Source organism: Somniosus microcephalus, chromosome 12 (assembly GCF_052327205.1).
Source record: "Somniosus microcephalus isolate GS21.2 chromosome 12, FLI_Smic_1.0, whole genome shotgun sequence".
Classification (NCBI taxonomy): Eukaryota; Metazoa; Chordata; class Chondrichthyes; order Squaliformes; family Somniosidae; genus Somniosus; species Somniosus microcephalus.
Window position 1 is genome coordinate 137400607 of NC_140998.1, and position 72089 is coordinate 137472695.

At 45.0% G+C, this 72089-nt stretch overlaps 1 protein-coding gene across 5 annotated transcripts; it reads right to left on the reverse strand.

The window, feature by feature from the left end:
- Positions 1–13845: 13845 nt before the first annotated feature.
- Positions 13846–51815, reverse strand: synj2bp (synaptojanin 2 binding protein). 5 transcript variants are annotated; one of them, XM_086003613.1, is made up of 6 exons: positions 51624–51815; positions 28481–28617; positions 19761–19856; positions 17979–18042; positions 17155–17212; positions 13846–15383 (listed from the first exon to the last, which is right to left on the reverse strand). In XM_086003613.1, the coding sequence occupies exons 1-5, from the start codon at positions 51682–51684 to the stop codon at positions 17190–17192; spliced, it is 381 nt and encodes a 126-aa protein (XP_085859739.1). In that variant the 5' UTR covers positions 51685–51815; the 3' UTR covers positions 13846–15383; positions 17155–17189. The 5 variants fall into 5 exon arrangements, 4 of the variants coding, with proteins under 4 accessions (XP_085859739.1, XP_085859738.1, XP_085859737.1 ...); XM_086003612.1 differs by having other exon boundaries at positions 13846–15599; XR_015080307.1 differs by having other exon boundaries at positions 13846–15599; positions 17155–18042; positions 51624–51814.
- Between the last annotated feature and the right edge of the window lie 20274 nt (positions 51816–72089).

Genomic DNA, 72089 nt, shown 5'->3' on the forward strand with positions numbered 1-72089 from the left:
GGATGCACTGCTGTTTTTATGTTGGCAGAGCTGAGCTTATATAAACACAGAAGCAGGGAATGCTATTATAGTTAGACCTCCAGAATTAGACTAAGAGATTGGGAACATTTACATTGATTACACTGGCTTCAGGTAAATATCACTGCATGTAAGATGTTATAAATGAGAAAGACTTACATTTATGTAGTATCTTATCCTGACTCTCAAACATCCCAAAGTATTTTGCATACAATTAATTATTTAAGTACAGTTAGTTACTTTTATATCGGAAAATGCAACTATTTCCTACAACATCAATTGAACAAATGACCAGATGACCTCCATTGATGGGGTTGGTTGGCAGAGGAATGTTGGCCAGGGCAACTCTCAGCTCTTCTCTGAAACAGATGGGACCTGGTCCAACATCTCACCTAAGGAATAGCAATGCAGCACACTCTCAAAATTGCACTGGAGTGTTAGCCTAATTTATGTGCTTAAGCCCAGGAGCAGAATGTGAAGTCAGTCTTCTAACTATAAAGATGAGGATAGACCCACCTGAGACAAGCAGAAGTGTTAACTTATCAAAGACCTGATAAAAAGGTCTGACCTTGTGACTTACAGATGCATACTGATGTTACTGTCTGAGTCACTGGACCAAAATGCTTCATGAGTTGTAGCTTGACAGATTACATCACGCAGCAATTTGTACATATCCCTAGTGCTCTTATTCCTGATCATCTCTCCCAATCCAGTATAATTGTAAACCACAAAGTTCAAAAGCCAACCTGCGCCACACTCGCAAACCTTCCAGTAACACTTCCGCAAGCAGCACTGGGACAAGTCCGAGTATATATTCACTGCCTTATATTGGAGTCTTAATTTCTCCCAAGATCAATCATCACACCCACAATTTTAGATTTTCTGCTGCTATGTGAAATAATTAAAAAGTTGCTTGATGACTGCATTGGATTCTACTTTCTAAAGAATGTTAGACTATAATATTGGGGCTGGCTGATGGGCGATAATAATGTAGACCCCTACAAGGTAAATTAAACAATGGGACCAATATCCATGACACTACTACAGATAAAATTATAGCTTTATGTCAAAATTTAAATCCTTTTTATATTAAGTATACAATTTACAGATGGACATTGAAACAATACATGCATAATTAATACAGTGCATCTATAGAAAGCTAGTTCACTGCAATAAGCATTAAGTCTTGTGTTTTGCTTCTTATATAATGAGCCTGAGGGGATTCATATTAACACAAGTACTACAGTTTAAAGAAGGATGTATGCAACAGCCACCATATATAGGCACACAAAAGCTTGCAATGAAGGCATCTGAGAAACCATTTGGCAATTATGAACAAGAATGATAGTAAAATTATCCTGAGGTATGTTTAGCAGAAACTATGTGCAAACAGCAGGTGTTTATCACTGTACCATATGCACAGCAACAAATGCCTGGTAATTTAAAAGCAAAGTCGACCTTCAGTGTGTTATGGATAAATTTACTTTTCCTGCCGTGATTGGGTTGTGTGGGCACTATCACATTGTCACCAGTAGCAGCTCTTTCTGTTCTGACATGTTGAGCTGGCAATATCTATAAAGACAATTATATTTTTCTTCCTTGCTGCTTGATCAAAAAAAGTGAACTTTTGACATTTGCTTTTAGTCAAATGCCTAATTTATTTTGAAAGCCATTTCTACTTCCAAAATCTAATGGTTTGAAACAAGAGATATTAGCCAAAAGGAAAACAGTAAAATTAAAGTTAAAATATAACTAGGAGAGAAATAACAAGGAAGATAGACAGAAATAATGGTTACATTAAAAAGTTGTATTGGTGTAATATTAGTGTTTAGTACAGACGTTGATAAATTAAAAGTGAGTCAGCCAGGTAGAATGCTCACAGGTCCCAGAAATCATTGCTCTGGATCCGCTAGCAGTCTAAAGGTTAAACTAATAAATAAAATACCCACACATAATTGGAATGATGGTGCTAACAAGCAGGAAATGAGGCCAATAAGTTAATACTTGTATTGCATTTGTTGTACAATTGAGATGGAGGAATATCTGCTTACATACCAGCTTTGATCATGGTTAAACAGGGATAGTCGAGAGCAATCTGTCCAACATGACATTGGCTGCATTGTTGAGTTGCTCTTATACTTGGTAACATTCCTGCGAAGCGCCTTGGGATGTTTTACTGTGTTAAAGGCACTATATAAATGCAAGCTGTTGTTGTTGTAGGTAGTAACTTTTAAAGCTTGAAAGCAAGGTATAGTTGTGTATAGCTTTGCAAACCCAGGATGTTTGCTGCATTGTTTTTGTAAATTTGCAAATTAAATGGTAGAAATATTTTCGGTGGCAAGGCCTAAGAATCACCTCCACGTTCCCACCCCGCCGCCCCCCTCCCCCACACTTCAAACATTCTCCAATGAGACTGCCCCACAATTTTTGTGGGTCACTATATAGAAATCTTTTCCTTTATGGAGTTGTAATTGTTGATACTCTTCTGTCAACATCACCTACACATGTCAAATGATTTTTTAAAAAAAAGTGAATTGAGAAAGATAATGTGTATGAGATCAGGTCACTTACTCAATGTGCTACTCAAGGTCATAAGACTAACATTTTCCATTATATATACTCTAAAAACCATTAGACATCCAATGGGGGGAAAGCTCGTTTCTTCTACTCCATCATGTTTTAGAAGTCAATAAAATAAAATTCCAAGGCCTGGAATTCCCTCCATGGGTGCAACCCGGAAGTTAGACCAAAATATGCACGCATACCCGTGCCCATTCTGCCGATGTCATAGAATCATAGAAATTTACGGCACAGAAGGAGGCCATTCAGCCCATCGTGTCTGTGCCACTGAAAAAGAGCTATCCAGCCTAATCCCACTTTTCGGTTCTTGGTCTGTAGCCTTGTAGGTTACAGCACTTCAGGTGCATATCCACGTACTTTTTAAATGTGATGAGCGTTTCTACCTCTACCACCCTTTCAGGCAGCGAGTTCCAGACCTCCACCACCCTCTGGGTAAAAAAAATTCTCCTCAACTCCCCTCTAATCCTTCTACCAATTACTTTAAATCTATGCCCCCTGGTTATTGATCTCTCTGCTCAGGGAAATAGGTCCTTCCTATCCACTCTATCAAGGCCCCTCATGATTTTATACACCTCAATTAAGCCTCCTCTGTTCCAAAGAAAACAACCTCAGCCTATCCAATCTTTCCTCATAGCTAAAATTCTCTAGTCCTGGCAACATCCTCGTAAATCTCCTCTGTACCCCCTCTACCTTTTTCCTGTAATGTGGTGACCAGAACTGTATGCAGTCCTCTAGCTGCGGCCTACTAGTGTTTTTTTACAGTTCAAGCATAACCTCCCTGCTCTTATATTCTATGCCTCAGCTAATAAAGGAAAGTATCCTGTATGCTTTCTTAACCACTTTATCTACCTGTCCTGCTACCTTCAGCACCCATAGAAAGTGCCAAACTCACACCATATATTCTTTCTTTAAGTATGAAAATTAAAATTGCGCTCATTTAACCATCATTCATGCACATTAGACACAATGGCCTAGAAATTCGGTGGAGCCCCAAACAGGGCACCAAGCTCACCTGGGCGCCGGAATTACTGCTGCGATCGGAGCCGTTGCGCTTGCCGGAAATTCAGCTTGAGCGCCCCAAGAGGGACGCGGAGCGCTGCTCGAGGCGCCCCGCGTCCCTCTTGGGGTGCTGAAACTGAATATCGCAGCGCAACGTGCCGCAGCACCACACGCTGCGGTACTGCAGGCCTTCCTCCCCTTCTTAAGGGGGAGGGGCCTGCACCAGCTCAATGACCGATCGCGAGTGCCGGCAAAAGGGGACACAGCCGGCACTGGCCGGGGGGGAAATCAGGAGGCCGGGGACGGAGGTGCTGGCAGGCGGCCACCGAAAAAAATGGCCGCCCCGCACCGCCACCTTAATTTGCGCCACTACCGCCACAGGTAGGCCCCGTGAACCGGGCGCGATTTGCGAATGGCAGAGGCGGGCACTACCAAATATCGCGATCGGGGCGGTAGCGGGGTGCTGCGCACACCGATGACGTCATCGGTGGCGGCGCAGCGCTACAGGCTAACGCCATTAGCGCCCCGCTAAATATCACGGGAGGCATGGCCATTGGCACTAAAGCCACTGAGTGCCCTCTTTAGGCGCTAACTGGTGGCGCAGCCCACCGAATTTCTAGGCCAATATGTTTAAGAACCTACAATTGGGGAAGCTTTTCAATTATTGTGACTTATACCGAGGACATAAAAATGCATTCAAAGAAACAGAAAATGAGGATAAATTTTTTTTTTTAAATTGCTCATAAAATTGCAATAAAACACTAGAAAAATGATTGCGCCTGAAAATCTGGTTGTAATTTGCAGAGTGTCAAAGCAGGCGCAATTGCAGGAAACTTGTGTACAGGGCTCTGTAACCTGGGGACGGGGCCATTATTATGGGTGGAGATGTGTTCGGGTGCAGGGATCAATAAGATGATCGTAAAAGATTGAGGAAATTTGGGTGTATTATACTTACGCACGTTAACTAACTTACACCCAACATTCCGCAGTTATTTAGGCTTTGCCCCCTGATTGAGCCCAGAGACAGGTGCAAATATGCTGAAAATTACAGACCTAGGTCGTAAATCCTAAAAGGTAACATCTGGTGGGTCTCAGTTAACCATGTGTATCAAGCACTGAAGAATTACTGGTCATAAGATAGAAAATGCTAAATAAAATCTTGCTCGGTACTTAGTGTGTAATATTAAAATAATTTGGTTATCTATTTTCTAAGCAAAAATGTAAATGTTGTAGAATTCTTGTGAATAGGCCACATACTCATTTCTGACATTCTAATAGAATCATAGAATGATACAGCACAGGAGGCCATTCAGCCCATCGAGTCTGCGCCAGCTCTTTCGAAGAGCAATCCAGTTAGTCCCCGCTCTTTCCTCATATCCCTGCAATTTTTTCTCCTTCAAGTATTTATCCAATTGTCTTTCAAAAGCTACTATTGAATCTGTATCCACTGAATCAGGCAGTGCATTCCAAATCCTAACCGCTCTGCATAAAAAAGCATTTTCTCATATCGCTTTTGGTTCTTTTGCCCATCGCCTTAAATGTGCGCCCTTTGGTTATCGACCCTTCAGCCATTGGAGAGTTTCTCTTTATTTACTCTCTGTAAACCCTTCATGATTTTAAACACCTCTATCAAATCTCCTCTTGGAATAATAGCATCATTCCAATATATAAATTAATATTCGTAAATCCCCAAAAGGACAGCTGCAAAACCAACGTGGATAATGTGTTGGGTATACTCTGTTGCTACTTTTTAAAGTGATGACTGATTGCTCGTAGATAAAAAGGGTTTCATACTCGGAGCTGAAGCACTTCTCTCACACTTACCGAGTCTTCTCACTTTTCCTTGTCCCAGGTTCAGACCACATCTGGGCTATGCTATCCAAAGTGCCCAGTATCTCTCTCACCTGCGCATCACTGAAGGTGAAGCCTCTGGGCAGCCCCATGGGCCGAAGCTCCAGCCCCGCTCCTGTGCCTCATCAAATGTCATGGTCTTGCCCTCCTTTTGCTGATAGGCAGACATAAAGAAAGACAACTTTTATTTATAAAGTCCCTCAGGGTTTTCCAAAGCACTTCACGTACAATAAATTATATTGAGCTGCAGTCATCATTGCTATGTATAAGTATACAGCAGCCATTTTATGCAAAAGGTCTCATGAACAGCAGTGAGATGAATGACCAGTTAAATCTATTTTTGGTAGTGTTGATCGAGGGAGGAATCTGGGCCAAGACATCGGGAGAGCTTCCTGCTCTTCAACTTGTGCCACAGGATCTTCAACATCTCATGAACAGGTCTCAATTTAATATTTCTGCCAAAGGACGGCACCTCTGGCAATACAGTGCTAGCTCAGTACATATTTGATTATTCAGAGGGCAAGGCTTCATTCAAGAGGCAATACCACACAAGCCTCACTTTATCTTTTGTCATCATTCACTAAGTAGGTTCTGAATCCTCTATTGCAAATCAAGTCACTGAAATAGAAAGGAAAGCATTTTTCATGATGTTGCTAGTGGCTAAAAATCACAACATTTAGAAAGATCGGAAAGCAGATGCAAATTGACCAGTCCGACAACTTTGAAGTCGCCTGGCACCTATCTGAACAATCCACAAGTTGATTACATACTACCTTTGCAGGGAGGGCCAAAAATGGCAGCTATGACCATTGGTGGGGCGGTAAAGGGAGATAAATAGAACAAAGCAATTAACAGCTTGATTTAGGGAGGGAGTGGTTTAACCACATGCTTGAAATAAGAACATAAAAAAATAGGAGCAGGAGTAGGCCATTTGGCCCTTCGAGCCTGCTCCGCCATTCAGTAAGATCATAGCTGACCTTCTACCTCATCTCCACTTTCCTGCACTATCCCCATATCCCTTGATTCCCTTAATATTCAAAAATCTATTGATCTCTGTCTTAAATATACTCAACGACTGAGCCTCCGCAGCCCTCTGGGGTAGAGAATTCTAAAGATTCACCACCCTCAGTGAAGAAATTTCTCCTCATCTCAGTCCTACATGGCTGACCCCTTATTCTGAGACTGTGACCCCTGGTTCTAGACTCCCCAGGCAGGAGGAAATGCCTGTTATCCTGGCAGTAGTCATGCTTCCTTCATTCTGCGGCAGTCCTCTGTGCCACCTGCATTTGACCCACCACGGGAAGTCAAAGACTGGCTACTGGGTGACAAGGGTTATCCACTCATGACATAGCTCATGAGTCCAGTAGGCTCCCACTCACACTTGCACAGCAGGCCTTCAATTATAGCTATGCTGTCACAAGGAGCATGATAGAGCACACCGTCTTCTACTGCCTGGACCACTCTGGAGGAACCCTGCAGTACTCAACTGAGTGGGCATCAAGATTTGTGGTAGTATGCTGCATGCTACACAACCTGACCATTATGAGGGAACTGCCCTTTCCACCACCTATCAGGTGGGAAGCTGCAGAGCAGGAGCATGAGGTAGAGGAGCAAGTGCAACAGGAAGTGGAGAAACAGGGATGGTTTACCACAGACGCAGAGAACATCAGTTGAAAAGTAATATAAAAAAGACACAGGGTATTAGAATTAGCTAACTGATAGGTTTGATGAAAGACGTGGGAGGAGGCTTGTGTGGAGCATAAACACTGGCATAGACCAGTTGAGTCGAATAGCCTGTTTCTGTGCTGTAAATTCTATGTAGCTCCATTTCAAGAGCTTGCACTGGCACAGATGGGCTGAATGGCCCTTTCTATACATTGATTATTTTTGTTACTTCAGTTTTACTACCAAGTTTACAGCTCCAGTTATTTTAATTCTGATGCTGGGACCACTGCTGTTCACAATTTACATTAACGATTTAGACTTAGGAATCAAAAACACAATTTCTAATTTGCAGATGACACCAAAAAATTTTTTTGGGGGGGGGAGCGGGAAAGAGAGATAGTCAATACTAGGGTTGCGAAGGGTTGGAAAGTTTCTGGTAAATTTCCGGAAATTTTCCACAGGAAGTTTAGCTTGGGAATTTTGCCTAAAAAAAGCATATGCTAGCATAATTTTTTGTTTCTGTATTTTTCTTTTTTCCCCCACAGGTCCTGTCTTAAAATTAACAGAGATGGAATCTTAATTATTAAGGAATTTCTTAATCAATATATGTTTATCTTCTTACTTGGCTTGTTTTAATAATTACAAGTTGTGTGTGACTGTGAACAAATGTGCCCTGATTGGTTGGATGAACAATTAGCTCCCTCTATTGGTGTAGTGTTGTGCATGCACAGGTCATGCTTCCATCACACGGAAAAGTTTACTCACCCTGTTGCAATCATGCTGATCGACCGCAGTTGCGACACAGAGATGAATGCCCTTTATTTCTCTGCATAGAACAATGCCACGTTTACCGCAGACATTAAAGATGCAAAGACTGTGTACATGTGCAAACACTGTACAAAGCCATATGTAAAGAATGCCACAAAGATGCAGCAGCAATTATCCAAATGCAACAACTTCACTTAAAGCTCACAGCAGTCAGCCCAGAGTTCCTCTGCTTCCATTCAAGAAGATGATGGTTCACATTCAGCATCAGGCTCCGTATCATCAGCAACTCCTGGCCCACTTGGAAGGTTCTTTGATACAATGGATAACCATAACCAGAAGAATGCAGATGAGTGCCTTGCTCAAGCTGTATATGAGACAGACTCACCCCTCATGCTCACAGCCAATGTGTACTGGAAGAGATTTTTCAATGTTATTCGCCCTGCATACTGTCCTCCCACCAGACATGCTTTGTCTACTTATTTGCTGGAGGCTGAGTATAACAGAGTTCAAGGAAAGCTCAAAGAAACAATAGAGATGGCAGACTGTGTTGCAGTTATCTCAGATGGGTGTCCAAATATACAAGGGGAGGGCATCATAAACTACATCGTCTCCACTCCTCTCCCAGTGTTCTTCAAGAGCTATGGTTATTCATTGTATCAAAGAACCTTCCAAGTGGGCTAGGAGTTGCTGATGAGCTGAAAGCGGTCATCAACGATCTTGGAGTAGTTACTGACAATGCTGCGAATATGAAGGCTGCGTGGGCTCAAGTGGAGGAGGCCTACCTTCATATTATGTCTATTGGGTGCGCAGCTCATGGGCTCAACCTGCTCCTCAAGGACAACATGGGTTTGAGAACCATGGAAACACTGTACAAGAGAGCCAAGCAAGTTGTTAAGTATGTCGGGGGGAAAACAGGTAGTTGCAGCAACCTACAACTCCAAGCAAACGACAAAGAACAAGAACACCACACTGAAGCTGCCCAGCAACACTAGATGGGGTGGCGGTCATAATGTACAACAGCCTTCTGGAGGGTAAGGAGTCGCAGCAAGAAATGGCAATATCCCAGTCTGGGGATATGGAAACCACCATCAAGAAAATACTGCTGGATGATGTGTTTTGGGAGAGTGGTTAGCAGCCTTAAACTACTCTCACCGTCCTAATCCAAATTGTACACTCTCGGGAGCCGCAAGCCTACATTTCGTTGTATTGCACTTGTGCACTAACAATGACAATAAAAGTTGATTTGATTTGATTTGATTTGAAAGATAATAAGGGTCAGAGACAAAAACCATCATTGTGCAAAAAAAACTCATTTCCCATGGAAAGTTTCCTCTTAAAAATTCCTGGAATTTTGCAACCCTAGTCAATACTGAGAAGGACTGCAACAAGTTACAGGAGGACATTAATAAACTTGCAGAATGGGCATATAATTGGCAAATGAAGTTGAACACAGAAATGTGAGGTATTACATTTTGGTAGGAATAACAGGGAGGTCACATCACTTGGAGGGTGCATGTCTAGGTGGGGTAGAGGAACAAAGGGATCTCTGAATACAAATACACAAATCACTAAAAGCTGTGACACAGGTTAGCAAGGCCATAAAAAAAGCAAACCAAGCACTAGGGTTTATTTCTAGGAGGGATAGAATTGAAAAGTAGGGAAGTTATGCTAAACCTGTATCGAACCTTGGTTAGACCACACTTGGAGTACTGCGTACAGTTCTGGTCGCCATATTATAAAAAGGATATCGAGGCACCGGAGAGGGTGCAAAGATTTACAAGGATGATACCAGAAATTCGAGGGTATACATATCAGGAAAGGATGAACAGGCTGGGTCTCTTTTCTCTTGAAAAAAGGCTGAGGGGTGACCAAATAGAGGTCTTTAAAATTATGAAAAGTTTTGATAAAGTGAATAGAGGATGTTACCACTTGTGGGGAAGAACATAACTAGAGGCCATCAACATAAGATAGTCACCAAGAAATCCAATAGGGAATTCAGAAGAAACTTCTTTACCCAAAAAGTGGTGAGAATGTGGAACCAAGGAGTGGTTGAAGCAAATAGTATAGATGCATTTAAGGGGAGGCTGGACAAGCATATGGGAGAAAGGGAATAGAGGGTTATGCTGATAGATTTAGATGAGGAAAGACGGGAGGAGGCTCGAGTGGAGCATAAACGCCGGCATGGACTGGTTGGGCCGAATGGCCTGTTTCTGTGCCGTATAACCTATGTAATGCTAAAGTTAAACTGAAGGGTTTTACTGAACTCAAAATAAAATTATTCATGAACAGATTTCTAATATAGATTTTTACATATAAATCCTTGAAATCTTTTTGATACAAAATAATTTTCTTTTAAAAGAGAAAAATGCTTAGCAAGTCTATTAAAACAAATTAAAGCACCATCAATTTACTAATTCAGCGACTATCGATGCATCAAGAGATGGCAGATCCAATTTTCTCCTCTATAATTAGTTGCATATATATATTTTCAGATTTTTCAACTTCTGCAAACTGACACGTTTGCACAATTCTCATAAAATGATACAGCAAAGGAGACGACCCTGCGCTTTCCCCATAGCCCTGCAAAATTATCCCCTTCAAGTATTTATGAAATTCCCTTTTGAAAATTAATGAATTTGCTTCCACCACCCTTTCAGGTTGTGCATTCCAGATCATGACTCGCTGCGTTAAAAAAATTATCACCTCGCTTCTGGTTCTTTTGCCAATTGCCTTATATATATGTGTCCTCTGGTTACTTATGCTTCTGCCACTGGAACGTTTCTCCTTATGTACTGTATCAAAACCCTTCATCATTTTAAACATTTCTATTAAATCTCCCCTTAACCTTCTCTGCTCTAATGAGAACCCCAGCTTCTCCAGGTAACTGAAGTCCCGCATCTCTGGTACCATCCTAGTAAATCACCTCTGCACCCTCTAAAAAGGAAGTCAAGGCCTTAGTGTTGAATTGAACACACTACTCCACCTGGGGCTTCACCAATGATTTATAAAGGCTTAGCATAACTTGTTTGCTTTTCACGACCTCAGGACATCCTAAAGCGCTTTACAGCCAATAAAGTACTTTTTGAAGTTTAATGTCTCATCTGAAAGACAGCAACCCCGACAATACAGCAGTCCCTCAGTACTGCACTGGAGCATCTGCCTAGATTTTTGTGCTCAAGTCTCTGGAGTGGCGCTCAAACTCACAACCTTCTTACTCAGAGGCGAGAGTGCTACCCGATGAGCCACAACTGACTTTTGTATGCTATGCCTCTATTTATAAAACCAAGGATCCCATATGCTTTTTTAATAGCCTTCTCAACTTGTCCTACCACTTTCAAAGATCCCCAGATTTCTCGGTTCCTGCACCCCCTTTAAAATGGTACCTTTTTAGTTTATATTGCCTCTCCTCATTCTTCCTACCAAACTGCAATACGTCACACTTCTCTGTGTTAAATTTCATCTGCCATGTCTGCCCTAATACCAACCCCTGGGGGACCACCACTGTATACTTCCCTCCAGTCTGAAAAACCACCATTGAACATTACCCTCTGCTTTCTGCCCCTTAGCCAACGTATCATTTACGCTGCCTTTAATCCGATAGGCTTCAATTATACTAATATGTTTATATCAACTGCACTATCTTAATCAACCCTCCCCATCACTTCATCAAAGAACTCAATCAAGTTAGTCAAATATGATTTGCCTTCAACAAATCCGTGCTGGCCATTTATTAACCCATATTTTTCCAAGTGACAATTTTGTCTCTGATTATGGTCTCAAAGTTCCATCACTGACGTTAGACTTACTGGCTTGTAGTTGCCAGGTTTATCCCTCACCTTTTTGAACAGGGGTATAACATTTGCAATCCTCCAGCACTTCTATATCCAAGGAGGATTGGAAGATTGTGGCCAAAGCCTCCGCTATCTCCACCCTTACTTCCCTCAGCAACCTCGGATGCATTCCATCTGGACAGGGTGACTTCGAAGTTGAGCACTGCCAACCTTTTAAGTACCTCCTCTATTTGCATCCTATATCATTTCTCTACCACCTCCTGCTTTACTGTGATATGGCAGCATCTTCTTCTATAGTGAAGACAGATGCCAAGTACTCATTTAGTATCTCAGCTATACACCCTACCTCCACAAGATCCTTTTGGTCCGTAATCTGTCCCACCCTTCCTTCGACTACCCTTTTGCTTTAGGGTTCCCTTTTATATTACAAGCTAATCTATTCTCGTACTCTCTTTGCCCCTTATTTCCTTTTTCACATCTCCTCTGTACTTTGTGTTCAACTTGGCTCCTTACGGTATTAGGAGTCTGACATTTATCATTAGCCTCTTTTTTCTGTTTCATTTTAATCCCTGTATCTTTAGTCAAACAGGTAGCTCTAGCTTTGGATGCCCTTCCTTTCCCCCTTGTGGGAATGTGTACCTGAACTACCTCCTCTTTAAAGACCTCCCATTGCTCATTTTCTCCTAGTCAGTATTTGGCCACTCGTAAGGCAGTCTCGCTCTGTGTTCAGGTGTAAAGCACTTACATATCCGTCCCAGAAGTGTCCTGCACCTTACTGAAACCGAGCACGTAAAAGGTGAATTATATGTGCAATTAAAAAGAAAAACAAGACACATTGTGGGTAATTTAGCACCATACCAGATTAGTGGAGTGCATCAGTCAAGAGATAAAAGCAAAAATGGCCAAATTAGTACTTCATGAATAAAGGGCAGCAAGAGATGAACAGAACCTTTAAATCTAATAAGCCTTTCCTGCATAGATTTCCCAAAGGAAATTTCCAATAATCACTTTCTATGATCTACCGCCAGATATGGATGATTTCTTTGCCAACAATTATGCCCTTTTCCCCAGCCACGATACATCATGCATGAAAGTCCATTATCTCTTTCCTATTCATTTTTCTTTTTTCCAACACCACTCTGCTACAAGGGCAGATTCACAGATCGTCCCTTAAAACATTCAATATACACTATGAATTTTTGATTCCAATATGTGCTGCTTCAGCAGTCTGATTAGTGCTCATAGAAGTGTCCACTTTCCACCCACTGCAACACACTTTTTCAGAACAATTGTGGAGCAATACTCATCCAAATGAGTCTATTTGCATGGAGTGATGGCTTGGGGGGGGGGGGGGAGGGAGGGGTAGGAGAAGCAAGAATCATCTCATAATAATTGAGACAGTAAAGTCTATGCAGTGTTTATGTATTCTGTCACATTTAGGAGTCACAGCATGGCTACTTTTGAAAAGAACCAAAGATCTGAGTTTGATGCCATCTAAAAGTATTGAGAGCTTTGTGAGGCGATAGGTTATGGTTCATGGTGCCATAACATCAATCCCATACTTTTGACTTAGAAATGAAATGAACAATGTGTATAAACAAATTTGGAAATGAAAATTGCTCATATTCTTGCATTAAAAACTTGATACATTAATTACAACCAATAAAAATGGCACACAGCCTAGGCTTGATCTGTTACTGAAGATAGAAATAACCATGCGCCTACACATCTATGGCATGACTAACCAGTTAGAATCAAGTCTTCAGAGATGGGACAACTGCAAAAAAAATACTATTTGGAATTAAGTCACAGTTTAGAATGGTTTTTGAATAAACTCAATAGACAATAGGGTTTTGCTTTATGTAATTTCTTCCCAACCAACACACTATTTAAACCTTAATACACATCACCAAAACATTGCATCTTAATATTGGTTTGTTTTGAGATGCTGTTTCCTTATGTGGAAAATTTCATCGCTTCATCTAATTTTATTCAGAGGCAGGCCAATACAGAAATAACTAGCAAGCTGCTATTTACAAGATTCATGCTCTTACAAGAAATACTGGGGAATTGTATTGAATTGAATTCCATCAGTTTTGCAAGAGTTGTAAGAATAGAAAGATAGTACAGTTCACTTCCAAGGTTGGACATATCCGAGTAAATAAGACACAGATTCTTTTAAAAAAAGGCAAATATTTGGCAAGTAACTTTATGAATAGCATTACAGTAACAGTTCTATTTTAGGCATCCCCTGTACACAATTATACATAAATATATTTTTATTTGGATACATTTGTTTTGCAGTCATAATTTTTGCAAAGCATCCATTTTGTTCAAATGCCTAGACTGCATTGGTAGTGATAGATCCGACCCTCACAACATGCTCATTAACATTACTGTAGCCATAAAGACTATATTTTTTGAACCATTATGCAATTTTCAAAGTTAAATCGCAGCATTTCAGGCCTACACACTTACTATATATAAAATCAAACTTTATGACCAAAATGACCATTTTGATTATAAATCTAGGCAACACATCGACAAAAAGGATGTGGTTTCATTAACACATTGATTGCACACATCAATTAAGAGAGTCAGTTCTGGCAGTTTTATTTTCATCTCGATAGAAAAGGTGAAGTTATATTGAAATGGATATTAAAACCTCATTAAAAAGCTCCCTCACTACGAAAGGCAGCATTTGGCATAATTCCCACCAAGGCACTGGCACCAAGAACAAATAGTTTCAGCACAGTTGGCGGATATGGATATAGCAAAGGCAGCATACAACAAAAGGCTACATTTTTGAGATGAAGTTATCAATGATCTGTTACACCAAATGAAGGATATTTATGTACCAATGTAAAGCCCATATTGTAATAATTTTGAAAATTATAGTAGTGAAACAAAAGTTACTATATGTGACTACTGTTAACCCCTTGTAGCTCGAACACGTTTAGGATTAAACTGGTGACAAAGCATTTCTGTTCAAACAAATATTTTACATAAAAAGTGTCATTGGTTTAAAATATTTTTACCAGATCAGACAGGTTTTCCTGCAAGATTTTAGTTTAAAAACATAAAATTATACATCACTTATTTTTCCCAATTCAGTTACCCATTTACAGTGTCTGAGACCTAAAAATAATCTTCATCCTTGCAACAGTTCTTGGAAACCAAGCAGTTTACAGGTTACAAAACAAGATACAGGATACAGATAAAATACTAGAATCTAAGAAAATAAAGTGTATCCAAAAGCAAACAATAACAATAGTACCAGCATATGAAACTTTGATAACTCTTTATACAGGACAAATATATCCCTGCCTACAATATTCACCATTGGCATAGTATTAAACTAACAAAGGTTCTGTACTGGAGCAGGGAACAGAAAGCTGATCAAGGCAGGAGTTAAGACATGTGCTTTAATTAGATCAAGGTTTCACAAGACCCTGTACATACAGACAGTATAGTTGTTGGTGGGTTGTCACTTACGACTGCATGCAGTGCCAATGTGAATTTGTAATCGGGCTTTTACAGAAAAGGACCGTATCTACTGTTAAGATATACTTCACATTGAGGTCTGTTCCTGTGTTCTAGAAAAGTACTTACACATTCAAACACAATCGCAAGAATGCGCGTGGTGCACAGTTGAAAATGTCTCTGCAAAGACCTTGCCACTGCTATTGAACAGGCTCTTGTGGAATTCCACTGGAAATTAAGACAATTTTCCTTTAACTATAAACAAGTAAATCTTTGCTCATTTGCTATTCAAACCACACAGACTCAATACCCAGATATGGAAATGGGCTGAAATTTCTATGTACATGACAATTCAAAAAACACAATGTACATTCTATTGGTCTAATATGTACAATCCCAGAGATCTCTATGTGGTGTGGTTCTAGAAGGTCTACCTGATTTGGGCTGAAGTAGGAAGACAGTATTATAAAAGCACGGTCCCAGTTAAAATATTTGGTACCATATTTGGATATTTTCTTTAAAACACATTTAAAGGGGTTTTTGAATTAGAACAAAAATTGCCATGAAATTTCCATGAAAAATGTTAATTTTTAAACAGTATAGTTATAAAACAGACTTAAGCTGAAATTACACAAACAAAAAAATTACAGATTCAAGGCTGTCTCGTGCCTATCATTTCAGGCCAAAAGATGCCAGAAAGTAGCACACAGTATTGATGTTTTAATGCACCAATAGGGGGCAAACTCAGGAGAAGTCAACTTTGCCCATTTTTCATGCACACCTGGCATAAGTGATACTGCCAAAAGAAGTGGAAGCACATCACCCATCTATTCCCCTTTAAGGATAGTGGAACTAAAAAGGGGAACAAAAAAATGGATACTGCACAGCACATTTAAAAACAGTGTGTTGAAGTGTTTGTCAGTTACCACCACCACACAGTGCGTCTATTTGATTTTTCAATCAAATATGTATTTTAATCCATAATTAGTACACACTGCCAACAACAAGTAACACGTGAATATTAAAATGACTAGATAGTAAAGGGGAGAAAAAGCACATTATTTCTGTAGGCTATAGGTAGTCTCAACAGCAGTCACATTTTGGTTTGTGACTCCTGTAGGCATTGGATTATGTTGTTGTTCTGTAGTATATCCCAAAGAACTGATAACATTTGGCAGGGTTTTTGGAAAATAAATGTATCCCATTCATCAGCTTGTTGGCAATAAGCCTCACAAGGTCTCTTCCAACTGGAACAGTAGGTCAGCCCAGAGATTCATCCACAATCTGCACCACTGCTTGGTGATCAGCCAGCTAAGGAAGTGTGACTCAAGCAGGCTCGTCAATAGCCTACTGCAACTTTTTGATATGAAGTATATCCAGCAGCCAAAGGAGTTGCACCAGAGTACTCATTTTAAGCACTAAATGCAGAACAACTACACGTTTAGCTGTGCCAGAAGAAAATGTGCAGCACTTATCTGAAAGAGGCACAAAATGGTTGTGGCTATAGAATGTCTATGTGCTTGTGCAGAACTAGTTTCCTAGACATTTGTCCAACATTAACACGGACTAAACTTTGACATAAACTGGGTTTTGCAAGAATCTATTTATAGGGTCTACTTCATCAATCTGCAATAACCATTTTGAGAGCCATACAGCTGTAACAGTAAGTTAACTTTCACGAAAATAGATAGCAAAAAGAGTAAAATAAGCACTGGATAGTTTTCCACATTACAGCTCCAATATATGAATATCTTGGATTTTGTGAGGTCATTGCAGCATTATGAAGTAAACCTACAACTGCAGCAAGACTTCCAAATTGAAATATAGTACAGAACTCTGTTGGAAAAATTTAACATGGGAACTACACAGACTGCTGGCAGCATCCCACAACAAAATGCATTTAACTTTGTCAATTGGGTTACATGATTTAGGTGCAAATACTGTAGTGAAACTTAGACGACAGAAAACAGAAATCAAGTAACATGGTTAGCATACTTACACTGGCATTTTCTCAAAAGTTGTGTCTAGTTACTTTCATGCGCTGTCAATAGGACAACCTAGTAAAAATGGTAAAACTCTCTCAGATTGCAGAGATTTATAAATGACCATGGTTAAAGTATTGGAAATTTGCCAAATGATAAACTATTTAGTCCCTATTGTTTTAAGGTTTTAAAATATTTCAACCTCTACATTGAGAAATGTGATTCTATCCTAACACGCAAGTAGTGCAGGTGTTATATTTACCAATACACTTCTCAACTGTTTGTTTTTGTAAGTTCTCTGTGTTCTATCAGCTGTTGGGAGATAGTAACTGTTAGAACATAGATTACTGAACAGGATTCCTCCAGTGTGTAAGAGATTACACACTGAAATTTGATCAAATTTCTAAGAAATGTTAACCTTTAATTTTTTTCATGCCTTCTAGCCATGAAATCTTTGCTTTGCAGATTCTGCAGGAGTAATCGATCAAGTCCTTTCTTTAAAACCATTCCAGTGGATAGGTTGCACCGTCATTCACGTTTGTGTCCTCTAATTATAGGAGATCTTTATTCGGTTCTTCACAAAAATTAGGAAATAAAGGAGGAAGTTGCAAAGCATTGCAACTTATTATCTGACTCGGGCATTCTATGGATATGTGCATTCCCTTTAAGATCCTATAGTAGCTTACAAATTTCAAAGTTAACATCTGGCTAGGCACACAAATAAGCAGCAACAAATGTTGGATATTAAACATTTTTGGCTACACTAAAAGACATGGGTACTTGTATCTTCATAACCTATGGCGATATTTCACGTATACAAACATTGCCAACACTGTCATACCCAGTACTGCCAATACTAGCGGTGATAAAGCAGACTCGTTGTTTTGATTATTCTTGATTCTTATCTGAAAGAAAACATTAAATATATTAGTGGACTGCAATAAAACATAAGATCCAAACTGCATTTTTAGTTTTCAAAATGCATCCACGTTTCCAAAGCTTCAATTTAATCACTTTTTTGGGTGCCAACATACCAATTATTTTTCCAACTATCATAGCTTCTGGACTTGCAGTAACCTGTGATAGTGAATATACAGTTCAGCACAGTTTGGCTTAAAAAGTTGGTTTCTAAAATATTATGAACTTTTGAGCAAAAAAGCAGGCTAATGCAAGCCCTGAATGTCTTCAATAAGTTTTTACCAATTGTATGTGAAGTGACTTACTGATTCCTGAGGCCCAGGTTACAGGCTAAATTTGTAATACTTTTGCTGGTAAACAAACTTTCCCCAGTGGATCTGAAGTGTCCTATGGGAATAAATCTAATACAACTGTTTTGCCTTTGGCTGCTTATTGTACGGTTTGGCTCTTCCGCTTGGCTGCTAACAAATTCCCAACTGCATTATAGTAGCGAGGGGTCTTTATTGTTGTACAAATTCGCAACCAGCCACAGTTCATCACTTCTGAGTGTTAAAAACACGGAGGATAATGTTACTTTGAGAACGACAATACATTGGGAATAACTTTCCTCGCCTAATGTAACCATGGCATTGCAGAATACTGAAACCTGCAAAAACAGGGGCTGACTGGCAAGAATGATTAAAATAATTTTCTGTTAAATTGAAGGCCTTTGTCCACAATTTTAATTAGCCCCGATTTTAAACACAACGTGGTAGATTTTGACTTTTTGAAAGAGCGAATTGGCAGCTTGTTTTACATCTCTTAATTTTTTTATTTCTATTGACTTCAATAAAAAATCTTCTATCCCTTTTATGAATCAGTAGAAGAGCCAGATCCTTAATACTGAATGTACATCAACTGAAGCAGACTAAAATATGTGTGGCAGCAATAATCAGCCATAGCCAGTAGCAAGGATGCTTGCTTAATAAACACCAGCTTTGTAAAATGCAAAACGTTTAATAGCTGCCAACATTGATACATATTCTTCCCAATGGAGGATTCAAAGAATGACTTCATAGAACTTCCATTTATATAGATTTCATGACTTCAGGATGTCCCAAAGCGCTTTACAGCCAATTAAGTACTTTTGAAATGCAGTCTCTATTGTAATGTAGGAAATGCAGCAGCCAATTTGCACACAAGGTCCCACAAACAGCATTGGCACAATGACAGATAATGTGTTTTGTGATGTTGGTTTTGTAAATATTGGGCAGGACACCAGAGTTTTCTCCCTTTCTCTTCTTGAAAATAGTGTCATGGGACCTTTACATCCACCTGAGACGGTTTAAAATCTCTGCCAAAATATGGCACCATTGACAGTGCAGCACTCCCTCAGCACTGCACCGACGTGTCAGCCTACATTACATGCTCAAAGTCTCTGGAGTGGGACTTGAATCCACAACCTCTGACTCAGAGGCAAGTGTACCAAAGCTGACAACAAGGCTGATAACTAATGAGTCATTACTTGCAGCATTGCTTCAGCCAAGTGACTACTTGGAGATAAAAGATTCAAAACAATGTCAACACCTCCAAAAGACTCGGCAAAAAATAAAATGCCCCACAAGTTCCTTGCAAGACAGTAGCACCACTGTAACTTCTGTGAGGGAATCAAAGTAGAAGTTGGGCTAACTAACACACACAGACTTGGCACACACACACACTTTACCTTTTTTAAAACCAGTAGCGTCACCTCATCACCTGAATTTCTAAATATTTCCACCGTCTCCCGATGAGTCAGGTTACGGAGCTCACGCCCATTGATCTAATTGGCAAAAGGAAATTTATTTTAAAAAGTTACCGCTGAGGCAAGTGCAGTCTATACAAATCCAAGCACAGTTCTGTGGCAGTAAATGAGTTAATGGCCCAGTAATTCCGGGCACAACGCGCGAGTACGGACGGGGTACTCACGCGTGGGCCTGGAGGAATTGCCGGTTTTCAGCATGCACAGCGCATGCGCTGAAAACCGGCATTTCCTGTCCTCTGACCCAAGGGGTTAAGAGGCAGAACGCGCGTGACTGCACAGGCAGCGCGTGCGCAGTAAAATTCCTTTTTTTTTTCCCCCCCAGATTTGCGTGCGTGTAAAGGCCTCCGGTCTTTACACATAGAAAAACAAGACGTAAGTACAGGTAGACTACCCTTTATCCGGACTTCCGAAAACCGAAACCCTCTAAAAACCGAAGGTTTTTTCGTTCAGCGTAAGTCGTGCGTACGACTTACGCTGAACGAAAAAACCGAAGGTTTTTAGAGGGCTCCGGTTGCGGAAGTTCGGATAAAGGGTAAGTCGTGCGCACGACCCCCCGCCAGCCCCGACAACCGCCGACCCCGCCAGCCGCCGACCCCCCCGCGGACCCCGCCGGCCCCGACAACCGCCAGCCCCGACAACCGCCGACGCCCCCGCGGACCCCGCCAGCCCCGGCAACCGCCGACCCCGCCAGCCGCCGACAACCGCCGACCCCCCCGCGGACCCCGCCAGCCCCGACAACCGCCGACCCCCCGCGGACCCCGCCAGCCGCCGACCCCCCCGCGGACCCCGCCGGCCCCGACAACCGCCGACCCCCCCGGCCCCGACAACCGCCGACCCCCCCGCGGACCCCGCCAGCCCCGACAACCGCCGACCCCCCCCCCCGCATACCCCGCTGGCCCCGACCACCGCCGACCCCCCCCCCGCGTACCCCGCCGGCCCCGACTGATTACGCTGAGCGTCAGCGTAAGTCGTGCGCACGACCCCCCGCCGACCCCCGCCGACCCACCTTCCGAAATCCGAAATTCTCCTTTATCCGAAACTCGGCTGGTCCCGAGGTTTTCGGATAAAGGATAGTCTACCTGTATTTAGTTTTTCAGGTAAGTGGGCTTTTAGATCAATGTAGACATTTTTTTCCACAGGTTTGTTATTTTTAAAGAATTTACAGGATGGTAAGTTTAGTTTTAGACCCTATTTTTAAAAAAAAATATTTTTTTCAAAAAATTGATTAATTGTTTAAAACATTTTAAAAAACTTATTTATAGTTAATACAATCAGTGGGATGTTTTTTAAAATTTTATTTAAAGTTAAAGTAGTGTTTTGGCTGCCCATACTTTTCATGAGTTTGACAGCTCTTACTGTCAAACTCATGAATGAGTTTCCCCTCCCGATTGGCTGCACAGTGCTCACCTGATCCCAGCCGGTACATCGCACGAACTACGCCGCTGGATCAGGTAAGCACATCGCGCCGACATCGGAACCGGGCCTGTGACAGGAAATGCAAGCAGGCCCGGGCTTCAGATGTTGGCGCGCAGGGTGAGTGCAGATCAGGGGCTTGCACGCGTGGCAAGCACCCGATCCTAATTTCAGGGCCATTATGTCGAACATGGCAAAACTAATTGCATAAGAACATAAGAAATAGGAGCAGGAGTAGGCCATTTGGCCCCTCGAGCCTGCTCCGCCATTCAATAAGAGCAGGGCTGATGATCTACCTCAACCTCCGTATCCCTTGATTCCTTTGATATCCAAAAATCTATCAATCTCTGTCTTGAATATACTCAACGACTGAGCCTCCACAGCCCTCTGGGGTAGAGAATTACAAAGATTCACCACCCTCTGAGTGAAGAAATTTCTCCTCATCTCAGTCCTAAATGGCCGACCCCTTATTCTGAGACTGTGACCCCTGGTTCTAGACTCCCCAGCCAGGGGAAACATCCTCCCTGCATCGACCCTGTCAAGCCCTGTAAGAATTTTGTATGTTTCAATGAGATCACCTCTCATTCTTCTAAACTCCAGAGAATGTAGGCCTAGTCTACTCAATCTCTCCTCATAGGACAATCCCCCCATCCCAGGAATCAGTCTGGTGAACCTTCATTGCACTCCCTCTATGGCAAGTATATCCTTCCTTAGGTAAGGAGACCAAAACTGTACACAATGGCCCAGTAATTCCTGTCGGGGGCTTGCCACGCGTGCAAGCCCCCGATGTGCGCTCACCCTGCGCGCCGACATCTGAAATCTGGCCCGCAGTGGATTTCCTGTCAGTGGCCAGGTTCTGATCCCGGCGCGCTGTGCTAACCTGACCCAGCGGCGTAGTTAGTGCGATGTGCCGGCTGGGATCAGGTGAGCACTGTTCAGCCAATCAGGGGAGGGGAAACTTCATTCATAAGTTTGATAGTAAAGACTGTCAAACTCATGAAAAGTACTGCACCCCAAAACACTACTTAAACTTTAAATAAAATTTTAAAAAGCATCCCAATAATTAAATTAACTATGAATAACTTTAAAAAACTATTTTAAACAATTAATCAAATTTTTGAAAAAAATAAATTTTTAAAAAATAGGGTCTAAAACTAAACTTACCTTACTGTAGATTCTTTAAAAATAATAAACCTGTGGAAAAAAAATTCTAAATTGTACTAAAAGACCACTTACCTGTAAAACTAAATACTTACGTGTGGTTTTTCAATGCGTAAAAACCGGAGCCCTTTACACATGCGCAAATCTGTAAAAATACAGGAAATCCAAGTCGCACGCGCTGCCCGATACCGCGCATGCGTTCAGCCTCTTAACCCCTTGGGTCAGAGGACAGGAAATGCCGGTTTTCAGCGCATGCGCTGTGCATGCTGAAAACCGACAATTCCTCCTGGTACACGCGTGAGTACCCCGTCCTTACTCACGCGTTGTGACAGGAATTACTGGGCCAATACTCCAGGTGTGGTCTCACCAGGGCCCTCCTATATGATTGCAGTAAGACGTCCTTACTCTTATACTTAAATCCTCTTGTAATAAAGGCCAACATACCATTTGCTTTCTTAATTGTTTTCTGTACCTGCATGTTACTTTTCAGTGATTCGTGTACAAGGACACGCAGGTCCCTCTGAACACCAACATTTTCCAGTCTCTCACCATTTAAAAAATACTCTGCTTTTCTACTTTTCCTACCAAAGTGGATAACTTCACATTTCTCCAGATTATATCCCATTTGCCATGTTCTTGCCCACTCACTTAGCTTGTCTATATCCCCTTGAAGCCTCTTTGCATCCTCCTCACAACTTACATTCCCACCCAGCTTTGTATCATCAGCAAACTTGGATATATTACATTTGGTCCCCTCATCCAAATCATTGATTGTGAATAGCTGAGGCCCAAGCACTGATCCTTGTGGTACCCCACTAGTTACAGCCTGCCAACCCAAAAATGCTCCGTTTATTCCTACTCTCTGTTTTCTGTCCGTTAACCAATCCTCAATCCATGCTAGTATATTCCCCCCAATCCCATGAGCCCTAATTTTGTTTAATAACCTCTTGTGACAACTTATCGAATGCCTTCTGAAAATCCAAAAACACATCCACTGGTTCCCCCTTATCTAATCTACTAGTTACAACCTCAAAGAAAACTCTTAACAGATTTGTCAAACGTGATTTCCTTTTCATAAATCCGTGTTGACTCTGCCCAATCCTATTATTATTTTTAAGTGCCCTGTTACCACATCCTTAATAATAGATTCTAGAATTTTCCCTACTACTGATGTCAGGCTAACTGGTTTGTAGTTCCCCGTTTTCTCTTTCCCTCCTTTCTTAAATAGTGGGGTTACATTTGCTACCTTCCAATCCGTGGGAACCGTTCTAGAATCTATGAAATTTTGGAAGATGACAACCAATGCATCCACTCTCTCTATAGCCACCTCTTTCAAAACCCTAGGATGTAGGCCATCAGGTCCAGGGGATTTATCGGCTTTCAGTGCCATTAATTTCTCCAGTACTATTTCTTTTTACTAATACTAACTACTTTCAGTTCCTCATTCTCGCTAGACCCTTGGTTCTCCACTATTTCCGGGAGGTTTTTTGCGCCTTCTTCCGTGAAGACAGACACAAAGTATTTGTTTAATTTCTCTGCCATTTCCTTATTCCCCATTAAAATTTCTCCTGTCTCAGTCTGTAAGAGACCCACATTTACTTTTGCTAATCTTTTCCTTTTCACATACCTAAAGAAACTTTTACGGTTTGTTTTTACATCACTCGCTAGTTTACTCTCATATTCTATTTCCCCTTTCTTTATCAATTCCTTGGTCCTCCTTTGCTGAATTCTAAAATCCTCCCAATTCTCAGGCTTACTGCTCCTTTTGGCAACATTATAAGCCTTTTCCTTTGCTCTAATACAGGTAGACTATCCTTTATCCGAAAACCTCGGGACCAGCCGTGTTTCGGTTTTCGGAAAATTTCGGATTTCGGAAGGTGGGTCGGCGGGGGTCGGGTCGGCGTCGGTCCGCAGTCGTGGCTTGTCCGTCGCTGCTAGCATGGAATGCAATGAAGTTCCGCATTTCCACCAACAGGTCGTCGTGCTCGGTCGGAACAGGGGCCGGCACCGCCGCGGGCTCAGAGCTCTCGTTGCTTTCGAGCCTTTGGAAGAGAGTCAGGTGGTTCCGCGGGGGGGTCGGCGGGGGGTCGTGCGCACGACTTACGCTGACCCTCTGCTCAGCGTAAGTCGTGCGCCACTCTGGTCATGTCGTGCGCACGACTTACGCTGACCGAAAAAACCATCGGTTTTTAGAGGGTTTCGGTTTTCGGAAGTTCGGATAAAGGGTAGTCTACCTGTACTATCTTTAACATCTCTTGTTAGCCACAGTTGGACCACTTTTCCTGTGGGGTTTTTGTGCCTTAAAAAGAATGTATATTTGTTGTAAATGATGTATTAATTCTTTAAATGCTAACCATTGTTTGTCTACCATCATACCTTTTAATGTAGTTTCCCAATCTACCTTAGCCAACTCGCCCCTCATACTTGCGTAGTTTGCTTTGTTTAGATTTAAGACACTAGTTTCACATTTAACTTAATATAAAATTCTATCATATTATGGTCACTCTTCCCTAAAGGCTCCTTTACTACAAGGTTATTCATTAACCCTTTCTCATTGCACAATACTAGATCTAAAATAGCCTGTTCCTTAGTTGGTTCCTCAACATACTTATCTAGAAAACTATCTTGTATACATTCCATGAATTCATCCTACACGATATTACTGCAAATTTGGTTTGCCTAGTCTATATGTAGATTAAAGTCCCCTGTGATTACTGTATTATCCTTGTTACATGCACCTCTAATTTCCTGATTTATACTCTGCCCTACATTACAACTACTGTTTGGGGGCCTATAAACAACTCCCATCAATGTTTTCTGCCCCTTGCTATTTCTTAGCTCCACCCAAACTGATTCTATTTCTTGATTTTCGGAGCCAACTGTCTTTATCCCATCCTTTATCAGGGCTACCCCTCCTCTTTTTCTAGTTTGCCTATCTCTTCTAAAAGTTAAGTATCCTGGAATATTTAGTTCCCAACCTTGGTCACTTTGTATCCACGTCTCCGTAATGGCTATTAGATCAAACCTACAGGAAACTTTTTTTTATCCGGCACGGACGGGACCGACGTGGTGCTGGTTCATCAAAAATTCCGGATAACCGAACGCTATAGTAAAAGATAGGGAGAGCTGACAGCTCCATATAAAGCAACAAACCCTGTTGTTTAGCAACAAGTTCAGAACAATGGCCACAAGTTCCAAGCGTCTCTGTAGCTTAGCAACAACTGCAGCCACACCCTTGCACAGCAACAGATGGAGGAACGCAAGTACAACATGAAGTAAAACCTACTCCTGAATTTTGCCGGTTAACCAAGATTTCCGGTTATTTAGGTGCCAGTAAATCGAAAGTTTCCTGTATTAATTTCTATCTCCGCTATTAATTCATCTATTTTGTTGCAAATGCTTTGTGCATTCAGATATAGTGCTTTAGCTTTGACTTTTTTCTATTTTTCCCTGATGTCACTTTAGTCACTGATGCCCTATTACCTTTGTTACTCTGTCCCTTCCTGACCCACTGTTTATTTGTCCCAAAACTCTGATCTAGAGCCTTCACATTTCTCTCGCTGCTTTTAAATTTACTCTTTCCTGAATCCTCCTGCACCCCCTTCATTAGAATAATAAAGCCCTGTCGACTGCCCTAGTTATTCGATTCGCCAGGATACTGGTTCCAGCCGGTTTAAGTGGAGCCCATCCCAACGGAACAGCTCCCTCTTTCCCCAGTATGCCATTGCCCCATGAAGCAAAACCCCCGCCTCCCACACCACTCTTTGAGCCACACATTTAACCTTCTAATCTGCTTATCCCTATGCCAATTGGCGCATGGCTCAGGTAACAATCCAGAGATTATTACCATTGAGGTTCTGCTTTTTAATTTGGACCCCAACTCCTCAAACTCTTTCAGCAGAACCTCATTCCCAGTTCTACCTATGTCATTGATTCCTACGTGGACCACAACAACTGGATTCTCCCCCACCCACTCCACGTTCTTCTCCAGCTGCGAGGAGATGTCTTTAACCCTGGCACCAGGCAGGCAACACAATCTTCGTAACTCCCAGTCGCAGCTGCAGAGAACAGTATCTATACCTCCGACTATGCTGTCCCCTACCACAACTGCATTCCCTTTCACTCCCTCTCCCCCCCCCCCCCCCCCCACTCCCACTTGAATGGCCTCCTGCACCATGGTCAGCTTACTCATCCATCCTGCAGGCTCTTCCCTCATCCACACAGGCAGCAAGAACCTCATACCTGTTGGATAAGGATAAATGCCAAGGCTCCTCCAGCACTGCACCTGGGGTCCTCTTACCTGCCTGAGTTGCAGTCACACCCTCCTGTCCCTGACCACTAACCAGACCTGTACCACTACTTAACCTAAGGGGTGTGACTGCCACCTGGATCAAAGTGTCCAGGTAACTCTTCCCCTCCCTGATGCCCCACAATGTCTGCACGTCAGACTCCAGCTCAAGAACTCCGAGCTGAAGTTCCTCAAGATGCAGGCACTTACTGCAAAAGTGGTTGTCCAGGATCACAATGCTTTCCACAAACTCCCACATGCTGCAGTTGAGCCACACCGCTTCACTGCCATCCCTATATGACCTTGTTCTATTTAATTCAATGTAATTAATTTATATTTAAGTAACTTCATTTACAATTTAGTTTCTTGACTACTTAATTGAACTAGATTAAGTTGTGGGTAATGAAATTTAATATCTACCTGTAACACAAAGCACGACAAGTAGTGTAGGCAAAACGCAACAACTCCTTCCCCCTCTTCTCCGAATTCCCACTCTTTCCAAATTCCAAAATGAAACATTGTTTAAGTGCACTCTGTTTAATTCCGCTCTATGCAGACCGCTGCACCAAAACTGCTGCGTAACCCAAAAGCCAAAGATTAATTATCTTCAGTCATAACACCAGCTGGAGCCACTATTAAATCATTCTAGTTAGGGAGCCAACTTCAACTGTGTTCACACTTAAAGAGTACGATCAGTAGCATTTAATTTAGTATTAAGCCATACAGAAGGTCCCAAGTTCAATTCATTGTCTGTGCTGAGTTAGCAGATTCCAGCTAGGGTAAGTAGGGGCCCTATAAATGGCCTCAGTACCCTCGATCTTTGCCCCGGGGTGGGGGAGGGGGGCACATAATCAGTTCCCACTTCTGAATGCTATCCAGTGATGCCTGCTGGGTGTGGCTGTGTGCCCACCATGATCAAATTGTCTGCCAACACTCATTGTCTAGGTTCATCACATAGGTGAAATCCAAAAGGCCTTGAAGCACCCCCTGGTGCTTCTCAGTGGTTAGCTGTACAAACCAGGAGCCCATAACTATGAACACCAGTCTCTGCTGTGTTTGCTGATCTCTCCCTTCTCCCTAGGTAGCAGTTGAAATGCTGCAATTGACCTCAGTGCCCTTGGAGTAGGGGGCAGGGGAGAAAGGAGCCTGGGGAGAAATAGCCAGCCCTGCCTGGCCCACCACAGCTAGAGAACACACAGTGTGTGGACATTTCTAGCCTTCCAATGTCAAATAGCCCATTGGCACCAGCAGACAGGAGGACCCAATGAAGAGATAGCTGAATCCACAGAGCTGTAACCCAACAGGAATCACCACCTTTAGAAGATGAAAAAGGGGGGGGGGGGGGGGGGGGGGGGAAGGAAAGAGACGTTAAAGGACAATATTTTAGACACTGCTTGTGCTTGTTCCACTTGTAAGTAGCCAACCATCGCCTACCAAAAAATATGGCTGTGCTATTCCATGATTCATGGAAGATAATTAATTATATCACTTAATTTTTTTCTTTTGTTGCAAGGCACGAACACAAACTTCCACCTTCTTACAGGGGGAATTCTGATTTAGTCAGTCTAGCGGGTAAAGCAGATTATACAGGGGGTGGGTGGTGATTTTTAACTTTTGTCAATGGTGTAAAATGGGCGATTTTTGGATCAGCTGCCCATTATGCACCTCTCACTCACACCAATGGAAGGTTGCCGAGCTGATTTCACCCGTTTTACACGATCGTCCAAAGTTAAAATCACCCCCATGGAGTGTTCAAAATAAAACATGTTGGATGCCTTACTGCTAAGATTTGGTCTTGTTCCTTTAAACGCCCGTCAAGAGCTGCAGGTCCATCTTCTTTAATTTTGCTTACATAGATTGCACTGTCATGAAAAATGTGCTGGTGATCAGTTCCTCCAATAATATTGAATCCCAGCCCTACAGAAAAACAAGGCCACAAATAAACTCAGTAAACAGGAAAATCAAAATTATTCCAGCATTTACCAGTGATGGTTGCACCATAAATTTCTCAAATAAAAAAAGTGAACATTTGTAATAATCGACATTTCTTCAATAAAGCAGCCATCCCACAGCAACCTTTTTGAGGAACTTTGAACAGGACATTTTTATTGTGTGAACAGGTTGAATCAATATTAAGTGCGTAGAACACTCAAAAGAAAATTCTTGTGGCAAACTCCAATAACAATGAACAAAAAGAAAAATACATACACATGGTACATGGTATATACCTATTTCGGAATCATTTTTTGGTTAAAGGGGAACACTCTATACTGTCCCAGCAGGATTGAAGCTGATTCACCTATTTGAAGCATTTAAATATTTAGACTCTTGGTCCAGTCATTAGTTCATGGCCCAGATTTTGCTGTCCTGAGTGAACAGGGCAAGCAACTGTGCATCTCCTTAAACAATTAGATTGAAGGATTGAGAAATAAAGAGAGGATCGACGAAGAAGGAAGTGTAAATTAGAGTAGGTAAATTGAATGTCAAATCAGGTATAGAAAGAGAAATAGAGAGGGAACGAAAGATTGGATTAAGGAGCAAAGAGAGACAAAAGTTAAAAAGTATTTATTTTTTTAATTTGACATTTTTAAAGTCTCAAACAATTAAAACCGGAAGAAATGAGACTCCACACTTTTAATAGTTAATTTGCAGTGCCAGACAGGTTGATTGACAGTAATTATCACGCCATTAAAAGGGTACTTGCACTTGTAATGAAAAGACTTAACTTTGTGGCGAGTTTAGTTCCTATCTACCGCGCAAATACAGCCACGTCACGACATTCAATGCAAGTCAATGGTGAGACAGGCCACAAGATGCTGTTTTCGTGAAGCCAATGGCGGAGCAGTGCAACTCGGAGAGCAACTTTTGGACATTGACATTTAACCGCAAACCTGCTCCTTGCCTGAAGTTGCTATTAGCCTCACCATTATTTTGTTAGCACAATCTGGGCCAATTTGTCTGGTAACTCCTTATTCTAAATTTCCTATTCCAATCCACTTTAAAAAATGTATTGACATGTGCATAAAATGATTGCGGATTAGATTTTGCACACAAGAGATTGGTAAGTAATGTAAGTGAAAGTACACGGGCAACAGAGAATATGCTGCTCAATAGTTTCCTTGTTAGAAGCCACCAGTTGTGATTGATGTAATTTCTTCACACAATAGCAGCTGACTAAAATACAGGTGAAACCTATAAATTACACACCTTGGGGACTTGCATTAGCTGCTGGGTTTTTTTTTGCACGCATCCTTATTTTCAAAATGGTTATTGTATGTACTGTAAAATCTTTCCCAGCAATCTTGAAGAACCAGCTGAGATCACGATCAGCACCTAATTAGCTGCAACAATGCCAAGAATCCCCCTCCTATACCCCAGCATTCAGCTCCAATCTCAGTTTTACAGCCTAAATTCGCATTTCACTTCAAACTGTTCTCACTTGGTGCAGAGTGTAACTTCAGTAGTGAACTGTGTTTCTCAGTTTGACATTTAAAAAATCTCCAAGAACAATTTAAGACCTGGAGGAATGAGACCACAGTTTAAATTGTTCAATTCTAGGCCAGATTCGCATTGCATCAACAATTATCACGTCGTAGAAAGGCACTTAAACTATTAATTACCAGACTAAACTGTCCGTGGCAAGTTTAATGGGCAATTAATGTGAAAATCCAGCAAGTTCTTAAAATTAGCAGAGGCCAAGGGCGAGATGCCATTTGTGCGAAGCCAAACCGTGGAGTGAAGTGAATCGACCACCAAGTTCCCGGTAGTGGGGAAAATGCTAGAGTCTATTATAAAAGATGTAATAGCAGAGCACTTGGAAAACAGTGACATGATCGGACAAAGTCAACATGGATTTACAAAAGGTAAATCATGCTTGACTAATCTACTGGAATTTTTTGAGGATGTAACTGGTAAAATAGATAAGGGAGAACCAGTGGATGTGGTGTATTTGGACTTTCAGAAGGCTTTCGATAAGGTCCCGCATAAGAGATTAGCGTGCAAAATTAAGGCACATGGGATTGGGGGCAAGGTATTGACTTGGATAGAGAACTGGTTGGCGGACAGAAAGGAAAGAGTTGGAATAAACGGGTCGTTTTCCGAGTGGCAGGCAGTGACTAGTGGGGTACCGCAAGGATCAGTCCTAGGACCCCAGCTGTTCACAATATATATTAATGATCTGGACGAGGGAATTGGATGTAATATCTCCAAATTTGCAGACGACACAAAGCTGGGCGGGAGGGTAAGCTGCGAGGAGGATGTCGGGAAACTCCAGTACGATTTGGACAGGTTGGGTGATTGGGCAGAAACATGGCAAATGCACTATAATGTGGATAAATGTGAGGTTATCCACTTTGGTGGCAAAAACAGGAAGGCAGATTATTATTTGAATGGCAATAGATTGGGAGAAGGGGAAGTGCAGAGACCTGGGGGTCCTTGTGCACCAGTCGCTGAAGGTAAGCATGCAGGTGCAGCAGGCGGTTAAGAAGGCAAATGGTATGTTGGCCTTCATAGCAAGAGGGTTCGAGTACAGGAACAAGGATGTCTTGCTGCAGTTGTACAGGGCCTTGGTGAGACCGCACCTTGAGTATTCTGTGCAGTTTTGGTCACCTTACCTGAGGAAGGACGTTCTTGCCATGGAGGGAGTGCAGCGAAGATTCACCAGGCTGATACCTGGGATGGCAGGAATGATGTATGAGGAGAGATTGTGTCGATTGGGCTTATACTCACTGGAGTTTAGAAGATTGAGAGGGGATCTCATCGAAACCTATAAAATTCTGTCAGGTCTGGACAGACTAGATGCAGGAAGGATGTTTCTGATGGCCGGGGAGTCCAGAACCAGGGGTCATAGTCTAAGGATAAGGGGTAAGCCATTTAGGACTGAAATGAGGAGGAATTTCTTCACCCAGAGTGTGGTGAACCTGTGGAATTCTCTGCCACAGAGGGCGGTGGAGGCCAGTTCATTAAATATATTCAAGAAAGAGTTGGATATATTTCTTGAGGCTAAAGGGATCAAGGGATATGGGGAAAAGGCAGGGACAGGGTACTGAATTTGGATGATCAGCTATGATCACATTGAATGGCGGAGCAGGCTCGAAGGGCCCGAATGGCCTACTCCTGCTCCTATCTTCTATGTTTCTATGTTTCTGGAGATTCACAACGATTTGCACATTAATAACTGTGCGCGCCATTAACACGCGGTTATTTTTCTAGCACGATCTGGCCCAGTATTACACAAATTCGGCCTCAAAAGGAACACAGCTTAACCTCATCAACAAAATACATTGTGCATTCCAAGATATAACACTTGCATCCTTATAAAACAGAACATCTAAATATGTACTTCATAATGCATTGCTCACAGGAAATCAGATGTTAGAAAATTTCATAATTATTTGGAATGACATCGAAATATTGTGATCAATAAATCAATGTTAGTATGCAATTCAATTATACTGAATTCCATATGAACGTGATGATATGGAATTCACTTGTGATTGATTTGCTTTGTTTTGTATGCTTGTTCCCATTCTTGTGCCTGTGTTTGGTAACTTTGGTTTATTCTTCTGTAAATAAGTTGTCTTTCTGCATTTGCTGTTTTTAGTTTAAGTTTTTATGGATGATGCGGTTTGGCTGCAAGTGTTTTATTGTGGCTATATTTGGTGTAGGATTAACAAGGGAAGCTGGAGTATAAATGAGACTGCGGAAGGGAATTTTGAATGGAAACGTGGAGCGGAAACACTAAGCAGGTGAATATAGTGGGTTATATAAGGAAAATACGGCGGATGCTGGAAATCTGAAATAAAAACAGAAAATGTTGGAAATACTCAGCAGATCATGCAGCATCTGTGGAGAGAGAAACAGCTAGCGTTTTGGGTTTATGACCTTTTCATCAGAACTGGAAAAAGTTAGAGATGTAATAGGTTTTAAGCAAGTAGAGGCAGGGAAGGGGAGGAGGGGAGAGGGGGGGGGGGAGAGGAGATGGGGGGGGGGGAGGGGGGAGGAGGGGGGGAGGGAGGAGGGGAGGGGGGGAGGGGGGGGAGGGAGGAGGGAGAGGGGGGGAGGGGGGGAGGGAGAGGGGGGGGAGGGGGGAGGGAGGGGGAGGGGGGGAGAGGGGAGGGGAGGGGGGAGGGGAAGGGGGGGGAAGGGGGAGGGGGGGGAGAAGGGGGAGGGGGGAAGGGGGGAGGGGGGGAGGGGGGAGGGGGGGAGGGGGGGAGGGGAGGGAGGGGGAGGGGAGGGAGGGGGAGGGGAGGGAGGGGGAGGGGAGGGAGGGGGAGGGGGAGGGAGGGGAGGAGGAAAGAACAAAAGGGAAGATCTGTGATAGGGTGGAAGGCAGGACAGATTAAATGACAAAAGGAATGACGGTGGGTTGGTGGCTTGTGGTTTCGGGCAAAAGGCCGATGATAGTGGTGATGGGACTTGGGATCGGGTGCAAGGCCCAAAGATGGTGGCGGATCAGAGCTCCTACAAGCCTATGGTGTCTGGCCGTAAGCAACCAGAGGGTCAAAGAGGGGTGGTAGGTGAGATCAGCAGGTGAAGGGGTTTTAAAAAGAGTGTAGGCTGCAGGGGTGTAGAGAAGTGGAAATATAGCAAGAAGATGCTGCCATTTTAGTGCTGTAAGGTGGGCCAGTTCCAAGAGGGTGAAAGTACAGACAGACTTGGACATGGCATGGTTGAAGGGGCCACTTTAATATATTAGAAGCTCATCTGTGGTGTAAATCAATATTTCTGGAAGAACTCCAGTTGACAAATGAAATGAAACGTCGGTGACTTATCAAACATCTGCTTGGGATTCATTATGTAAATGAAAGTACTTGTGTGTTCAATGTAACCTACTTCTGACTGCAGTGGTTGAATAATTCAGCTGTTACTCCATTAGGATAAAAACTGGTGCTAGAGTTCAGCACATAATTATCACAACCTGAATTATTTACTTGTTTTCATTCAACAAAATGTGTTTCTTAATTTGATATACAGCGAATAGCAATTAATGTATAAATTGTGTACACCTAGCAAAAACAAAAAATCTTCTATACACCAACGCAAGGCTTGGCTGTTGGCCGCTGTGTTCTCAGTGTGTGAGGACTGTTTACTACCTTGTACACTCTAGGGTACCAGTTTATCACCGAACCAAACTATAAAGGAAGCAATTGCCCACTTAACAAAAGATTGCAAGCATTTTTAATGTTTCAGTTACTAGTTTGATTTTTTTTTTAAGGAGGCAGCAAGGATGAGTAAACAAGGCAACAGACAATAGAGGAGCAAAATCAAGGACCCCTCTGGCATCAATTGTGGCCACTGATGTGGAAATGAATCTGGGAATTAAACCATGGTTCCCAAAAGGTATGCAAAAGCATTAGTATGGAAATTCACCAAAGCTTTGATATAACCCAGATTTAAATGTTCCATTTCTTCCCTTATTCAAAATGAATATCAAGCACTTTTCCTCCACTGTCTGGATCAGCTGCTTAGAACAGAGTGGGTGTAAAATTGCTTGAAAGCCTTCTAGTAAATAAGCTCAAGAGGTTAATGACAGAAATTCAAAAGCTCGGTGTCAAGGTTATTAGAAAAACAACCCATTTCAGTTGTGCGTCAAAAACCACTGGTAAAGAAAAGAAATTCTGTAGTTGAGAATTACATTGAATTGTGCAACCATGAGCCAAAGTTCAAGGATTTCCAATTTCTACCCATCCGTTGGGATGTATCTCACATAGGTTTGGGCCAAAAAGCTGCAGAACAGCATAAATATAGATTCTGCTGCTTATTTTCTTTCTTTATACCATAAGTAAAGCTTCCACTTTGTGTGGCATTCTAGAAAATAAGGACTGCAGGAAATGGTAGATAGAACATGGTAAATGTGATTTTTGCATTAGTAAAAATCTGGAATTATGCAGATGATAATGATAATGCTTTAAAGCACTACTATTTGCATCAGTGTTCCAACATGCTGCACTATGGTTGAATGCCATCACTTCCTACATGGCAAGTTTCCAATTTGGACATGCCATTATTGCAGTTGTCATGCAATATTGCCTGGACTCTATAGTTTACATTGCAGAATAAATTCCTCATCACTAGAACCACAAATGTGCAAAAGCAATGAAGGCCATTACATAGAAACATAGTAGGAGCAGGAGTAGGCCATTCGGCCCCTCGAGCCTGCTCCGCCATTCAATGAGATCATGGCTGATCATCCAAATTCAGTACCCTGTCCCTGCCTTCTCCCCATATCCCTTGATCCCTTTAGCCTTAAGAAATATATCCAACTCTTTCTTGAATATATTTAATGAACTGGCCTCCACCGCCCTCTGTGGCAGAGAATTCCACAGGTTCACCACTCTCTGGGTGAAGAAATTCCTCCTCATCTCAGTCCTAAACGGCTTACCCTTTATCCTTAGACTGTGACCCCTGGTTCTGGACTCCCCGGCCATCAGAAACATCCTTCCTGCATCTAGTCTGTCCAGGCCCGACAGAATTTTATAGGTTTCGATGAGATCTCCTCTCAATCTTCTAAACTCCAGTGAGTATAAGCCCAATCGACACAATCTCTCCTCATACATCATTCCTGCCATCCCAGGTATCAGCCTGGTGAATCTTCGCTGCACTCCTTCCATGGCAAGAACGTCCTTCCTCAGATAAGGCGACCAAAACTGCACAGAATACTCAAGGTGCGGTCTCACCAAGGCCCTGTGCAACTGCAGCAAGACATCCTTGTTCCTGTACTCGAACCCTCTTGCTACGAAGGCCAACATACCATTTGCCTTCTTAACCGCCTGCTGCACCTGCATGCTTACCTTCAGCGACTGGTGCACAAGAACACCCAGGTCTCTGCACTTCCCCTTCTCCCAATCTATTGCCATTCAAATAATAATCTGCCTTCCTGTTTTTGCCACCAAAGTGGATAACCTCACATTTATCCACATTATAGTGCATTTGCCATGTTTCTGCCCAATCACTCAACCTGTCCAAATCGTACTGGAGTTTCACGACATCCTCCTCACAGCATACCCTCCCACCCAGCTTTGTGTCGTCTGCAAATTTGGAGATATTACATCCAATTCCCTCGTCCAGATCATTGTGAACAGCTGGGGTCCTAGGACCGATCCTTGCGGTACCCCACTAGTCACTGCCTGCCACTCGGAAAACGACCCGTTTATTCCAACTCTCTGCTTTCTATCCGCCAACGCCAACCAGTTCTCTATCCAAGTCAATACCTTGCCCCCAATCCCATGTGCCTTAATTTTGCACGCTAATCTCTTATGCGGGACCTTATCGAAAGCCTTCTGAAAGTCCAAATACACCACATCCACTGGTTCTCCCTTATCTATTTTACCAGTTACATCCTCAAAAAATTCCAGTAGATTAGTCAAGCACGATTTACCTTTTGTAAATCCATGTTGACTTTGTCCGATCCTGTCACTGTTTTCCAAGTGCTCTGCTATTACATCTTTTATAATAGACTCTAGCATTTTCCCCACTACCGATGTCAGGCTTACCGGTCTATAATTCCCTGCTTTTTCTCTACCACCTTTTTTGAATAGTGGGGCAACATTAGCGACCCTCCAATCCATGGGTACCGTTCCAGAGTTTATTTTTTTCTTTTTCTTTTTGCATTTTTTCTTGTTTTTCCCCTTCCCCCACCCTGTTCTGTTCCATTACTTTTAAATGCTGTTCATCAGTAATATCTTCCAGTCCTGAGGCAGTACCCATACCCAAAATGACTTGCCTGTTCTCTCCACAGCTGCTGCCTGACCAGCTGAGTACTTCCAGTGGTTTTTGTTTCAGATTTCCAGCATCTGCAGCACTTTGCTTTTTGTTAAAAAAAAAACTTAATTTATATAGCACCTTACATATTCTGGAGGAATCCCAAAGTGCATCACAGGCAATGAATTAAGTGTAGTGAACGTTGTTATGTAGGCAAAAGTGGCAGCTGATTGGTGCACAACAAGGCCCATAAACAGCAATGACATATACAGGAAACTTTGAGTTATCCGGAGGCGAACCATCCGGCAAGCTGGAGCCACCGGCAAAAATCAGGAGCCGTTTTTTATTCTTTTCGTTTGTTTTCTTTGCTTTTTTCCCCCCCCCCAGTCAAGCACTGCAAGGTCTGTAGCTATAGCAACAGCTTTAGCTACAGACGCTTGCAGCTGCACCCGACTGTTTAGAAGCTGTTGCAAAGCAACAGTGTTTGTTGTCAGATACGGAGCCGTATCTTTCAACATTAACTCTGGAGTGTCCGGCAGTTTTGAGGGAACGGCAGCAGCTCGGTCCCGTCGGTGCCGGATAGCACAAAGTTTCCTGTACCGCCTGTTAATCTGTTCTAATGGTGTTGAATAAGGGATACATTTTGGCCAGGAAGAACTCTGCTACTCTTTGAATAGTACCGTGGGATCTTCCGTTTTCACTTGAACAGGCAACTAGGGCTGCGCTTTAACATCTTTGACAATGTGGCACTTATTCGGTAAGACACTGAAGCGTCAGCCTTCGATCGTATGTTTATGTCTTCTTAGCACATATCCAACTGTTTTAAAATTGTGACTAGCTCTTTGTTTCTGGCCATTGTAACTTCCCCAGTGCCAATTCCGGAAATATCACTAGACTGTAAATGTTGGCAAGAACACTCATTCCTGCCGTGTCCAAAAAAGATGATCGCTTTAAAATCCACTCTTCAGATGCTTGTCAATGCCTTCCTTACTTTACAGCTTTCACAGACATCAGTGAAGAATGGGGGTGATGGATGAGCAGGGGACTGCGTGGGTTAGGATTCAGAGGGCTGAATTCTGGAGAAGATAGAGAAAAAAGGAGAAAGAAAGGAAGGAAAAACTAGCTTTTATACAGAGCGTTTCACAGCATCAGGATGTCCCAAAGCCTTTCACAGCCAATGAAGTATTTTTGAAGTGTAGTCACTGTCGCAATGTAGGAAACACACAGGCAATTTGCACACAGCAAGGTCCCCCAAACAGCAGTGAGTTATACGGTCTGATAACCCCTTTTAGAGAGACAAATGTTGACCAGGACAACTCCCTACTCTTTGAAAAGTGCCACGGGATCTTATGTTCACTGAAGAGGACAGACTCTTAATTCCATCACTCCAGAAATACTTCACTGGAGTGTCAGCCTAGATTATGAGCTCAAGTCTCTGGAGTGGGGCTTCTAACTCCGAGGCGAGAGTGCTGCCACTGAGCCAAGGCTGGCACAGAGTTTATGGAGGCTAGAAGTTGGGAGAAGGGCACTGGTGAACTCGAGTCTAGAGGTGGCAAAGGCGTTTCTGGTCGCCGATGTGGCGTTTTGATGGTGGGGTCCAGCTCTGCTCAGCTCAGCTCAGCTCCGGGTTCCCCACGTGTAGCTGGTGTGCTCGAGAAGCGAAAGCTCCTGGAGTTTGTCAACAACCAGCATCCACCGAGGTTTATTTTAAGTAATAATAGACGTAGCTGATGATGGCTTAATATTAAATATTACCAACAAGGGAGGGGGTGGGGAAAAGAGATCGCTGCTGCCAAACTGAGTCGAGAGAGAAAGTTCGCATTTATGCGCTGCCGAACTGGGCCGAAAAGAAAATTAAAATTAAAATTTGAATTGTTGTTTCTATCGGCTTTAGGAGAGATACGAAAGTTAACACTTATGCGCAGACTGCTTCTACGCAGCTTCCAGTTCTTTGGCAGCAGTTACTCTGATTAAGGATACACCATTGTGGAAAAAGTGCTTGCAAGGAGGAGAGGGATGTGGAGAGGCGGAGGGAATTGCCGATTTTTTTTTGTTCGAGAAGAAAACGCAAATCATTCGTCATAATGACACGTTTCAACATAATTTGTTATCTTGTCGCACTCTGCGTTCGTATATAAATATGGAATTAGCCAAAACACCTTTCAATAAAGCCAATGCCACTTTAAGGCAGACCGCTCTTATCAAATGGTACTTTTGCTCTAAAAGCTTAGTCAGGACTTATTTTAATGTGAACATGGCATAGATTACATCAAATGGTATACCATACCACAAGAAACTTCACTGCATCAATGGCAAGTGAGATCATCGCGCCTGTGATTATATTTAATCTCCTCTGTGGAAAACGGTGACAATCTCCCCATTAAGCAGTTGTTCTGGGCAGAACCATAAAATCTAGTCCATAAGTCACACATTTACCTAGATTTTTATAGCCTTCAAATCTATAGGGTGAAATTCATGCACAAGTTCTTTAGATGTTCTGCCAGTTAGTCACTCAGTGTAAAAGACACACGTGCGACACTTCCACTAGCACAACAATATACACAACAAGTGCACATTTTCATGCAAATAATCATATCCGGTCACATCAAGCCAGTATAAATCCCCTACATTTCAAATATTAAAACTTCCCATGATCCTCACTCCTCTGCTAGATCCGCTGGTGTGCACTATTAATCACCAAGGTCACTACTCACCTCTACTGGACCCCTGGATCAACCTATGCTGGCTCATGGTGACTCTCCACACCTCCTCAGCACTCCAGTTTCCACTGGACAACTTCCAGCAATTCACCAACTGATACTCTGCCTTCAAACAGCCTCTGGACTCACTCGCCCTCCACTAATATCTCCAAACCTGGATATTGTTCACCTAGGCTCCAAGCTGACTTCACCCATCTACAAAATTAACTTCAGTCCACCACAGGACCTCTGACTTTAACTTTGGACTCTCTCATATCGGCCCAGAAATTCAGGTCCTAACATGTGAGTGCGCACGGGGTACTCACGCGTAAGCCCAATGGAGGTGCCGGTTTCGTGCATGCACTGCGCATGCGTGGGAAACCGGCACTTCCGTTCCCCTGAAAGAAGGGGTTCAGAAGTCGAACGCGTGCGCAGGAGAGGCAGCGTGTGCACATCGAACTTAACTTTTTTCCACAGGTTTTTCCACAGGTTTATTATTTTTAAATACTTTAAAGAAAGGTAGCCCCGTTAGAAAATGTAATTAATTTTTTCAAAAATTTAAATTATTGTTTAAAATAGTTATTTCATGTAATTTATAGTTTATTTTAAAAATGTGATTTAAAAAAAATGTATTTGAAGATTTAGTGATGTTTTGGGGCTGTAGTATTTATAGGTTTGACAGGTCTTCCTGTCAAACTTATGAATGAAGCATTCCCTGCTACCATTGGCTCTCCATGGTCCACGTGATCACAGGGGACGCATCGAACTAACTGCGTCCCTGGGATATGCAAGCACTGCCGCCGGCAGTTGGAGAAGGCCCAGGATCGGAATCCCACGCGGGCCCACAGCTCAACGGCCGGCGCGCAAGTTAAGTGCAGGTCGGGGGCTTGCACCCACGGGAAGCCCCCGACCCGAATTTCTGGGCCAAGATCTCCTCCCTATCCTCTTGTTTTCAACCAGGATGTAGCTATTCTGAACTTTGCCATGTTTATGTAACCTGAATTCCCTGCGTCTGCATTCATGTGTGCATTTTGGCTGCTGCTTCGGACCCAAGCTCATTATTTCTACCTTCCTTTTTTCTTGATCCCTCTTAGACCCTTCTCTCCTGTCTCCTCCCCTTCCAGTCACACTACATTTCATTTTTCCCCTCTCTACTACTTTGCTGCCCAACCCCTACCCCAACTGTTCATTATTCTGCAGCCTTCCTACTTCCCCGTCACCATCCCAGGTGTGAACCACCCTTGGATAAGCCCACAGCTGCATTCTGTGCCTCTCCCGCCATTCCCAGAAGGGCCCATTGAAGCACCCGATGCTGTGTCTTTACGTGCAGCAACCCCAACTGCCCCATTCACCTCTCTCGATGACCTTCCCGCCCGCTGAAGGCTAATCTTACCAACGTCCACCTGGCTCCCTCCATCCACCACTGACCCTTTGGACTCTGCCAGAGGATCAACAATCACCAACTCTCTCCGCATTTACCTCTAGAATATCCATTCACTCGCAAACAAGGCACTTGCCATCCATGGCCTTATTGTGGATGATTGCATTGACATCACGGCTTTGACAGAAACTTGGTTCAACCATTGGTGACACCTTGCCCCTTACTGAAGCCTCCTCCTCCGGCTATACTTTCCATCACCAGCCCTGCCCATGGTGGCGGTGGTGTGGCCCTTGATATACCTATCAATTCATCCAATGAAAAGTGACGAGTTAAGAAAGTAACTATAGGTTTTTATTGGCTAAATAACAGAGCCCACCCTTGTGGGTGATCGGATCCAACAAGGAGGAATACCAGCCAGTCGACCACCTTTATACCTGGGCAGGTAGGTGGAGCCATGGGCGGAGTCAGCAGTGGTCAGCCCAGGTATAACAGCGCGACAGGAGGCGACCTCGTGTAGTGATACAACAGTGTAAACAGTGATAACCATAGTGTAACGATATAACAGTGATAACCATAGTGTAACGATAGTGAACGATAAAAGTGGTTTACCACATTCACCCCTTGTTTAGATTTGAGTCCGGCGGGGTGAAGTGTACTACCAGTTCGGGTATGTCAGTCTGTCCGGAGGCTTCGTAAGCCTTTCTGATCGTCGCAGCAGCGGCGGCGGTGGTGCAGTATCCGATGTTAATGCTGGTGTCTGCGTGGTCGGCGAAGGCTCGTGGGGTTCCGGCATGCCGTCTACCTGGGCTGGATTTGGGGGGCTGGTGGGGTGGGGTAACGGTGGTGTCTCAGGGATGCCCGAGGGTGCGAGGTCTCGTAAGGAGACTGTGTCCTCCCGCCCGTCTGGGTATGCCACATAGGCATACTGGGGGTTGGCGTGCAGGAGGTCCACTCTCTCGACCAGGGGGTCCGTTTTATGGGCCCTCACGTGCTTTCGCAGCAAGACGGGCCCCGGAGAAGTCAGCCATGTTGGTAGCGAGGTTCCCGTAGTCGACTTCCTGGGGAAAACAAACATTCGTTCATGGGGGGTGGCATTAATGGCCGTGCAAAGCAGTGACCGGATGGAATGCAGCGCTGCCGGGAGGACTTCCTGCCAGCGAGAGGTTGGGAGGCCCTTAGACTTTAAGGCTAAGAGAACGGCCTTCCAGACAGTCGCGTTCTCTCTTTCCACCTGGCCGTTCCCTCGGGGGTTGTAGCTGGTGGTCCTGCTTGCCGCAATACCTCTCGCTAGTAGGAACTGGCGAAGTTCCTCGCTCATGAAGGATGAGCCCCGGTCGCTATGTATATAGTTCGGGAACCCGAACAAGGCGAAGAGGTCGTTCAGGCATTTGATGACCGTGGTACTGGTCATGTCTGGGCAGGGGAAGGCAAAGGGGAAACGGGAGTGCTCATCAATGATGTTGAGGAAGTACACATTACGGTCAGAGGACGGGAGGGGCCCCTTAAAATCGATGCTCAAGCGCTCGAAGGGGTGGGTGGCCTTGATCAGGCTTGCTCTGTCCGGCCTAAAGAAATGCGGTTTGCATTCGGCACAGGTTTGGCAGTTCCTGGTCATGGTCCTGACCTCCTCGATGGAGTAGGGCAGGTTGCGGGCCTTAATGAAGTGGTAAAGTCTGGTGACCCCGGGGTGGCAGAGGTCGTTGTGGAGGGTCTGCAGTCTATCAATTTGCGCGTTGGCGCATGTACTTCGTGATAGAGCATCTGGGGGTTCATTCAGTTTACCAGGCCGGTACAAGATATCATAATCATAGGTGGAGAGCTCGATTCGCCACCTCAAGATCTTGTCGTTCTTGATTTTGCCCCTCAGCTTGTTATTAAACATAAAAGCGACCGAACGCTGGTCGGTGAGGAGGGTAAATCGTTTGCCTGCCAGGTAATGCCTCCAGCGTCGTACAGCCTCCACAATCGCCTGGGCCTCCTTCTCGACCGAAGAGTGTCGGATCTCAGGGCCCTGGAGGGTCTTTCAGAAGGCCACCGGTCTCCCCTCCTGGTTAAGGGTTGCGGCTAGGGCGAAGTCGGATGCATCGCTCTCCACTTGGAAAGGGATGGACTCATCCACCGCGTGCATTGTGGCCTTAGCAATGTCTCCCTTAATGAGGGAGAAGGCTGCGCACGCTTCCGCCGTAAGGGGGAAGGAGGCGGACTTCATGAGGGGTCTGGCTTTGTCCGCATAATTGGGCACCCATTGGGCATAGTAGGCGAAGAGCCCCAGGGTTCTCTTCAGCGCCTTTGGACAGTGGGGGAGGGGTAACTCCATGAGGGGGCGCATTCTTTCGGGATCGGGGCCGATGACTCCGTTCTCTACTACGCAGCCGGGGATGGCAAGGCGCGAGGTGTTAAACACACATTTCTCCTTATTGTAGGTGAGGTTCAGCCGTTGGGCCGTATGGAGGAATCTCTCCAGATTAACATCATGGTTCTGCCGGTCGCGGCCGCAGATGGTGACGTTATCTAGATAGGGGAACGTGGCGTGCAGCCCGTTCTGGTCAACCATCCGGTCCATCTCCCTTTGGAAGACCGAAACCCCGTTGGTGACGCCGAAGGGAACCCTAAGGAAGTGGTAGAGGCGGCCATTCGCCTCAAAGGCGGTATACTGGCGGTCCTCAGGGCGGATAGGGAGTTGGTGGTAGGCCGACTTAAGGTCGATGGTAGAGAATACTCGGTATTGTGCAATCTGATTGACCATATCAGATATGCGGGGAAGGGGGTATGCATCCAGCTGGGTGTACCGGTTTATGGTTTGGCTGTAGTCGATGACCAGGCGGTTTTTATTGCCGGTCTTAACGACTACGACCTGGGCACACCAGGGGCTGTTGCACTTCTCGATGATGCCCTCCTTCAGGAGACGCTGCACCTCAGAGCTAATAAAAGCTCTGTCCCCGGCGCTGTACCGCCTGCTCTTGGTGGCGACGGGTTTACAGTCGCGGGTGAAGTTAGCGAACAGGGAGGGGGGCGGGACCTTGAGGGTGGATAGGCCACAGGTGGTATGCGGTGGGCGGTTTAAAGGCTGCTGGTTGTCGACTGTGAGTGGGGGGAGGGGTCCACCGTAAGCCAAAGTGACACTTTGAAGGTGGGATTGGAAGTCCAGCCCTAGTAGGACGGCTGCGCAGAGCTGGGGCAGGACGAGGAGTTTAAAATTTTTATACTCCGTGCCCCTAACCGACAGGGTCACAACACAGTAGCCGCTGATGTCTGTAGAATGGGACCTCGATGCCATCGAGATCCGGTTGCACGTTGGCCGGACAGTGAGGGAGTAGTGGCTCACCGTGTCTGGATGGATGAAACTCTCCGTGCTTCCGCTGTCGAACAGGCAGGTCGTGGCGTGGCCGTTTACTTTGATGTCCATCATGGACTTGGACAGGTGATGCGGGCGAGCTTGGTCCAGTGTGACGGAGGCTAGTGTATGGCTGAGCGAGCTGCTGTAGTCTGCGGGTGAGGCGGTGGTCGGGTCTGGAGGCAAGGTGGCGGTCGAGTGTGGTGGACAAAATGGCGGCGCCCACGAGGTTGAATAAAATGGCGGAGAAGATGGCTGCCCCCACAACTCACATGAGGCACTGCTGGTGTCGGTGGCCTTGATCAAAGATGGCTGCCCCCACGGCTCACACGAGGGGATACTGGCATCTGTGGCCTTGATGAAAGATGGCCGCCCCCACAACTCGCATGAGGCACTGCTGGCGTCTGTGGCTCTCCCCCTGCAGGCCTTAGCGAAGTGGCCTTTCTTCTGGCAATCGGAGCAAGTCGCGTTTCTTGCAGGGCAGCGCGTCCTCGGGTGTTTCGCCTGGCCACAGAAGCAGCAGCCGGCGGCCCGATCGCGGGGCTCCGATGTCGCAGCCGGTACCGGGGGTGGCGGTCCCGATCGGGTCCGGGACGCCGACGCTGAGGTAGGTCCCAGAGGCGGCGGTGCGAGGGGTATTGCAGTCGGGGTCGGGCCCGAGTCCCAGGGTCGCGCAGTACAGTACCTGGAATATGCCTCGAGGTCCCGATGGGCCACTTCCAAAGAGCGAGCGAGGGCTGCAGCTGTGTTCAGGTCGAGGTCCTTTGATTCCAGCAGTCTTTGCCATGAGTAGTCGGACCGCAGGCCTTTCACGAAGGCATCGCGGATATTCTCTTCAGTATTTTCTGCAGCCGTTACCGCTTTAAAGTCACAGTCCCTGCCGAGTGTTTGTAGCGCCCGTAAAAATTCATCTACAGACTCTCCTGGCTGTTGCGGGCGGGATCTTAGGAGATGTCTGGCATACATGGAATTTATCGGGCTCCGGTACTGCTGTTTCAGCAGGTTGATGGCGGCCTCGTATGTAGTAAGGTCCTGGATGAGTGCAAATACTTTAGGACTCACTTGGTCGGTCAGAACTCTTAGTTTGGATCCCGGAGGCACGCCGGATTCTCCCAGGTAGGATTCGAAACAGCTCAGCCAGTGTTTGAAGTCGAGGGCTGAGTTTGCTGCCTGTGGGTTTAGATCCAGGTACGGCGGTCGGAGGGCTCGCAGCCAGGCCGGCTGCTGTGGCTGTTGTAGCTGGGCGTCTGACTGGTCGTTAGACATTTTAAAATTTAGCCAATAAAATTGATATACCTATCAATTCATCCAATGAAAAGTGACGAGTTAAGAAAGTAACTATAGGTTTTTATTGGCTAAATAACAGAGCCCACCCTTGTGGGTGATCGGATCCAACAAGGAGGAATACCAGCCAGTCGACCACCTTTATACCTGGGCAGGTAGGTGGAGCCATGGGCGGAGTCAGCAGTGGTCAGCCCAGGTATAACAGCGCGACAGGAGGCGACCTCGTGTAGTGATACAACAGTGTAAACAGTGATAACCATAGTGTAACGATAGTGAACGATAAAAGTGGTTTACCACAGCCCTCATCATCAAATCTCTCCTTGGTCTCTCCCCTTACTCCTCCAGCACGTTCTCCTCTTGCGAGTATCTGGAAACATAGAAGCCAGAGTAGGCCATTCGGCCCTTCGAGCCTGCTCCGTCATTCCATATGATCATGGCTGATCCTCTATCTCAATACCATATTCCCGCTCTCTCCCCATACCCCTTGATGCCTGATTGCCTTGTTTCACTCCCTTGCCTCTCCATTAAAATCCTCATTCCCTACCATCCCGTCCCCCAGAGGAGGCCATGTCTCATCACTTCTGTATGTCCATCGCCACTCGCACTCCGCCTTCCAACCCCACTTCCTACTGTGTCCGACCCTAAAAAAAAATCTCTCCCCAATTCATCTGCAATGGCACTTTGAACCTCCCAACTGTCTATGTTGAATTCTCTCCCTCAAAAGGCTGTGGATGCTGGAGCAACTGAAATTTTCAAAACTGAGATCAATAGATACTTATTAGGTAAGGTTATCAAGGGATATGGGTCAAAGGCAGGTAAATGGAGTCGAGGTGCAGATCAGCCAAGATCTAATTTAATGGCTGAACAGATGAGGGTCTGAATGGCCTACTCCTGTTCCTATGTCTAGATTTGACCCTCCATTCACGATATTTCTGTAGCTGTCGATCTACTCAAACACTCCCTCACCTGAGTTTCATACCCGTGCCCAACGTTCCCTATAAGACCACCCAACTTTGCTTCCTGGCTCCCCCATGTTAGCTGACATTGTAAATGGTTCCCTCCTCAATTATTGTCCCTTCCCTTTCAAAACAGCCATCACCCACTCTTTGTAGGTTTGTTTACATGCTGTTTTACAACATCCCATAGAACTTCAGTAAATTATCACTCACATGCAGATAGCCTACGTTATATATCCCAATCAATGTTGACAAGATTGAAATCCCTCATGACTTAATCATCCATTTTATAACCTCCCACAGTACATTTACCTTCTTCTGATTGTTTGATGAGCCATCACTAATTTTTCCCCCGCATCTAACAAAAAAGACTACGAATTCCAAAATCCTTTTTGTTTAGTCATGTTTTATATTACTCATGTTCTCTATTTGATCCCTATTTATCCCTTCCAGCATTTTAACATTTTGTTACTTATACTACTCAGATTCATATAAACAGAATATAGGTCATCTTTCATCATTGCTGGTCTACCTTCCCTAATCTTCCATAGCTGCTGGTCTGCTCTGCAAGAAACATGTAAATTAGTTATTAAAGTACCTTATGTCCCACTACCCCACTCCTCACACCCAGAACCCAAGACCAAACATGGAGGTAGAGTTTCCGCTCGGTTGCGCTTGTTTTTTTTGCGTAATTCGCCCAAAATCAGCGCAAAAGATCACATAAATTTAAGCGCAAGTTAAATCCAGCGCAAATCGAATTTCTGCGATCTTTTGCGGTAGTTTAAAAAGATGTGCTAGAAGCCGGCCCCACCCACAAAACTGGTCACGCCCCCCAGGGTGAATTAATCACCACTGGGAGTTTCCGCTAATTCCACTCGTTTACAGACTTTCAGGGAGGCTCGAAAAATTAAGCTGGTTCTTTTGGGTGCATGGACACTGATAGGTACGTTTTAAAAGCTTTTGGATTTATTTTTTATTAAAAATTTTTTTACTAAGAAACTGACTACTGCACCCTAATATATCTAGCAAGTGGTACTTTTTATTTTAAAGAGTCATTTTTAGTCAGTCATTTAAAATCGGGTTACTCACAGGTGGAGAATTGACACCGATTGAAAATGCTTTCTTTTTATGGTAAACCTATTTTCAGCTGTATTAATCAAGCTGCACCTAGTTACCACTCTTGTCTACATCAAGAAATACTTTTGGAAGCAAATTTTTTTTTTTTTTTTTTTAAACTACATTGTAAAGGCTGCCGGATTGTGCTGGTTCATGGCCGATTGTGTTCGCTGATACGCAAATGAGTTTGAGCAGAAACTCGAGAAACACTTTTCAAAACAGGTGCAATTTTAGGCGCAGTTTGCGCCCGGATTGTCAACTGCGCCCGAAGCAGAACCTTTTGGCCATGGTGCATCATCTCCCTCCACCACCCAACCCACATTACTCCCAGTGCAAGCACAGTCAACCAAAAACACCTGGATCTATTCCTCCCACAAGCACTTTGCAATCAAACAACTTATTTATATAGCATCTTTAACGTAGTAAACCCTCCCAAGCGCATCACAGGAGCGATATCAAACAAAATTTGATACCGAGTCACATAAGGAGATATTAGGTAGATGAGGTAGCTTTTAAAGAATATCTTCAAAGGAGGAAAGAGAGGCGGAGAGATTTAGGGAGGGAATTCCAGAGCTCAGGGCCTCGGCAGCTGAAGGCACAGCCGCCAATGGTGGAGCGATTATAACCAGGGATGTGCAAGAGGCCAGAATTGGAGGAATGCAGATATCTCAGAGCGTTTTTTAAATTTGTTCATGGAATTTGGGCGTCACTGGTAAGGCCATCATTAATTGTGCATCCCTAATTACGGTCAAGAAGGTGGTGGTGAGCCGCCTTCTTGAACCGCTGCGGTCCGTGTGGTGAAGATACACCCACAGTGCTGTTAGGGAGGGAGTTCCAAAATGTTGACCCATGAAGGAGCAGCGATATATTTCCAAGTCAGGATGGTGTGTGACTTGGAGGGGAACTTAGAGGTGGTGGCGTTCCCATGCGCCTGCTGCCCTTGTCCTTCAAGGTTTGGGAGGTGCCGTTAAAGAAACCTTGGCGAGTTGTTGCAGTGCATCTTGTAGATGGTACACACTGCAGCCACGGTACGCCGGTGGTGGAGGGAGTGAATGTTTAAGGTGGTGGATGGGGTGTCGATCAAGTGGGCTGCTTTGTCATAGATGGTGTCGAGCTTCTTGAGTGTTGTTGGAGCTACACTCATCCAGGCAAGTGGAGAGTATTCCATCACACTCCTGACTTGTAGATGGTGAAAAGGCTTTGGGGAGTCAGGAGGGGAAGACACTCACTGCAGAATACCCAGCCTCTGACCTGCTCTTGTAGACACTATTTATGTGGTTGGTCCAGCTAAGTTTCTGGTCAATGGTGACCCCCCCAGGACGTTGATGGTGGGGGATTCAGAGATGGTAATGCTGTTGAAAATCGAAGGGTGGTGGTTAGACTCTCTCTTGTTGGAGACAGTCATTGCCTGGCACTTGTGTGGTGAATGTTACTTGCCACTTATCAGCCCAAGCCTGAATGTAGTCCAGATCTTGCTGCATGCAGGCATGGACTGCTTCATTATCTGAGGAGTTGTGAATGGAACTGAACACACTGCAATCATCAGCGAACATCCACACTTCTGACCTTATGTTGGAGGGAACGTCATTGATGAAGCAGCTGAAGATGGTTGGGCCTAGGACACTGCCCTGAGGAACTCCTACAGCAATGTCCTGGGGCTGATATGATTGGCCTCCAACTAACCATAGCCATCTTCCTTTGTGCTAGGTATGACTGCAGCCAAGAGAGTTTTCCCTGATTTCCATTTACTTCAATTTTACTAGGGCTCCTTGATGCCACACTCGCTCAAATGCTGCCTTGACATCAAATTCAGCTCTTTTGTCCATGTTTGGACCAAGGCTGTAATGAGGTCTGGAGCCGAGTGGTCTTGGTGGAACCCAAACTGAGCATCGGTCAGCAGATTATTGGTGAGTGAGTGCCGTTTGATAACACTGTCGACAACACCTACGTCACTTTGCTGATGATTGAGAATAGACTGATGGGGCGGTAATACAAGATTGGGTTTATCCTGCTTTTTGTGGCAGAAGATGGCTGCAAATGCTTCAGGCTTGGCTTTTGCACTCAAGTCCTGGGCTCTGGCATCATTGAGGATGATGATGTTCATGGAGCCTCCTCCGCCCGTCAGTTGTTTAATGGTCCACCACCATTCACAACTGGATGTGGCAGGACTGCAGAGCTTTGATCTGATCCGTTGGCTGATCGCTTAGCCCTGTCAATAGCATGCCGCAGCTGGAGGAGTTTAGAGATGGGGAGGGGTGAGGATATGGAGGGATTTGAAAATAAGGATCAGAATTTTTTTTAAAGGTGTTGCTTAACTGGGAGCCAATGTAGGTCAGTGAGCACAGGGGTGATGGGAGAATGGAACTTGGTGCGAGTTAAGACATGGAGAGCAGAGATTTGAATGAGCTTATGTTTATGGAGAGTGGAAGGTTCACCAGGAGTGGATTGGAATAGTCAAGTCTAGAGGTAACAAAGGCATGGATGAGGAGCAGATGTGCACAGGCAGCGGTGGATTTGGGCAATGTTGCAGTGGTGGAAATAGGTGGTCTTAGTGATGGCACAGATATGTGGTCGGGAGCTCATCTCGGGGTCAAATACGACACCAAAGTTGCCAACAGTCTAGTTCAGACTCAGACAGTTGCCAGGCAGAGGGATGGAGTCAGTGACTAGGGAATGGAGTTTGAGGCAGGGACTGAAGACAATAGCTTTGTTTTTCCCAATATTTAGTTGGAGGAAATTTCTGCCCATCCAGTACTGATGTCAGACAAGCAGTCTGACAATTTAGAGACAGTGGAGGGGTCGAGACGGGTGGTGGTGAGCTAGAGCTGGGTGTTGTCAGCGGACATGTGGAGCCTGATGTTGTATTTTCGGATGATGTCACCGAGGGGCAGCATGTAGATGAGAAATAGGAGGGGGCCAAGGATAGATCCTTGGGGGATTGCAGAGGTAACAGTGCAGGAACAGGAAGAGAAGCCATTGCAGGTGATTCTCTGGCTATTGCTGGATATATAAGAATGGAACCAGGCGAGTGCAGTCCCACCCAGCTGGAGGACAGAGGCGTTGGAGGAGGATGGTGTGGTCAACTGTGTCAAAGGCTGCAGACAGATCGAGAAGGAATAGTTTGCCATGGTCACAGTCACATAGGATGTCATTTGTGACCTTGATAAGAGCTGTTTCGGTACCATGGCAGGGACGGAAACCTGATTAGAGAGGTTCTAACATGGAGTTCTGGGAAAGATGGGCACAGATTTGAAAGGCGACAGCACGGTCAAGGACTTTGGAGAGGAAAGGGAGGTTAGTGATGGCGCGGTAGTTTGCAAGGACAGAGGAGTCAAGGGTTGTTTTTTTGAGGAGGGGGGTGACGATGGCAGATTTGAAGGGCAGGGGAACAGTACCCGAGGAGAGAAAACCATTAACAATATCAGCTAATATGGGGGGCTAGGAGGGAAGTTGGGTGTTCAGAAGTTTAATGGGATTAGGGTCGAGGGCGCAGGAAGTGGGTCTCGAGGACAAAATGAGTTCAGAGAGGGCATGAGGGGAGATAGGAGAAACTAGAGAAAGATGCGAGTTCAAGACTAGGGTAGGGGGGAACCTTAGAGGAAGTTTAGCCCAGTGGGCTAGGAGATGGAAGGGAAGCGGCAGAGGCAGCTGAACAAATGGTCTCAGTCTTAGTGACAAAGAAATCCCTAAGCTCCTTGTATTTTTTGTTGGAGGCAAGGGTGGAGGAGGCAGGGGAGAGTGGTTTAAGAATAGAAAAAAGACGAAAGGAGTTATCTTTGCATTCCAGGATAATCCTGGAATAGTGAATGTGCAATGACTTTGAGTATGTATGGGAATGTACACCAAAATATTATATTGTGAATGTACACTTAAATATACAATGGCTCCATAAAATGTGAATTTACACCTGTATGTACAATAGGTGCATAAAATACAATAGCAAAATACTGCAGATACTGGAAATCCGAAATAACAGAAAACGCTGGAAAAACTCAGCAGGCCAGGCAACATCCGTGGAGAGAGAAAGAGTTAACGTTTTAGGTCATATTTGGGATCTCTATTTTAGAAGAATGAGCTCCTGATACAGATACTTGGGAGAGCTGAAAACTTACTTTCCCTGGTCTGAATTTCAACCCAAAAGCTATTGCAATAATTCAAAAACGGAATTAAATGAATGTGTGTTTAAATCTTGGGTGTAACTGAAATGCTTGCAACAGTTCCCAAATCGTGCTCAGACAACCGCACTCTCAGGTACAACATAGGCTCATCAGGGGTAAGGGAGAGCAGCTTGCCCTGGAGGTGAAGAGGAGGAGGAGTTTGCCCTGGGGGTCGCCCATTCCTCCCTCCCCTCATGCATGGTCACCTCCCTTGCAAAAAGTCCTCCCCTTCACACGCCCCTCCTCCACCTCCACACACGCGCGCCCCTCCCCCCTTTCTCAACAGTTAATTACCTGAAGTGCCTCGCTTCAGGCGGATTTCCTCAGTCAGGGTGTCGAATGACACGCAGCTCATGCTGACTGCAGCCGGTGCCGGAGGAGCGGCCGCCGTTTTCAGACTCGCCGATCCGGGGCCTCCACACAGCCGGACAACCGCCAGTACCCTTCTTGCGCATGCGCCCTTAGGAGCGCAACTCGCGCACGCGCAGTCCGGCACCGGTCGGGAACCCAACTCACGCATGCGCCAACTCTGGCGCAGGTGCAGGGTTTTTTTTTTAAGTCGGCAGCGATGGAATCGCGTGCTTACCTGGCAACCATGGCGTCCCGGAGGCCCAGTCCACCGTGTGACAGGGCTTCTGCTGTAGCTCTCTGCGAACAGGAACTCTCACCTGAGACACAGTCAGCAACAACAACAACTTGTACTTATATTCTTAGGCAGTCCCTGGGAACCGAGGATGACTTGCTTCCACACTAAGTTTTCAGGTGACTGATGAGCCCAACGTGGGCCCAACAGTCTGTGTCACAGGTGGGGCAGACAGTGGGTTGATGTGCGCTCCTTGAGGTGTTTGGCGCCTTCCTCGATGCTTATCCTCTACTTTGTTCGGTCTTGGGCCAGGGATTTCCAGGTGTCGGTGGGAATGTTGCACTTTTTCAAGGAGGCTTTGAGGGTGTCCTTGAAGCATTTCCTCTGCCCACCTGGGGCTCTCTTCGGAGCTCCGAGTAGAGTGCTTGTTTTCAGAGTCTCGTATCGGGCATGCGGACGATGTGGCCGTCCATCGGAGCTGATCGAGCGTGGTCAGAGCTTCCATGCTGGGGATGTTGGCCTGAGCGAACACCTTTATAGAAACATAGAAGATAGGAGCAGGAGTAGGCCATTCGGCCCCTCGAGCCTGCTCCGCCATTCAATTAGATCATGGCTGATCATCCAAATTCAGTACCCTGTCCCTGCTTTCTCCCCATATTCCTTGATCCCTTTAGCCTTAAGAAATATATCTAACTCCTTCTTGAATATATTTAATGAATTGGCCTCAACTGCCTTCTGTGGCAGAGAATTCCACAGGTTCACCACTCTCTGGGTGAAGAAATTCCTCCTCATCTCAGTCCTAAATGGCTTACCCCTTATCCTTAGTTCTGGACTCCCCGGCCATCGGGAACATCCTTCCTGCATCTAGTCTGTCTAGTCCTGTTTGAATTTTATAAGTTTCAATGAAATCCCCTCTCATTCTTCTAAACTCTAGCGAATACAAGCCCAATCAACCCAATCTCTCTTCATACGTCATTCCTGCCATCCCAGGTATCAGCCTGGTGAATCTTCGCTGCACTCCCTCCATGGCAAGAACATCCTTCCTCAGATAAGGCGACCAAAACTGCACACAATACTCAAGGTGTGGTCTCACCAAGGCCCTGTACAACTGCAGCAAGACATCCTTGTTCCTGTACTCGATAGCAAAACGTAGTAAAACGTTGCTTCACAGGAGTATTATCAGACAAAAAATTTGACACCGAACCACATAAGGAGAAATTAGTTCTGACGAAGGGTCATCAACCTGAATCGTTAACTCTGTTTCTCTCTCTCTACAGATGCTGCCTGACCTGCTGAGTATTTCCAGCATTTTCTGTTTTTATTTAAGGAGAAATTAGGGCAGGTGACCAAAAGCTTGGTCAAAGAGATAGGTTTTAAGGAGTGTCTTAAAGGAGGAAAGAGAGGTAGCCAGGCGGAGAGGTTTAGGCAGGGAATTCCAGAGCTTAGGGCCTAGGCAACAGAAGGCATGGCCCACCAATGGTTGAGCGATTATAATCAGGGATGCTCAAGAGGGCAGAATCAGAGGAGCGCAGACTATCGCAGACTACATCAGAGTTCCTCAGAGAAACAGAAAGTATCAGCTGAGAGCAGCAATGGGAGGGGCAGACATCTCATCTGCTTCTGCTTGAGGGTCACCTGTTCACACCTGGGGCTTGCCCCCTTTTACCTGCTCCATAATAAAACGCTTTTACAGGATGAAGTTGTGCTGGGTGCAGTAGACGGCAATAATCTTGAGACCTTGACTGGGCTGAACTGAAATACATGCGTGCCTTTCACATCTAGATGGTGTGCTCAGTCAAGACCTTGCTATGTGCATCTTTCTTCAGGTCTCGTGCTGAGCAACACATATGTTCATGTCTCAAATGGGTCGTGAGCCATCTGCTTGCTAGCTCTGGTAAGCAGCTGTTTGTTGGTCCAGCAATTTAACTACTTATTGATTAATTGTTTTGCTTTCAGCACTGAAGCTATTCAGACCTTCTTAAAACTGCACCTATTTCCCATTTGGTGGTTGTGTGTACCGCCTAAATAGGATCTATGAATATCACACTGGGCATCCCTCTTTATCTGAACTACGAATTTATTTTACTGTTTTCAATACTGAAGCTATTCGGGCCTTTTTAAAGCTACACTCTGATTTCAGTGGATAACTTTGTTCCCCTAGCAATCACTCAACTAGTCTTCCTGACTCCAGAAATATTGGTAATGCCATCAATTTCATTGTCTAATATGTGCTTAGAGACGTTTCTGAGAGCTGGGACCTGTGTGTGTGGCAGACAAATTCGAACTACTTGATCTTTTAAACTGGTCTCCGCTGAATCTTGAAACCAAGAGTTTAGACCTCATCTCTTTGTATTACTGTACAATTTCACTACAATAATGCACAGAGGAAACCTGCCCAGATGGAGGGCAACTTATTTTTCAAAAGAAAGTTTCTGTACCACTGGAAACCTTTGAAGCTTTTACTGGCCTTTATATCCAGATAGAGAAAAAAACAAGTACAGGAAACTTTCTGATATCCGGCACTGACAGGACCGAGCTGGTGCCGTACCATCAAAACTGCCGTACAAACCAGCGCTAATGTTAAAACATATGGAGCTTTTGAGCTCCGTATGAATCAACAAACCCTGTTGCTTAGCAACAGCTTCAAAACAGTCGGCCGCAGCTTAAAAGCGTCTCGGTAGCTAAGCAACAGCTTCAGCTAGACCTTGCAGAGCCTGACTGGAAAAAAAAAGCAACGAGAAGTTAAAAAACTTATAGGAAACGGCTCCTGAATTTTGCCGGTAGATAGAGCTTTCCGGACATTTAACCTCCGGTTAAACTAAAGTTTCCTGTAATGCAGGAAAATGTTGCTTACTAGGCAGGTATGATGAATTGTTTTTACTATAATGGTCTGACGCACCGTTTGATAAATACAATCCATTCTGGATTGGAACCAGTCTTGTTTAGAATTTTGATCTATGTGTTAGAGGAATGGTGTAATTGTGTGTGTTCTTATTTATAATTTAATTCCTCAAATTAATAGTGTTCGTAACAATGAATGTCAGATGTCACAGATTTATTAAACATGCAATACTTAAACATACATTTAACAGCCAGTACTTACGACAAAACCTTGCGAGTTTGAGCCCAAGAATTCAAACATGTTACAGTTCTGAACTCAGTATGCAGGTTGATCAGACCTTAATCGAATTCTACGGTATCTGTTGCCAACACCCACTTTTTATACCTTTTTCTCACCTCTTCCATGTAGCAATTCGCATGTTTCATATTATGTATCATTCAACATTGATTTAATTATATTCTGCCCTTGCAGCCTTGGATCTGTAACTCCCTACCTTGAATACACTCCCTAACTTTCCAGATCTATGGGCTCTGATATTTACGGGGAGGCGGTAAGGGTGTGGGGGAGGCTGAAAAAGGCCAAAGAACCTGGCAAGGCCGGGGACATGGAGACCTTAACTGCTTGTCCTCTGATCCTTTTCATCTTCCAGACCTGCAGATAGACAGCGATGGCCAGCAGGATACCACTCATACATCCTATTTAAGCTGCACACAATTATAGATTTCTTGGCAAACAGTCCCAGCTAGGAAATAGAATCCAGCTTTAAGAACGTCTGAATAGCTGAAAGCAAATGTTTTTAGCAAACAAGCTGTCAAATCTCTAGATTTACATATAGCTACTTGCCAAAATTACCAAGCAGATTTCTCTTTAAGAAAGAAAATCCAATGGCGCGACCATTCAGCACACATTTTATATGGGTGCTGAGAGTCTGCATCACCTGTGCAGTTGCTGCAAATGTATTATGGAACAATCAGATTATTAACATAATTTTGGTGCTTTAAAAGAGCTGACTGTATACCTGGTGAACAGGCATTCGGCACCACACGTGCTTTCCCAGTGATTAAGGCATGCTGTACGTTGGGCCTCGCCGCTTGATTAAAGGTCGCTTATGTCTAATGCACCTCTGTGCTACTGGCATACAATATCGCATCATTGGTCCTGAGTTGTAGTACTGTTTATAATCAGTAGGTGTCACCATGCATGTTTGTTAGTCATATTCAAAGCACTCAAATTATAAATTCCATGAGTCATTCTCTTTTGAGAATCTGCTCCCTCCTCCATTTTCCTAATTTTCTCAATGATGATATCATTTATTTCCATGTATCAGTTGCTTGGCAGGAGGGAAGAGTGTGAAGATACGAAAACACTACCTCTCTGCACAAGCTATCACATCTTTCTCTATTTCATCAGTGCTACTATGCCCATTCCTTCTTCTAACCTCTGAATGTCCTACACACTATTTTCATTCTCCCTATGTTAAAATCAAGATTCACCACACCATCGACTACTCTGACTTATTCTTCTCCCCCTTCTTCTTCTTGGGCAGTCCCTCGGAACCGAGGATGACTTGCTTCCACATTAAAAATGAGTTCTCAGGTGACTGATGAGTCCAATGCAGGACCTACAGCCTCTGTCACAGGTGGGGCAGACGGTGGTTGAAGGGGCGGGTGGGTGGGGTGCTTGGGTTGACATGCGCTCCTTGCGTTGCTTGCACTTGCTCCCGGCGAAGAGACTCGAGGTGTCCGGCGCCTTCCCGGATGCTTCTCCACTTTGTACGGCCTTGGGCCAGGGATTCCCAGGTGTCGGTGGGGATGTTGCACTTTTTCAAAGAGGCTTTGAGGGTGTCCTTGAAGCGTTTCCTCTGCCCACCTGGGGCTCTGTTGCCGTGTCGGAGCTCCGAGTAGAGCGCTTGTTTTGGGAGTCTTGTATCGGGCATGTGGACGATATGACCCGTCCATCGGAGCTGATCGAGCGTGGTCAAAGCTTCGATGCTGGGGATGTTGGCCTGAGCGAGAACACTGACATTGGTGCGCCTATCCTGCCAATGGATTTGCAGGATCTTGCGGAGGCAGCATTGGTGGTACCTCTCCAGTGCTTTGAGGTGCCTGCTGTACATGGTCCATGTCTCTGAGGCATACAGGAGGGCGGGTATTACTACTGCTCTGTAGATCATGAGCTTGGTGCTGGCTTATGCCAGCTTGGAGGCTGCATGCAGAAAACAGCAGGAAGGATAGCAACACCTTTTGAGGCCATCTATCACACCAGAACCTGCAATTGGAGCCATCTGCTTGCTTGCTTACTGCCCACTTGCCTTAGCACCAAATCTGCTAGGAAAATGAAGCACGGTACCTGACAACAGAACTGGTGACTGGGAAGGAGAGCGGGACAGGCCCACCTAATTTGGAAACAGAATTATGGTGATAGCGAATGGAGGCATCGCAGGAGGCCACGTGGCATGGCGAGGGACCAAAAAATTAAAAGCAGGGATTGACTCGAATGAAAAGGAAAATCAGACGCAGTGCAAAACAGACCTACTACAGCCTGTTTCCCTTCTAGCGGGAACAGTTCAAATCAATTCCATGGTGATGACTGGATGACAGTGGGTGGGTGTGAGAGAGAGAAAGAACAAGTCTTAAGGTTCGGGGTGCTTCTGCTTTCAACCTCCCTCTCTGCTTCTGTGCCCGCCGGCCTAAGGCTTTGTAAAGTAGCCTCCTTGAAAGCACTCAAGGACAAATAAATTTGGGGCCCTGCTGCAGTTCTGATTGCCTCCTGTCTTATTATGTGCCTCTGCATCCTTCAATCAAAGTAGTAGTTTTGGGATGCTGCAAGTGTCAGAAATACCATAACAACAACAACTTGTATTTATATAGCACCTTTAACGTAGTAAAACATCCCAAGGCGCTGCACAGGAGTATTTTAAGACAAAAGATTTGACACCAAGCCACATAAGGATAAATTAGGGCAGGTGACCAAAAGCTTGGTCAAAGAGGTAGGTTTTAAGGAGCGTCTTAAAAGAGGAAAGAGAGATAGACAAGCGTCCCTGTTGCTACCCATTGTGTGTACAAGTACATGAACATGCAACATGCAGCTATGTTTTGTTGGAAGAATTTGTTGAGATATCTGTTTAACATGTCAGTGTGGGTTTGAATGTTAAATTGCGGCTCAAATTGGCGCCCTGCTGCCATTCATGGTAGGCATTCAGAAGCCTGCAACAAAGTCTGAAGCTTTTGTAGGAGGTTGCAATCAATACTGTAACAGGGTGTGAGGAAATATTTTGTGATGAGCGTAATTTGCTGAACTACTTGGTGTTCGGTACTGGTAGATGGTTTAACTTTGCTTCACTCCTTCAGGCTCGCAGACCATGTTGATCACTTGTACCACCTCTTGTCAGGCACTCTGCGCTACTCACCTGTAGGAAGGGTATCCTGGAATGCCAAGGTGGTCAACTATCCTTTCCCCTACATCTTGCAACAGCAATTCTATTGTGGCATCAGCAATCTGGGGGCTCTGCTGGCTCCATCGTAAGTCTGCAGAATGCAAAGTATAAACTAACGAGTATATTTTTCCACTATGTGCTACTCCCACATGAACACTTATTTTAAATGGGCTAACATCTGCATTAAAGAAAGCACACAGAACAATTTAATATGAGTGCATTAAGATTGATATGAGAACAGCGCAGTTCGGAAAATATGCTTCTAAATCTTCATCCAAGGTTTGCCTGGAAAAATTGGCGTGCTATTTAAATAGCAACTGCAGCCCTTTAAATTGTTGCAGGTTTGCTGGATATCATGCTCTTTCCCCCTCCCCCCCAAAATATATTTTTTTGAGCCACTGCAACTGGCTAATGATAACACTGGAAGCTTGCAGTGAATATATGGTGTAAGGCCTGATCCAGAAGATGGGTATCGCACACCTAAACTTAACCCAAGTGTAAAGCCTGTACCATAATGCTTTCCCACAATCTGTGACCATCGCAGTTAATCTCTCCTACTATGTGATTCAGAAGGTGCAACTTTTATGGCATGTTAAACCGTGTTTGTATGTATATAAGAATATGGGGCTAGAAATTTGGCTCCTTTGCACCTGCCATTAGCGCCTCTGGGCGCGCTAGCAGGGCCCAAAGGGCTTATCACCTGGGGTGACGGAAAAAGTGCCTTCCGAGAAATTCGGCCAGGCCGCTGCGCTGTCAGAGATGACGTCATCGTTATGCACCACGACTCTAGCGCCTCGCCGTGGCGCCTTACCGCCCCGTGGCAGAAATTCGGTGATGTCAGTGCCAGCCTCGCAGGTCACAAACCGGGCCGACCTCCGCTCGCAGGGCAGTAGTTAAAGGGGAGGTGTGGCCACGAACCGCGCTGCCATTTTCTTTTTTCGGCTGACCTCCAGGTTGGCCCTCCATGGCGTGGATCGTGGCATGGTCCTAGCTGCCATCGCGCAGCCCGGCACCACGTCTCGGCGCTGGGCTGTGATACCACGGCGCCCTGGTGGCCTAGTGAGAGCCATCAGAGGCCCTGCAGAGTGCGCAATAGTCCTCTCCTTTAACTGAAGAGGCGGGGCGTTGAAACGTGGCAGCACTCTGCGGAGCCTCTGCCGATCGCACCTCGGTTACCGCCCGAGATTGCGCTCCACTTCCTGTGCGGGGTGGTAAGCTGAATTTAGCGGCCAAGACGGTACTTCTGCACAGGGTGTTAAATGTCTGGCCTTAACTCAGTTACTGCCCCCAAACAGGTGTTTCTAATTACTTTTTGATTTGGTCTGTGCTAACCATGTGATTTTTTTCAGTCATGTGGTTAGCAAGGACCAATCAGATCCAAGGATCACAACAAGCAAAGGCAGCCATTATAGCTTCACATCCAAAAACTGAAAATATAAATAAGTAAGTTGAAATAACTCTAACCATTTAAAAGTTGTAACTGAACGTTTAAAAAGCTAACTAAGTTAAAGTAACTGTAAATATTCACGTTCTAACTGAAATTTCTATGCCTGTTCAAGAAAAGAAAGTAGTTGCATTTATATAGCATCTTAACATGCCTCACATCTCAAAACACTTAATATATGATGAAATACTTTGATGTAAAATGGTGGTTATGAAGGCAAATAGAACAGCTATTTTGTGTAGAGCAAGATCCCACAACCAGCAATGAGATGGATAATTTGATGGTAATAGTAGAGGAAACCATGGTCCTGAGCCACAACAAAGTTTGGACTTCCAAGAGGAGTAGAATATTCTAGAGAGGCTTATCATTTCAAAAGTTTCAAGATTTGAGGGAGAATTGTAACGTGTAGGCGGGAAGCCAACGGAATGCGTGAGCTGCCTGCCCGGGAGCTGCAGTAGGAAGCCCCGGCTGGGCCTCATTAACAACTCGCCAGTCGTCCGTCTCCATGAAACGTGCACCTGGAGGCAACTTGCTGGCTTTGGGTCTACGAATTGTGGGTGGGGGGGTGGTTTCAAGAGGGTTTTGTGGCTGGGCAGGGGATCCCAGAGCAGCAGCGGCCCAAAACCATCTTTGTGGGTCCCAGAGGAAGAATCCGGGCCCCACAAAGATAAATTTGACACTTGCCTTACAGACTCTCCGTTGGGTGTCTGCCAGGTTTTACTGATCAGGGTGTCTGCAGAGAAATAGCACCAGGGTCCTATCTAAGTAACAGGACCCTGATTTGCATATATTAAGGAGGTTCCCGCCTAAGTCAGGCAGGTGCCTCAGCTACATAAGAGAACAGCGACGTTAAAATAACCACAGCTGGAAAACAAGCAGTAAGTTTACCGTGTAGATTTTAATTCCTGTTCCACCCAATTTCCCAGGTGTTGGGAGTTAAAATATCCCCTTCTGTATCTGCCAGCTGGATAAAACTTATGCTGGTAAAAAGTACATCAAAGCCACCAAGGAATTAAACAATCCAAATGAGTAGCAAGAGACCTCTTGTTCTGGCTCGTGTTTTGACACAAATTGCAGATGGGAGTTGTTAAGTCTGTGTGTTATAGTGAGAATTAATACACAGACCACAAGAGTAAATTTTAACAGGTCTTTACTAGTCGAAGGTCAGGGCGGAACTGCCCAATAAATCATTACACAGCACTTATATACCGGTGTGGTCACCACCGGTATTACAGTATACAGCAGCCAAGATAAAGCAGTGCAACCCTTAAAATAGTTCTCTTAAAGGTGGAACGGTTACATACACTACAATCCTCCCTTTTTAGCTTAACAGTATATATTCCCCATTAAACATAACATCATAACATATATACACAACTTCATGTAAAAACAGTTCACAGATTCAGTCTCTCTGGAGGCTTCCTGACTCGGTCCGGATAACGCCTCGGTGGTGTAGTAGTTTTCGGTGGTGTAGTAGGTTTTCGTTGCTGGGGTGACTCATCTAATAGTCCTTCACTGGACTTAACAGCTTGAACTTTCGTAACTTCAGAACCAGCATTGTTGACTTCTAAAGGCTCGAGTACCTTGGGAAGTTTTTCTGCTTCCAGACTGATTTGGCTCAGTTCGGAGGGACCACGTGCGTGACCTGGTAGGGGTGATAATGGTTCAGATGAGTCATCATCTTCTGCTTCCTCTCTATTGTCTTCTATTTCCTCCCTCACTTCAGCTTTTGCCTCTGCCACCAATTCCCTGAGTGGCTTATTACTGCTGACACTGCTCACAAAAGGGTGCTCTTTCTTCTTAGCTTTCAACTGATCGATGAATTTGACATATTCCCTTTCTTGCTCAGCTTTGATTCGTTTGGCCTCATCGCGCAGACGGTTTGTGTGTTCCTGTTCCATTTTCTCAATCAGCTGCTTCTGCTGTCTTTCCAGATTCTCCCACTCTGTGTCAAAGAACTTTTTCTTTGCATTCATCTCTTGCTCAAAACGGCAAATCATTTGTTCTAATTGCTGTTGTAGTTTGAAATTGAGTTGAGTTCGAGCCCGGTGTTCCTCAGAAATGTGCATGTCTGTAGACTGGACAGACTCAGAATTCTCTGTCAAACTATGTTGTTGTTGTTCAGTGGAATTCTGTTCTGATACTTTGTTCTCTTCTGAAGCATTTATGCACTCCTTCGTTTTTCCATCATTAGTCTGCAAGTCCATTTTAGACTTGTCTTTTGCAGATGGGCTGGTCTTACCATCATCAGTTCCAGAGTCTGAGCTGATTGTCTTCACCGAGTTCTCACTCTCGGCTTTGTCACTGTCGCTGCTGCATATGCCCTCATCCAATATTCTGGACAATCGTTCAGGTTTAACATCTTTTTTTCCGGAATCTACCGTTATTGCTTTTAGGGAGTGCCAGTCCATATTTATTTTCCTGATCCACTCCCGTCCCAGAAGTGGTGGACCTCCCTCAGGTAGTACATATATGTCCATTCCTTGGTGTTCTTTGCACTGGTGTACCACCTTGACTTTAATCTTTCCGATGGGGTATACTCTTTGCCCCGTGTATGTCTGCAATACTATCTCCGTATCCCGTAGGGGAATATGTGTGAATAACCTTTTGTAATCTTGCTTATTCATGACCGTCAACGCCGATCCGGTGTCCAATTCCATCTTCACTTGGACTCCTGCTATCTGCAGTGTGACCCAGATAGTTTGTCGGTCAGCTTCCTTACTCACATTGTGAATTCTCAGACTACCCAGTTCCTTGCTGTTGGAGTCTGAATCCGAATTCTGTTCATCCGAACTCTTCTCAGCCACCTTATGTACCTTTCTGCACTTTTCCTGCGGTGACTTTTTGTTGCTGGTCTTCTTTCCTGACCGGCATACTTTAGCTATGTGACCAAGCTTGCCACATTTTCTACATTCCTGGTTTTTAAACCAGCATTGGTTCTGATCGTGTGTTGTCCTCCCACGACGATAACATTTCGTTGTACCCAAAGCCATTTGATCTACGCTGAGTACCGCTGCCTTCAGCTGCATTTCCGCAGTGCCTCTCGCTGCGGCTTCGTGCGATGCTGCAATAGTGACAGCCTTATCAAGTGTAAGATCATTCTCTTCAAGTAGCCGCTTTTGTGTTCCTTCTTTCGACAATCCACACACGAATTTGTCTCTCAGTGCCTCTGTCAGTCTTTCCCCAAACTGACAGTATTTCGCTAGCTTACGCAGTTCAATTAAATACTCCGCGTTGCTTTCCTCTTCCCGTTGCGTTCTCGCATAAAATTTAAATCGTTCCGCTAACATCAGCGGTGTGGGGTTCAAATGATTTCTCAGGACAGCCACAATATTAGCGAAAGTCTGATCCGCCGGTTTAGCTGGCGATAGAAGATGCTTCAATAGCCTGTATGTCTTCGCACCCATTGAGTTTAGTAAGGTTAGTGCTTTATCTTGATTTGATATTTTATTTGCCTTACGATAAATCTCTATGCGTTCTACATACGTGGCCCAATCTTCAACATCGGGATCGAAATCGTTGATGTTACCACACTTAGGCATCCTCGCAATCTTCTTGAGAAACAAAAAGAATTTTTTTTTTCTTTTACAAAATGTCGGTTTCCCGCGCTTGTCTTCTTCCCCCGCCTACGAAAATGGCGGCTTCCCGCGTTTGCCTTTCTCCCCCGCTGGCTGTAATGGCGATTGCCGTATTGCTGCGTTCGCCCTCCCCAGCAGTTCTCAAATCGTGCCTCCCAGCCCCTCTTGCAGTCCGGTCCTTTCCCCCGGCTGCGGCTGAGTTCTCCGCGGTTTTTTGTTAAATTTTCTCCCGCGCCTTACGCTGTCCCGGTTGCTGCCCTCGCGGCCTCGGTAGCTGCCCGGCCTTTCTCACCGGTCGCGGTCGAGCTCTCTCTCGACGCTGTTGCGTCTCCCAGCCCGCTTGCAGCCCGGTCTTTTACACTGACTGCGTTTGCATTCACCGCGGCTCCCGTGCCTTACGCTGCCCCAGTCTCAGCGCCTCTGGCCCCGACTTCTGTCCGGCTCTTTTCCCCGGCCGTGGTCGAGTTCTCCGCCCTTATATCCTCCATTTTTCCCTCGCCTACTTCACAGCCAACGTGGCCGACTTGCTGCTCGTCGCTGATCGGCTTACCCACCACCGTGATAGAAGGGATGATCACTGCCTGTTGCTGATGGAAGGCTTTGTGTCAGAATTCTTCCTTTGCTCTTCAAACCCGCGTCTTTTCTCAGCAGGATGATGAGGGCGGATGCCTCCTCTCAACGTCCGTTAAACTGCCTTGGATGTATCTCTGCCGCAGGGTAAGATCGTACTCGTCGCCACTGTTAAGTCTGGGTGTTATAGTGAGAATTAATACACAGACCACAAGAGTAAATTTTAACAGGTCTTTACTAGTCGAAGGTCAGGGCGGAACTGCCCAATAAATCATTACACAGCACTTATAGACCGGTGTGGTCACCACCGGTATTACAGTATACAGCAGCCAAGATAAAGTAGTGCAACCCTTAAAATAGTTCTCTTAAAGGTGGAACGGTTACATACACTACAGGAGTAGCCCAATATCAATCATGCAACATATACAGAAAGTAGGTGTACAAAAAATCAATGAAGGCACAAGAGAGCTTGCCAGAAAGCTGAGACTGATATTATGATCTAGAAATTGGATAAGGCCCAAAAACAGACACGGGTATCGCGATGCGTGATACCCCGCGCCCGTTCCTTCCAATTCCGGCTGCCTGCTAATTTAAATGACAGCAGCATGCAGCCCAGCACTAAATGCACCATTGATTTACTACACGCCTCAGCAGGCGGCTCAAGTTCGTGCAAGGCTAGCACCAATTAAAGCTAGCCTGCACTTTTTAAAGCCAGCCTGCACCTCTTAAAGGGGTGTGACCTACAGGAAGAGTGAAGATGGTGGAACATGGCAGAGAGAGAGCTCCCAAATTTTCTGATGCAGCACTCGAGGCCCTGGTGCAGGAGGTGGACAGGAGGAGAGGTGTCCTCTATCCACAGGTGGCCCTCCAGACACACACTGAGAAGGGAATGGGACCAGATAACCATCGCTGTCAATGCAAACAGTGTAGCCCGAGGATCTAGATACAGTGCAAGAAGAGGTTTAATGACCTCACACGAGTGGTCAAGGTCAGTAAATACATCTTCAAATACCATATCTCACCATCTGCACCACTAGCCTCAATGCACCACACCCCTATCACTCACTAACAGTCTCCATCAAACACGAATAATAACTCACATTCATAGCTTCATCTCACCCTCACACACTTGCCACTGCTGCAAGCCTCACACCAACATCTCACAGCTTGCACACACTGCCAGCTATTCAACCATGACAGGCACATCACCCAAACTCATTGCACCACGCTCACTGGCACACTTCGTTTTATCTTGTAGGGCAAGGTGGCTCATAACCGCAGGCAGCCTGGGCTACCCGCAGGGAGACAGGCGTGCCTGCATGACCTAACCCCCATGGAGGAGACAGTGCTGGGGATTATTGGAGCAACCATGCTGAGCCCGTGGCCAGTGGCGGGGCTGAAACAATCCAAGATGATGGTATCCTCATACCTAATCCTACTTTTCACATCTCACTTTCCCCTCATCCCACAATCTCTTCTGATTTACAAGCTGCATATAAGAACATATGAAATAGGAGCAGGAGTAGGCCATTTGACCCCTCGAGTTTGTTCCGCCATTCATTAAGATCATGGCTGATCTTCTACATCATCTCCACTTTCTTGCACTATCCCATATCCCTTGATTTCCTTAATATGCAAAAATCTATCGATCTCTGTCTTGAATATGCCCAATAACTGAGCCTCCACAGCCCTCTGAGGTAGAGAATTCCAAACATTCACCACCCTCTGAGTGAAGAAATTTCTCCTCATCTCAGTCCTAAATGGCCGACCCCTTATTCTGAGTCTGTGATCCCTGGTTCTAGACTCCCCAGCCAGGGAAAACATCCACATGGTGTAAACATGCACCTCTAGCTTTCCCCACCCTCCCCTCACCGCAACCCTACCCTTGTGCCTTTCTCCTTTCAGATAGCCAAGACCTGCAAACTGGACAGGCAGTGGTGGAGGAGCAGGAAGTGCAAGAGGAAGAAGGAAGTGATGCAGAAGACACACCATCACTCGATTTCGCACTCGCATCCACCAGCTCAGATACTGGGGGCTGAATTTTCTGTGGTGGTAGCGAGCGCGATCGGTGGCGAGTCGGGTGGGAAAGTTGTTATTTTTGACAGCGGGTCAGTGTTGTGTATGTACCTTTAAGGGAATAACTGGTCTTAGACTGCAGTACCGGCAATGACCACCCCTGTATAAAAGGCCCTAGCAGGCTTCTGTAGTTTCAGTTTCATGCTGCCTCTTGTTCAGTAAAGTACCTGTTAAACTGTTCTCCCGAAGTCCGTGTATTATTGAGGCGCGGACTTTACAGTGGCGACGAGTAAGTTCGAACTCACCTGCAGTGTGGCATCATCTCTCGGGGATCTCGCCTGAAAGGAAGGTCCTGGAAGGTCGTAGTCTGAGCAACGGGCGTCGACCGAGGGCAACCGCCCAAAGAATCCATCGGTGTTTGGAGAATTGCAGGAGAGACTGTGGTTCCAGCGAATCGTGCTGGTAGCAGGTAGCGCGCTGACCCTTCCAGACTGTGGTGGACTCAAGCTCGATCGAGCGGCTCTACAAATCGGGCCGCGCAGCGTCGCCGGGGAAAAGAAAACAAGAGAGAGAGGGTGGAATGCGCAGGGCGCGGTCGGTGCTCGAGAACAGGACAGCGGAGAGAAACTAAACGGGGGGGAAGGAAAGCGAGACACGCCGAAGCTGCGGGTCGCCGCCATCACCCCGTAGAATGCTAGGAGCAGCGTGGCAGTAAGGGGAAGAAGCAAAAGCGTGGGAGGCGCCATTTTATCCTGTTGGGAAAGAAGCAAAAGCGCGGGAGGCGCCATTTTATTCCATTGGGGAAGAAGCAAAAGCGCGGGAGGTGCCATTTTAAATCGCCCAAGATGCCGAAAAGTGGCAGTATCACTGCTTTCGACAATGAGGTAGAAGACTGGACCACGTATGTGGAAAGAATTGAAGTGTACTGCAAGGCAAATGAGGTGGCTGATGGAAAGAGGGCGTCGGTATTATTAAATCTGATGGGTGCGAGTACGTACGGCCTATTGCGGAATTTAATTACCCCAGCTAAACCAATGGAGAAAAGTTTTGAGGAGATTGTTCATATCTTACAGGAACACCTAAGCCCTACACCACTGCTGATAGCAGAAAGATTCAAGTTCCATAAAAGAAACCAGCACAAAGATGAGAGCAATGCTGACTATCTTACGGAACTACGCAAGTTATCGAAGCACTGCCAGTTCGGAGCAGGACTGGCAGACACCTTACGGGATAAGTTTGTCTGCGGGCTCCAGAGTGAAGGAACCCAGAAACGACTACTTTCAAAAAAGGACCTGACGCTAGAACAGGCTTTCAGCGTGGCAGTATCCTACGAAGCAGCAGCACGGGGACCTGCGGAAATACAACAGAAACCACAAGAATACAGCGCTAACGAAATGGCGTATGGAGCCGAAAAGTGCTATCGCTGCGGCAGAACAACCCATGAGCAGAAGGACTGCTGGTTTAAAGACAAAATATGCAGGCAATGCGGGAAAATGGGACATATAGCAAGAGTCTGCAGGTCGGGAAAGAAGACCAACACGACAAGAACTACTAAGGACCAGTACAGGAAAGTAAAGAAACTGACAGATAGTAGTTCAGAAGATCAGGAGAGTGATAAGGACTCCGGGAGCAGGCGACTAAGTTGTTTAAAGTTACACAACGTGATCGCAAAAGAAGATCACCGAACCATTTGGGTCACCCTCATGATAGCAGGGTCCCCAGTGAAGATGGAATTGGACACAGGATCAGCCCTAACTGTCATGAATCGACGAGATTATGAGCGGCTATTCTCACACATACCCTTAAAGGACATGTCCATTGTATTGAAGACATACACGGGGCAAAAGGTCTACCCCAGAGGAAAAATAAGGGTGCCAGTTGAATATAACGGAAAGGAAACACAGAAACTATACATGTATATACTACAAGATGGAGGACCACCATTATTGGGACGTGAATGGATCCGAAAAATACAATTGGATTGGCATTCCATTCTGGCACTAACTGTGACTGACAAAAAAGATGGTGACGTCGCACCTGGACGTCTGTCACAAATTCTATCTGACGCGGAAGAGGTGTTCCAACAAGGACTTGGGACTCTAAAAGGAGTAAAGGCAACCATAAAGATTGAGGATAACGCAACCCCAAAATTTTTCAAGGCCAGACCGGTGCCATACGTGATACGCCCAGCTGTGGAAGCTGAATTGGAGAGTCTGGAGCATTCGGGGGTGCTGTCTAAGGTGGACTGGAGCGAGTGGGCCACACTATTCGTTCCTGTAATGAAGAAAGCATTGAGCAGCACGCCTGGGGAGCCAAGGAAGGTTCACATCTGTGGGGGCTTCAAGGTGACTGTGAACCCAGTCCTGCACACAGTACAGTATCCGCTTCCGTGGATAGAAGATATTTTCGCCTCACTATCTGGAGGGAAACGTTTTACAAAGATTGACCTGGCTCAAGCGTATCTACAAATGGAGGTGGAAGAAGCATCTAGGAAATACCTCACGATAAACACTCACAAAGGCCTTTACCAGTACAATCGACTGGTATTTGGGGTAGCATCGGCCCCGGCTATGTGGCAGAGGGCAATGGAACAAGTCCTGCAAGGGATCCCGGGGACCCAGTGTTATTTGGACGACATCCTGGTTACGGGCGAAAATGACAATGAACACCTTGCCAACCTGGAACAGGTGCTCACGAGATTGCAGGAATATGGGCTACGAGCCAACCATCCCAAATGCGAGTTCTTCAGGAGACAAATCTCGTATTGTGGCCACATGATTGATGAAGGAGGGTTGCATAAGTCGCCGGACAAGATTGAGGCTGTAGTCAAGGCTCCAGCACCAGAAAATGTGTCGCAACTGAGATCGTTCCTCGGGTTGGTGAACTACTACCATAAGTTCTTGCCGAATTTATCTACAATTCTGCACCCACTGAACGCCCTCCTTCAAACTGGTGTAACATGGAAATGGAGTGATGAGTGCAAGCGTGCCTTTCAGGAATGTAAATGCCAAATCACTTCAAAAGAAGTATTGGTCCACTACAACCCAACACTACCGATTCGGTTGGCATGTGATGCGTCACCTTATGGCATTGGAGCGGTGCTGTCACACAAATTCCGTGACGGTTCAGAGAAGCCAATAGCCTTTGCATCGCGCTCGCTAACCTCAGCCGAGCGTAACTACGCCCAGATTGACAGGGAGGCCCTCAGCCTGGTGTGGGGGGTGAAGAAGTTCAATCACTATCTGCACGGGCAGAAATTCACCCTACTGACTGATCATCAACCCCTGGTCTCAATTTTTAACCCAAAGAATGGCGTTCCGGTGATGACGGCGCAACGGCTGCAAAGATGGTCACTTTTTCTAGGGGCACATCAGTATGACATAGAGTACAAAGGTACAAAACAACATGGAAATGCTGATGGGCTGTTGCGCCTACCGTTGCCTACGGCGGAAGAAGCACCTGCAGTGGACCCTGTGGAGATATTCCATGCGACCATAGTCGAATGTTTGCCTGTTACAAACGCAAGTATTGAGAAGGAAACCCGAAATGACCCGACACTCTCTCGGGTCTATGATTTGACGGTGAAGGGATGGCCAGCATATGGCGACTCACTGTTGCCAGCATTCTCGCCAAGGAGGGAACAGCTGTCAGTGTGCCGGGGAACCTTGATGTGTGGATCCCGAGTGGTAATTCCACCCAAGTTGAGAGGTAGAGTGCTCAATGAGCTTCACGAGGGTCATCTGGGAGGGGTAAAAATGAAGAGCCTAGCCAGGGTGTTTGTGTGGTGGCCGGGAATCGATAAAGAAATCGAAGATATGACCAAGAGATGCACAGGATGCCAGAAGGTCCAAAACGCTCCACCATAGGCCCCGCTACATCCATGGGAGTGGCCCTCATCTCCATGGCAACGGGTACACATTGATTTCGCTGGTCCATTTATGGACTCAATGTTTCTAATCGCTGTGGACGCCCATTCGAAATGGCCAGAGGTCATTAAAATGTCCTCCACCACCACGGAGAAAACTATTGCAGTCCTACGGACCATCTTCGCCAGGAATGGGTTGCCAGAACAGATCTGTTCCGACAATGGCCCACAGTTTGTGTCTGAGGATTTCCGGAGGTTCCTGAAGAATAATGGGGTGAAACATTACACATCTGCCCCATATCATCCAGCCACAAATGGATTGGCTGAGAGGTTTGTTCAGACCTTTAAAAAGGCCATAAAGGTAATGTATAATGATGACATACCACTGCAACACAAGGTGGATAACTTTCTGTTTGCTTACTGGAATGCGACACATGCAGTAACCAACCAAACTCCAGCCGTACTGTTTTTCAACCGGAGACTAAGATGTCGCTTGCATTTGCTCAAACCAAACATAAGACGAGATGTTGAGGATAAGCAGTTTCAGCACATAAATGAGAAGCCAGATAGGGCAACCAGTCTTGGCCCACGACTACCGAACAGAAAAATGGCAGCCAGGCACGATATGCACACAGCAGGGACCACTAATGTACACAGTGGACGTTGGAGAGAGCATCGTGAGACGCCATGCTGACCAGATTCTAGAGTCACAGGAACAAGCCAAACCTGTACCACAAGCATGTGCACCTGGTAATGAGCCCGAAGTACAGATTGCGTCTACCTCAGAAGCAGGGGTATTGGAAGCTGATGAACCAACCAATGACAATGAGCCAGAATTGACTCCACCGCCAGAACAGGATACTCAAGAAAGGCGCTATCCAGTCCGGATCAGGAAGCCTCCTCAAAGACTGAACTTATAAATGACTATTTCAGTTGATGTGTATATTACTGAGAAAATTGTAATTGTAATTAGTTATTATTTAGTTGTTAAATGAATGTTATACACTGTTTATCTAAAAGGGGAGGAATTGTTGTGTATGTACCTTTAAGGGAATAACTGGTCTTAAACTGCAGTACCGGCAGTGACCACCCCTGTATAAAAGGCCCTAGCAGGCTTCTGTAGTTTCAGTTTCAAGCTGCCTCTTGTTCAGTAAAGTACCTGTTAAACTGTTCTCCCGAAGTCCGTGTATTATTGAGGTGCGGACTTTACAGTCAGGAACCCGTTGTCAACTCGCTCCCATGTGCCTTTCCCACAAGCGCGGGTGTCATCGTGGAGCCGACCCGACCTGCAGCAGCGGGGAACCCAATTGAAATCATTATGAGGTACGTTACAGGCACTTAAGAGCCTTTTTCCCCTCTTTTAAATTTCTCTGAATGGCCACAGGATTCACACAGCTCAGGAACTACGTCTGTCAACCTGAGGCATGAGTTTCATGGCCATTGCTCCAGGTAATTTCTTGACAGCATGGAAAACAAACCAAAATAAAAACATGTTGATTACTTCAGCTAACAGATTGATGGAGATTCTGTTCTATTTGAAAAGCTACTGGTAAATGTTAATTCAGAAATTCCTGAAGGGATGTAAATGGTGAGGGAAATACATTTTTCACTGGCCATTCTCAGCTGTTGCCTTCCAACTCAACCATAGTTGCAGTGGATTGATCTGCACTATAAAAATGACATATACCATTTAAATAAATGTTTGTGTTGCTTCTGGTCAGGTTTTTCTCACAGTATACTGTAAATGTCCAGTTACACATTAAATCAAGTCATCAACTGTAACAATTTCATTCTCATCACTCATTCCACTGGTTCAATTTGCTTTCAGTCCCTGAATATGACTAATTTAATTTTTCAGTCTGAGACTTTAGGGTGAATTTCTGCAGAGGTTCTCTCACTTGTCCATTGTTAACTTCAATGGAAGAGCTGGAGAAATCCTAGAAACACATTGTAAGTGCCTCTTACACTGTTTGTCAGGGATTCCGCAGCTCTTCCGCTGAACTTGCATAAGATTGTAAATCCACCCCTTTACAATTACATTTAAAATCTGCTTAATTTTATGTCTTACCTAGACACACACACACCTTTCATTTGTACCAGTTACTGATACAAGAGTATATAGATTTGTGATTAAAGCACCAATAACTTCCCAATTAATGTACTTTTTTCATTATGTTCTTGATTGTATTTGTAGATGGAGTCATATTACTTAATGATATTATTTAAATATTTCTTTCTCACTCATATATAACTTATTATTATTGTACAGTAAAGATTCAACACCCACTATATTAGATTAAACTTAAAATTTAATGTGGCCATGGTCCCTTTAAGGACCTCCGCTTAAAACGCGTCATGAATGACGTCACCAGACCTGCTCCATCTCATTGGGCCAAGTAACACACTGGGTGGGATTAATAGGCCCC

What these genes read in the sequence shown, in the direction of transcription:
- synj2bp (XM_086003610.1), bottom strand. Translation starts at nt 51,684, where the DNA reads ATGAGCTGCGTGTCATTCGACACCCTGACTGAGGAAATCCGCCTGAAG. An exon ending in AACAAGACCAAATCTTAGCA is followed by an intron (nt 19,857 to 28,480) that starts GTAAGGCATCCA and finishes TTTGCCAATTAG; the next exon opens with ATCAATGGGCGTGAGCTCCG. An exon ending in CGCTACTGGTTTTAAAAAAG is followed by an intron (nt 18,043 to 19,760) that starts GTAAAGTGTGTG and finishes GTTTTCTTTCAG; the next exon opens with ATAAGAATCAAGAATAATCA.